At 45.5% G+C, this 71,831-nt stretch overlaps 1 protein-coding gene and 1 non-coding gene across 3 annotated transcripts; one reads left to right on the forward strand and one right to left on the reverse strand.

The window, feature by feature from the left end:
* Positions 1 to 4,554: 4,554 nt before the first annotated feature.
* NFE2L3 (NFE2 like bZIP transcription factor 3) lies at positions 4,555 to 43,701 on the reverse strand. Of its 2 annotated transcripts, XM_066354105.1 has the most exons (5): positions 42,805 to 43,701; positions 16,345 to 16,512; positions 11,901 to 11,984; positions 11,206 to 11,289; positions 4,555 to 6,315 (listed from the first exon to the last, which is right to left on the reverse strand). In XM_066354105.1, the coding sequence occupies exons 1-5, from the start codon at positions 43,408 to 43,410 to the stop codon at positions 5,074 to 5,076; spliced, it is 2,184 nt and encodes a 727-aa protein (XP_066210202.1). In that variant the 5' UTR covers positions 43,411 to 43,701; the 3' UTR covers positions 4,555 to 5,073. The 2 variants fall into 2 exon arrangements, with proteins under 2 accessions (XP_066210202.1, XP_066210203.1); XM_066354106.1 differs by lacking the exon at positions 16,345 to 16,512.
* Positions 37,114 to 37,251, forward strand: LOC136384280 (small Cajal body-specific RNA 11). The gene has a single exon (XR_010747570.1). It is a non-coding gene; the product is annotated as a small Cajal body-specific RNA 11 (non-coding RNA).
* Positions 43,702 to 71,831: the final 28,130 nt, after the last annotated feature.

Below are 71,831 nucleotides of genomic sequence, written 5' to 3' on the forward strand. Positions count from 1 at the left end.
TGAGGATATTCAGTGGGGTATTGATTGATGGTTACTGAAAGGAAATGAGATGCTCATCATCTGGTAGTCGGCCCCATTGCACTTTCCAACAATTATGATGGATGATTTCAGCGATATTACAGTTAAGTGTGTGTGTGTGTGTGTGGGGGGATGCTAAATTTTATGTTCAAAGAAATTTAAAGTTAGGATTGGGTCAGTCCATTGCAAATGCAGAAAAGAAAAAAAGCTGTCTACTAGAAAATACTTCAAGGCTGAACTCTAAGAGTAAACATACTCAGTTGAGGGTCTAGATCAGGGGTAGTCAACCTTTTTATATCTACCGCCCACTTTTATATGTTAGTAGTAAAATTTTCTGTCCACCAGTTTCACAGTAATGGTGATTTATGAAGTAGGGAAGCAGAGTTACAGCAAGTTAAAGCATATAGTAATAATTACTCAAGTATTTTATGTCGGATTTTCGCTGTTTGGCAGAATAAATCTTTATAAAACAACTATCGTTAAATCTATCTTTTTATTTATACTTTGGTTGCTCCGCTACCGCCCATCATGAAAGCTGGAACACCCACTAGTGGGCGGTAGGGACCAGGTTGACTACCACCACTGGTCTAGATCTTAATGGTTCCCTTGAGGTTTGCTTTTAAACTTCATACTAAATAATTGGAAACACATTTTGCACGAACCTTATTTTGATGGAATTGTTTCAAGTTTTTTTTTTTTTTTTTAAGTCTTCTGCTACTTAAGATTAACTGGTCTGGTCTAGCTATTAAATAATGGGTCAAATAAGTGAAGAGCTTGGTTTAACAGTTACACTCAGTAAAATGCATACAACTTCAACCAGAACTTGGCCTTTTGAAAACTATCAGTTCTAAGGTCTGAAGCTGAAGAGACCAAGATCCCTTTTCTCATAACATCCCTCAATTCAGGATAATCTGCACGTTAAGACTATTGAACTAGTTAAAACAGTTTGGTCAACCTTTGTGTATCAATTCCTTAATCTAAATAGGGAGTTGAGAGTAAAGTCAGATTTCCACTGCTAAAACTGGATTATCAATAATTGTTGAGTAAGAAGCTTCAATTTACCTATCCCGAATCTGATTTGCTGTGTACGGTGGTCAGGAAATTAGGAGGTTTGATTAATTGGTCTTTGGTTACAATGCACAAAAATGTCTTCTAGAGACTCAGTTTATAGTTTAAGAATGCCTCGATCAAAGGGACCAGAGGGAAAAAGGTCAGGGGGAAAGGGGAGGAGAGGATGGGATCAGAGAAGGGAAACAGATTAATGAAATTATATATATATACACACACACACACACAACAGTGTTATAGAGAGCAGGACAGCAAATCCTGGAGGGAAGGGGAGAGGGTGTTGGAGGGAGGGGTCAAAGAGGGTTTCAAGGGGAACATGGGGGCCAGGGGGAGGGAGATATATTCGGTGGGACACTTGAATCTATGTAAGCACAATAAATTAAAATCAAATTTTTAAAAAAGCATTAGGCATGAACATCCGCTGTAAAAGAGGAAGGGTTTAAAAAGTGAGACGTTAGTGAACTAGGCTCTATAGAACAATCTGAAAAGAAAATGATGGTAGGACTATCAGATAATGTAACCAGATGTGCTCAGTACCCATATAAATTTGGCAACCCAAATCATAAAATATACTCAAAAAAGAAATGCCTCGAGTCCTAGTGCTCCGCTAGGTGCCCTTTTTTCCTTGCCAATTTAATGTCTGCCTCTATTTCATTGTGGTCTTTGTAGTTGCAGGCACTTGGGGAGTCTACTAGACAATATTTGAGAAGTAAGGATACTAACAGTTTTGAAACTATGTAAATTAGTATTGTATATTTGAAATAATTTTTGTGTTAAAGTTCCCTGAAGCTGTAATCTACATACCAAAGGTTAAAACATCTAGGGCAGGCGTCCCCAAACTACGGCCCGTGGGCCGCAATGCGGCCCTGAGGCCATTTATCCAGCCCCCACTGCACTTCTGGAAGGGGCACCTCTTTCATTGGTGGTCAGTGAAAGGACCACTGTATTTGGCAGCCCTCCAATGGTCTGAGGGACAATGAACTGGCCCCCTGTGTAAAAAGTTTGGAAACCCCTGATCTAGGGAGTACTCCTTGGCAACTAGCTAGCCTATCAACATTTAAAGTGGTTAATTGAACAAAACTGATCAGAAAAGTGACATCTGTATCTAGAAGCATTACCGTAGCAAAATCTAGGGCATGAAAAAATACCTAGGCCCAATGTAAAATGGAGAAAAATTTTATTATAAAAATCCACTTATAAAACACTGCATTTTTGCAACCGAAAATAATGCTTTGACTTGTGATGTCTACATTAGGCAAATGTTTCTCATGGTAGAAATAGCTGACCACCTCATAAAAAGACTCACAGTGTTCATGTTAATTTGCATTTCAATGCCATTATTTCTAGGATTAATGACTTTTCAAGTTCCTGTCCACTTGTTTCTTTCTGTCTTGTTTCACATGGTTTCAGTATTTCCAGTTCTTTCATTGTAGACTATGTTCATGTATTGATTCTTCCCCTTTTGGTTTGTGTTCATGTGGGGCTTACAGTGTTTTCACATGAAGCTATGTGAGTTTTTTGGTGTGAAGTCAGTGTTATGGATGTGAGGTCATCTCTGCAGGCTGCCTTTACCTGTGCAGGAGTTACTTCCCTATACACAGGTAGCTCTGTTCTACCTCTAAAACCTGTGACTTAGGCCCTGGCCGGTTGGCTCAGTGGTAGAGCGTCGGCCTGGCGTGCAGGAGTCCCGAGTTCGATTCCCGGCCAGGGCACACAGGAGAAGCGCCCATCTGCTTCTCCACCCCTCCCCCTCTCCTTCCTCTCTGTCTCTCTTTTCCCCTCCCACAGCCAAGGCTCCACTGGAGCAAAGTTTGCCTGGGCTCTGAGGATGGCTCCATGGCCTCTGCCTCAGGTGCTAGAATGGCTCTGATTGCGGCAGAGTGACACCCCAAGATAGGCAAAGCATCGCCCCCTGGTGGGCGTGCCGGGTGGATCCCAGTTGGGCGCATGCGGGAGTCTGTCTGACTGCCTCCCTGTTTCCAGCTTCGGAAAAATACAAAAAAACCCAAAAAACAAAAAAAAACACACAAATAAAACCTGTGACTTGTTGAGGTTTGTTTTCAGCCGGTAAAGCCTTGTACCCTTTTAAAAGCTTCGTTTATTGTTTTTGACACCATGGTGTAGAGCTTGGCCACTTAATTTTTTTTGTTTTTATTTTTCTGAAGTGAGAAGCAGGGAGGCCAACAGACTACGGCATGCACCCGACAGGGATCCACCTGACATGCCCACCAGGGAGCGATGCTCTGCCCATCTGGGCCGTTGCTCTGCTGCAGCCAGAGCCACTCTAGAGTATTGAGGCAGAGGCCATGGAGCCATCCTCAATGCCCGTGCCAACTTTGCCCCAATGGAGCCTTGGCTGCAGGAGGGGAAGAGAGAGAGAGAGAGAAAGAGAAAGAGAGGGGGGGGGGAGGAGAGGGGGAGGGGTGGAGTAGCAGATGAGCACCTCTCTTGTGTGCCCTGGCCGGTAATCGAACCTGGGACTTCCACACGCCGAGCTGACGTTCTACCGCTGAGCCAACCGGCCAGGGACCACTTACAGTTTTTTATTTCATATGGTATTCTGTTAAATCCAAGTGAGGATTTCCCTGATCAGTTTAATAGACTATACAGTGATGCCTCGGTTTTCATCAATAATTCATCTGAAAACAATCAGCAAAATCCAAAACCGATGAAAACCGAGGCAATTATTTCCATATGAATCAATGTAAATCCAATTAATTCGTTCTAGACACTACAAAACACATAGCAAAAACATATTACACCAAATGCTGTATATGCAGTGATCACTAACATGTAGTTGTAGTATTAGCACTCGCAATCAATAAAAAAAAGCACAAAAACACTGGATAGCAATGGAATTGTTTGGCTAGACTCACAGGGTGATGCTCACATGAGAAATAACACCACACTGAGCAGGAGAACGCGTGGATCACCCTATGCTTTCACAAAATTAGCAGCGAGGTCACGTGGGCATGCCAACAGAATCCGAGGCAACCAACAAAAACCTAAACAAATTTTTTTGCGGAAAAAGTCAGCGAAAACCAAAACTGACAATAACTGAAGTCAATGAAAACTGAGGCATTACCATGGGTGGCACCTTGAGATACAAACAGACCAACATACAAATTTTTTTTTAAGATATGAGCTGTGACTCATCCATATTTTTGTTTGAGATCCCAACGAAATTCCGTGATACGAGTCGTGATTCGGGAAGCTGCTGCAGTATCGGCAGTTTGATATACGAGTTGACGGACTTAGAGCTTAGAGCTCAGTTACAGGACGAATGAAATTCGTATCTCAAGGTACCACTGTACTACTGTATTGACTTCAGTTTCGATCAGGTCTAATATGCTGTCCTATTTGCTAGATCGTTACCTGTATTCCTGAATGGGGGTATTATGGAGGAAAAACACCTCAGGTAAATTTGCTTAGAATTTCTATATAAAGAGAAAAGTTAACTTTAAAAAATAAATTCAAGTATAAAATTTATTTCCAGAGAAAAAGTTATAATTTAAGTACTCGTAAGTATTAAAATAGCTTTCAAAAAGCTCACTATACTTCAGTGCTAACAAACTGAGAATGTTAAGCCTACCTTGCCCCTCAAGTCAAAAACTGAAATACATTTAAAAGCAGTTACATCCAGTTTGCTATCTTTGCCCATCTTATTAAAGTGGCCAGCAAGGTGCATGGGTAGTCATCCAGCTTTCATGTCAGCCTGCTCTTCGTACAGATTTATGAATTGTGCATATAATGCAGGAGGACTTCATGGATAGCTGGGGCTTTCCCCAGATTTCCCACAAGTGTGAGCTTGATGTCCTAACCCTGTCCATATAAGCTTCCATATGTAGCCTTAACTGGCCTTCAAGCAGTACTTAAAAGATACTTATGTAACACTTGAGCTAAACCTTGAAGCAGTTTCAATGGTTTGTGATCCATGTATTATCTGAACATTACTACTTAATACATATTAATAGAATCAATCCATTTTTAATTTCTTCTCTCACTTTTTCTTTTTCCCTTTTGAGTTTCCTTTTTGTGGCCAGAGGTCACCAGTTCCTTGGGTACAATCAAAACACTTCCATCACGGCTGCATTGGAGAGCATACTGGTTTGGATTGACTGGCCTGCCTTCATCATCTCTTAACCTACTAAAAATGTCATGATAAAGGCCATGCAGTTTCTGTTTCATCATGGTAATAGCCCTGTTACACTGGGCTCGCTCGCTCTTGAGGGCTTCCTTCTTCGCTTGCAAATTACACACATCATCTTCTAGATTCAAAATTATATCCAGTTTGCGCTTACGGCAGTTCTGAGCGGCAACTTTATTTTTCCCTCTTCGTCTAATATCACGGATGAGTGACACCTGTAAATCTGTCAGGTAGTACCTGCTTAGCATGCTGTTAAAGGAATCAACAGGCATGTGGACAATCTCATCTACAGAAAAAGGGATGTGCAGAGCTTTAGCACGGCGTTCATCACGGCTTAAGTTTCTGTCTGTGTCATTCAGGTACCTACTCCTTATTTTCTGTGACTTCCCAGGCCATGAAAAAGATTCAGAAGTGGACTCTGGTACACTTGGCTGTACGTGGTAAGTGTGATTATGGAATATATGTTGAAATGCAAGGTCCCCGTGAAAACCAGAATCACCCCTATGACCCATGTGACAAATCTTACTGGGCTCTGGGTAGTAGCCTCCTACAGCTCCTTCTAAAGCATGGTGGGAAAGAGATTCAAGGTCGTTACTGGAACCTATAGCACCTTCACACATAGAGGAATCAGACTTGGTGACAGGAGTGCTATTGTGGGTTGAATTTAAGGACACTCCAGAATCAGAATCTGGTTCTTCAAAAAGGTGAGAAACTTCCATAGGATCCAAACTCTCTTCTGTCGCCAAAGACATTGAATCGATCTCATCAAATATGCTTATATCAAGGTCATATAGGTCTTGGCTTGTTAGATTCCTTATCTGATGGTCAACAGGGGGAAAATATCCTGTCAAATTACTTCCAGAATTGGTGGGATGAGAATTTAACTGCAGAAATGGTTCTTGTGGCTGTGAAGTCCTTTCCACTAGATCTCTTCTAAATGTATTGTCAGGACACAGCAGCATGGCCTCATGGAGATTCACATCATGGCTTATCGCCTGGCTGAAATTTACATTGTAATATGCAGAAGAATTCATGCCATCGTCGGTACTTTCTGAAAGAGGAATATCTCCCAGTGAGATGCCCTGAAAAAGGGGGAAAAAGCACTTTAATACACAATCCAGTTTCAACAGCAGTTGTTAGCTAATACAGCATTTTCTTCCCTGACTTTTGTCCCTTCCTCTGTAAGTAGGGATATGCTGTTGTTTGGGAATAATAATAAATCCCAGTTAATAATGATAAATAATAATAATATATAAATAATTAAAAAAAATAAATCCCAGTTTAATACAAGCAGGTCAATACATGATGTGAGCCCAAATCAGAATATGCTCTATTTGGGGAAATGGATTCTTCCAATATCATAGCTACTTAGAAAACTTAAGTTAGTAGAAAGCTAGTCTTGTTATTATTCTACTGTTATAATCTTACTGTGGTTTACTGCTATATAAGATGCAACTCTAATCCTAGCTGTTGGCACTCTAAATCCATTCTGTGGAGTGTTGCTGGGAGGAGGAGGGGGTGTCTATTTTTTTTTTTTTAAGAAAATCAGACCTCAGGTCAAGGTGTCAGCATAGGTAAAGGAGGCACTCATATCCTCCCACAACAACATCAAAATTACAGCTACAGAATAACCACCGTTCAGAACAGCCTGAAATCTGGCTAAATGGAAGCACAGCTGAGGAATTAAAGGAGAAACCGCATTTGGACCGATAGAAGGGGTGGAGACGTGGAACCTGCTGCTCCCACACCCACGTGTGGTGGTTTAAAATCAGGAGGCGATCTCGGCTGGGGAGGTTCCCTGTAAGGAACAAAGGGGTTCCGGCGTGATGCCAGGCCCCCCAGCTCAGAGTTCCAGTGACAAAGAGAAGTCCCCAGAACCTATGGTTGTAAAAACCAGTGGCGGCTACGCTGAGACGGAGAGCTGTGGCAGTCCCAGGCGGCTCCTCTGGAAGGACCCACACACGGATTTACTCAGACTCCCTCTGACCTTCAGCGCTGGGGCAGCAACCTGGAAGTTCCCAAGGACATACGGGAAGGAGGCTACGCTGAGACGGAGAGCTGTGTCCCAGGCGGCTCCTCTGGAAGGACCCACACGTGGATTTACTCAGACTCCCTCTGACCTTCAGCGCTGGGGCAGCAACCTGGAAGTTCCCAAGGACATACGGGAAGGAAGGACCTCAACTGTTGGGCATCAAAGCAAGAGCTGGGGGACGGTTTTCTGCCAGACAAAAAGGGCTGGCAGAAGCCACTGTTCCTTTTCTGAGACACCCCCTAACCCCCCACCACAGACACAGAGCCAGCAGGTGGGCACCATATCTGAGTATCCATTAGCCTTGCTCACACTGTTCACCTAGCCTAGGTGATTACCTGAGACCTGCCCCATCCAATTTGTGGGCCCACTTAAGCCTCTTTCAGTGGCTTTTTAAAAAAATGTATTGATTTTAACAAAAGGGGAGTGGGGAGAGGGAGAGAGATGGCAGGGTGGGGGGAGAGAAACATCCAGCCATTCCTGTATGTGCCCTACCTGGGGATGGAACCAGCAACCTGTGCGCTTTAGGATGATGCTCTAACCAGCTGAGCTATATGTCCAAGGCTTCAGTGACTCTTCTATACAAATGGCCCATCTAGATTTATGCTTTGGACTTTCCTAAAATCTCTCAAACAAGCAGCATCTGGCCTCTGCATACCCCATTCCCTTTGTTAAGTGGCTCCACGTCAGGCACTCGCGGCAGCTGGCCTTGGTCCACAGCTTGGCCTCTCCTGGGCACCATCAAGCCCAGCACAAATAACAGCCATCTGCACATCGTTCTGTATCTTATTCCAGGTGACCCCAGGCAGGGTACAGCTGACATTGTACCTCCCAAGAATTCTCAGAGTTAGTGCACCTGGTGGACAGCTTCAGACCACCACAGAGTACAACCCTACCATCTCCGCGGGCACCACACCAAGGGGAGGACTCTGTGAGCACCGAAGCCTCACTGACGCAAGTCCTGCTCCGCAGGGTCAACAAGCACAGCGGCTCCTCAGCTGCAGTCGCAGCAGTCCTCACAGCTGACCGACCTAGTGGGCCCATCCCTCCCAGGGATGCCAACAGCAAACAAGTCTCAATGACAAACAGCTCAGTGCAGACAGCCCACATGGGTACACCTGGCGCGTCCAGGTGGGGTGACTGGGGAGGCTGCGCCACTGGGTCCTATAGGACAACTACACAAAGCCACTCTACCAAATCTGGGAGATGTAGCAGCTCCACCCAATACATAGAAACAAACACAGGCAAGCAGCTATAATGCAGAGACAAAGAGACAGGTCCCAAATGAACAGAACAGAAGAAATCTCCAGAGAAAGAACTGAATAAAATGGAGGCAAGCAAACTACTAGATACAGAATTGAAAACAATGGTTATAAGGATGCTCAAGGAATTTAGTGAAAACTCCAGCAAAAAAAAAAAAAAAAAAAAAAGGAAGTATAAAAAAGAACACAGAAACCGTTAAAAAGAACCAGTCAGAAATGAAGGATACACTAACTGAAATGAATAACTTACAAGGAGTCAATAGTAGAGTACATCAAGCTGAGAATCAAAGCAGCTATTTGGAATATAAGGAAGCAAGAAACACCCAATCAGAACAGCAAAAAAGAAAAATTAATCCAAGAAAATTGAAGACAGTATAAGGAGTCTTGGGACAACTTCAGGTGTACCAACATTCACATCGTGGGGGTGTGAGAAGGAGAAGAGAGAGAGCAAGAAATTGAAAACATTTGAAAAAATAATGACAGAAAACTTCCCTAACCCAGTGAAGGAATTAGACACACAAGTCTAGGAAGTCATAAACCTGATGAAGCCAAAGATGCCCACACCAATACACATAATTAAAATGCAAAAAACTGAGAATTTTAAAGGAGCAGGAGAAAGAGAGTTAGTACCTACAAGGGAGCTCCCATAAGACTGTTAGCTGATTTCTCAACAGAAACTCTTCAGGTCAGAAGGGAGTGGCAACATCTAGTCAAACCGATGAAAAGGAAGGACCTACAACCAAGATTACTCTACCCAGGAAAGCTATCACTTAGAATCAAAGGACACATAAAGAACTTCCCAGACAAGAAAAAACTAAAGTTCATCACCACCAAACCAGCATTACACGAAATGTTCAAGGGTTTTCTCTAAGAGGAAGAAATAGTAGATAAAAAATAAGAACTACAGGCCTTGGCAGGTTAGCTCAGCAGTAGAGTGTCAGCCCTCATGTGGAAATCCTGGGTTCAATTCCTGGCCAGGGCACACAGGAGAAGTACCCATCTGCTTCTCCACCCTTACCTCTCTCCTTTCTCTCTATCTCTCTCTTTCCCTCCCACAGCCAAGGCTCCATTGGAGCAAAGTTGACCCAGGTGCTGAGGATGGCTCCATGGCCTCCACCTCAGGCACTAGAATGGCTCTGGTCACAATGAAGCAATGCCCCAGATGGATAGAGGACCAGCCCCTGGTGGGTATGCTGGGTGGATCCCGGTTGGGCACATGCCGGAGTCTATCTGACTGCCTCCCTGCTTCTAACTTTGGAAAAAATACAAAAAAAAATGTGAACTAGATATTAAATGGCAGTAAGTGCATATCTATCCATAGAAACAGACTTATAAAAAAAATTTTGGTGGCTGCCATGGTAGGGGGTTTGGGATAGGTGAAAAGGTGGAGGGATTAAGAAGCACAAATTGTTAGACAGTCATGAGGATGCATGTAAGGTACAGCATAGGGAAATAGTCAATATTTTAATAACTATGTACGGAATCAGGCACATGACTTAAAGTGATTTAAAATTAAAAAAGAAAAAAAAAGTAGCCTGACCAGGCAGTGGCGCAGTGAAGAGCATCAGCCTGGGATGCAGAGACCTAGGTTCGAAACCCTGAGGTCGCCAGCTCGAGTGTGTGGACTCATACGGCTAGAGTGCAAGCTCACTAGCTTGAGCACAGGTCGCTGGCTTGAGTGTAGGATCATAGCCATGACCCCACGGTCGCTGGCTTGAAGCCCAAGGTCACTGGCTTGAGCCCAAGGTCACTGGCTTGAGTCCAAGGTCACTGGCTTGACAAGGGGTCACTCACTCAGCTGTAGCCCCTCAGTCAAGGCACATATGAGAATGCAATCAATGAACAACTAAGGTGCCGCAACGAAGAATTGGTGCTCTCATCTCTCTCCCTTCTTGTCTGTCTGTCCCCATCTGTCCCTCTCGGTCTCAATGCCTCTCTCTCTCTTGCTAAAAAACAATAAAAAAAACCCGAGTAAATCAGACCAATAAAGTATAATGAAAATGGAAATGCTATCAGAAAATTAAAGCTATGCTAGTTTGTCAAATGTCTACTGCCATTTTGATTCAATGTGTTGTATAATTCTCCAAAGTTGAAGTGTTTCTATAAAAAGTACAGTGTGCTTAAAAAAAAAAAAAAGTGGCCCTGGCCGGTTGGCTCAGCGGTAGAGCGTCGGCCTGGCGTGCGGGGGACCCGGGTTCGATTCCCGGCCAGGGCATATAGGAGAAGCGCCCATTTGCTTCTCCACCCCCACCCCCTCCTTCCTCTCTGTCTCTCTCTTCCCCTCCCGCAGCCAAGGCTCCATTGGAGCAAAGATGGCCGGGGCGCTGGGGATGGCTCCTTGGCCTCTGCCCCAGGCGCTACAGTGGCTCTGGTCGCGGCAGAGCGATGCCCCGGAGGGGCAGAGCATCGCCCCCTGGTGGGCAGAGCGTCGCCCCTGGTGGGCGTGCCGGGTGGACGGGCACATGCGGGAGTCTATCTGACTGTCTCTCCCCATTTCCAGATTCAGAAAAATACAAAAAAAAAAAAAAGTAATCCTAAATCTGTGTGCTTAAACAATAATGTATTAGATATTATGACATAAAACATTTAAACCAAGTCATCCAGGCATAAAGTTCACATTTATTCACTGAGAAGTCAGTGCAGATCTTCTCCTGCGAGGATGAAGCCCCGGTTCCAATTACCTCCACTGAATTTTCAGGCTGTGATGAGAGCAACTGAAGCAAGTCCTCCAGAGAGAAAGATGCGTCAGTCCCGTCTGGATGTCTCTGAAGAGAAACAGAAAAGGTCCATCACCCATTCAATTAAAAGACTGTTTGTAAAAGGACCACACAGTTAATGACTGCGCTATTGAAATTCATGTTAGTAGATCATTCTAACGTTAGAATCTTGCTGTATTTCTCTACTTTATAAGATGCAACTCTCCTCCTAGCTGGCGGCCCGCTGCATCCACACTGTGGAAGACCATGGGTGATTGACGGCTACAGGGAAGCAGTGTTGGTTGGGTGCGGGGAAGGCGGTCTCTTCTCCTAAAGTGCATCAGACCAAGAAAATATATTGAAGATAGAAATGCTATCAGAAAAAATAAAGCTATGCTTTAATTTGTTCAAATGTTTACTGCAATTTTGACTCAATATGCATTCTATAAATTTGATGAGACCTTTGTGGTTATTACCTTTGAGGAAGAGTGTTGCATATTTGGCCAATTCCTCAAAGTTGAAGTGCCTCTAGAAAAAGTAATCCTAAGTCCATGTGCTTAAATACTGTGTCAGATATTAATTATTATATAAATATTTAAATTATGTCATCCAGGTATAAAAGTCACAGAGAAGTCAGTGCAGATATTCTGCTGCAAGAATAAAGCCACGGTTCCAATTACCTCCAGTGAATGTTCAGGCTGTGATGAGAGCAACTGAAGCAAGTCCTCCAGAGAGAAAGATGCGTCAGTCCCGTCTGGATGTCTCTGTAGAGAAAGAGAAAAGGCCCATCATCCACTCAGTGAAAAGACTGAACTGGATGCCTGGGGCTGCAGGTTTTATCTTGAAAGGACAACCAGGTCTTGCCTCCATGCTGGATTTTCATCCCTATCTTGGACTTTTTTACATCCCTCTTTTAGGTACTCCATAGTCTCATATCTTTTCTTAAATAAGAACCTTCAACTCCAAATTCCTCCCCTATGCTTGTCCTAAACATCTTTATATATTTTTTGGCTAGAATTGTTAGTTCCACCTTATTTTTGCCCCTCCACAAGCCAACCCTCCACACTTGCTACAAAATTAAGTAACTTGACTGTCAAATGTGTATTTAGATGTACCAAAATGTTGCACCAACTTCTTGACTCACCACTGAGTCATCTCCTGACTTCAAGGTTTAGTTCCTTTCTTACTGAAATAACTCTTTAGATAGCTCTTTTTAGAGAAGTTCCTCAAGTTGTAAAATCTTAAGTTTTTATTTTTGAGAGACAGAGAGACAGAAAAGGAGAAGCACAGACACATAGTTGCATCACTTTTGTTGTTCATTGATTGCTTCTCATATGTGCCTTGACCAGGGGGCTCCACCCGACAGCGACCTCAGGGTTTCAAACCTGGGCTCTCAGTGTCCCAGGTGGATGCTCTACCCAGTGCACCACTACTCATCAGGCTAGTTGTAGAATCTTAGTTTTTGTAGCTTGGAATTATTTTGCCTTTATGTTTAAGTGAGAATTAATTTGTTAAAATGATCAGGTTTAATATTTTCCCTCAGTAACTGTCCTATGGTATTGAATATTTATTACTATTGATTTGTTTGCAATCTGCCTTTTTATTACCAATCTTTTTATCCTCGGGTAACTTTAAAGATTTTCTTCCTTATTCTGTGTTGTCCAGCAATTTCGCTTGGATATGTTTGGCACTTTGGATTTAGTCTGCTTGTAATTCTGTATTCCTTTAATCTGAGTGACAAGATCATTTTAATTTCAGAAATGTTTTGCTGTAAACTTCGAAAACTGCTTCTCCTTCATGCTTTCTGATCTCTTCTGGGACTATTAGAGAACTCATCCTTGTTGAGAACCATTTCTGTATGAATCCCACATATCAAGGGTTACCAACTAACTGTAGGGCAGTTTTGTGTTTTTCTCTGCCAGGAACAATTTTTACCTCCATTTCTAAACTTTGCATTTTTGGCTCAGGATCCCTGATGCTAATGGTAGTGTGGATCAGACTCTGTGCCTGGCTTTGGGGCCCATTTGGGGTTCAGTGTTCTAAAGGGTAGATAGCTTTTTTGCTTTCTCCTATCTGGTAGCTAGAATTATCCTAGTCCCCGATTTACTGAACTGAAGAGCCTTTGATCAGGAAACTCGGGTGGCTCTGGGCAGGGGCTTGAGACCTCATGTCCCATCCATTCAACCCCAGTCTGTCATGACATCTGGATCCAGTTCTTCCTTGAGGTTCTTCAGTTTGCCACCTGATTATTTTAAATTGTGGATTTGAGTCCCTTCTTTGTTCCTTTTATCTGTAGACTTTTCCTTTCTTGTTTTTGAGTTCCACTAAAAATATTCCGCATTATATTCTATCCAGATCACTGACGTTGGCATGTCATGGATATTGTCGTTACAGGTCAGTGTTTACATGCCTGATGTGCGCAGTGCGCCACTCCCACTGCTAACTTTTTACCCTAGGGTTTCCTTTCTTGAAGATTCAGACCAGCTGGACTAAGGTGTATGTGTGCACAAATACCTGGTTTCCTTTTCCACCAAACACCTTGGGTAGGAAGCCATGTTTTCAAGATCTTTCAATGCCTTCTTAGTGGAGAGTGGACTTCTCTGCTAACTGAATTGTTGTTTGAAAGGATTTATCATTTCTGAAGAAATCTCAGAAGCGTTCCAGCACTTCCATTAACGACCCCAGACTTGCTTATTTCGGGCCAATCGCTGACCAAAATTTGCTGATGGCCACAAGTGTGTGAGAATAGATAATAGCACAGATCTGGACCCCGTAATGCTGGGTTAGTAACATTATTTGCATAAAAGAAAGCCTTACTATTCAGAATGTGAAGTAGGGTAGGAGGAACCTGCTGCTTAAAATGAACTAAGGACAGACCGCTCCCTTCAGGCTAGTCAGAAATGCGTTCCATTAAATCTTTTGCCTGTTCCTTCTTCCTCACTGCCCGAGACGGTGGGTTGAGGGGCTAGCCCCTACCGATCCAGCCCTCTGATTAGCTGCACAGGAGACAAAGGCCAAGAGAAGGGAGGAGTAATTGAATGCCTCACAGACAACAGCCTCGGCTCATCAGTTCCAGCTCGCAGTGAGCTCAATTTCTCCCCCGGTCCCCGACGGTCCTGACGGTGGTAATGGCTTCGTGTTGTTGCCAGTCCCTGGGAGCCCCCGTGTTCCTGTTTCCCTTAAACCTGCCCTCATCTGTTAACCTCATTCACTTCTCTTCAGAATCTCGACAAGTACCTTCTTTCTGAGACATCATTCTGTCTGAAGTCACTAACCAACAGAGTTCTGTCTACCACACTTAAGAGATTATACAGAACAATTTTTGAGACATTTGTTTTCACAGAATTTAGTCTAATTGTTTAATTTTTTCTGCTCACCTGGGTACAGATCTTGCACAAAAAGTGGAACAAACCAGCTATTCCTATAATTAATAATCCAAAAGACATATTCCATACCTACCTAAATTTGATTCAGATTGCCAGGAAGTGGTCAGTTTTCCTTAAGTCAGACTCTTACTAATCTTAGCATGAAATAAAAATTTTGGGTAACAATACACATATATATTTCCACCTTGGCTAGGCTTTGAGGCTGTGGCAGATGCTTTTGAGAATTACACTCAAAAGCAATGAATTATGGATTATGTTGTTGACCAATTGCTGCAGTGCGATGACCAGTGAGATTTTTATTTGGTTATCTGGAAGTCCCGGGACTGCCCTGGATTTCACTCCAGGTGTCAGGAAGAACTGGCTCTCCTAGAACAGGACAGAACAGCCTGCAGGGGTGGGAACAGTGGGTGGGCAAAGAGAGCCAAGTTCTTTTCTGATGTCACTCTGTCAATGATGTAGTACTTTCTTTCCTTCTTTCTTTTTTGTATTTTTCTGAAGTTAGAAGTGGGGAGGCAGTCAGACAGACTCCCACCTGCGCCCAACCGGGATCCACTTGGCATGCCCATCAGGGGGCGATGCTCTGCCCATCTGGGGCGTTGCTCTGTTGCTACTAGAGCCATTCTAGTGCCTGAGGCAGAGGCCATGGAGCCATCCTCAGCACCCGGACCAACTTTGCTCCCATGGAGCCTTGGCTGTGGGAGGGGAAGAGGAGAGAGAGACAAGAAGGAGAGGGGGAGGGGTGGAGAAGCAGATGGGCACTTCTCCTGTGTGCCCTGGCCGGGAATTGAACCAAGAACTTCCACATGCCGGGCCGATGCTCTACCACTGAGCTAACTGGCCAGGGCCTGATGTAGTATGTTAATGTCTCGTGGTCAAGGAGACAGTGATGGGCTGTTTGGAAAGGACCAAGGCATGGTACCCTTCCATCCTCCAAGGATGTGCACGGCACAGCCCCAACTCCACTGGGGAAATCATGGCTGAGAAGACCATCAGGGCAGGACCCTCAAAGGTGCGCATTCCAGGGGGACTGGTAAGTGGTTTCAAGTCTGTGGAAGCTCCACGCCCATCTTTTGTTTGTTTGTTTGTTTGTTTGCCAGACTTGAGGGCTAGGACCTCAGAGGGCTGAGTATGGCCCAGCTAAGAGAAGGGTAAAACCCAGGCTGCAGGAAGAATCCATCCCCTCAGCCTGCCTCCTGGAGTCATCTCTCCACAACTCTTCCCACTGCCGAAGAGTGTGCTTGGAATCAGAGGAGGCAAGCAGGCTGTCCCCCCGCCGGGCCTGGTTGTAGTCTGGGCCAGGGTACCAGATGGGCTGCTGGATGCCCGTGGAGCACGGCCCAGTGGGAGACTGAATGAGGGTTTGAGCACAAGTCCCATCTGGCACTGAAGGTGACTTACCTGCAGGTGGCAGGGAGAGGACTCCTGGGGACGGGATGCCGGTCCTCTCTTTATCTCTTGCCACGGCAAACACAACAAAATCTGCTAGTAAGCTTCCAGAGGTGTGTAGGTGTGTGCACACACACACAGCTTGAGTTTATCCAGAGATAACTAATTCTATGAGTGGATGCCATTATAAATCAAATAAACACTCCCACAAAACATCTATTCTTCATATATCACATCTGCTTATAGTTGGTCATACTTATATACAAAATTCATCCTCAGTACAAGTTGAAAAAGTCTTACAAAACTAGCCTACAACCAAAATGTTGAGGCTGGGATACTCTGACACGCTTACCTCACTTCTAGAATCAGTGGTCTTCTCCGCCTCCCACTCAGGCTTATCTGCTATTTTATTTTCATCTTCATTCTTCTGCTGTAGTGACTTTTCCTTCTGGGCTAACAGTCTTTGCTCATTTTCTTCCTGCTGGGAACTGTGACCAATAGCTCTTAATACCTCATTCTCCTATAAAAGTACCCAAAAAATGTGCTAAGTAGAAATCCATCCAATAAGTCAAACAATCTTTAAAACTGCATTGTACTTACTGCTCAATGATCATGAAAACACACAACTCAGAGCCGAGACTGACGTTTCATTCTCAAAGAAATGTTTAGCTGAAACGAAGCTCAGTCTGGAGTCTTGTCCTTAAGAACTCACTGTGAGACAGATTGTTCTAATCTGTATAACTTAGATAACAGGAATTATAAAGCCCTTGAACTTGCAAATTTGATTAGATTTAGAAAGCAATGTTGCTTGCAGTTGAAAATAGATCAAACAGCTAATTTGGAAGCAAACACTGATGAAATACACAGACAAATCCAGAAGTATTAACTGTGGTTCTGTTTGAAAGGTCGGATCAGCTGGGGCAGGGCGCTTAAAATGCGTTGACTTCACTTTATGCATTTCGGTACTATTTCAATATTTTGCAACAAACATGTATTTCTTTTATACACAGGCAAAAGGTAAAAATATATATATATAATACACACACACACACACACACACACACATATATATAAATTTATTCAATTTCTCCAATGATTTGGGAGAGAGAGAGAGGAAGGGAGAGAAGGAGAGAGAGAGAAGCATCAACTCATTGTTCTACTTAGTTGTCCCATTTAATTGTGTGCTCATTGGTTGCATCTCAAATGTGTCCTGACCAGAGGTTGAGCCCGCAGCTTCTGCTAGCAGGGATGACACTGTAGCCACTGAGCGATCCGGCCAAAGCCGATAATTATATTTTTACTCCAAGAAAATAAAGTTAACAATCAAGTTTAAACTAACATCTCCATAGATATTTTCAACTATGCTTATTTACCCCAATGACTCCTTCCACCTTTTAATTTACTTTAATTGAGGAGACTTAAATAATTAAAAGGCTAGAAAATTCACATATCTAAACATTTAAATAGTTACCATTTAGCATAAACTGTATATACTGATACTTTCAATTACATTAAAATCTCACTGTACAATCCTTGCCCCTCACCTCCGTAGTTTAACCAAGACTTCTCAAAGTCTTTCAAAGGATCTATTTTTAATTTCTCCCTTCCAACAACAAAGCACACTGGACTAACTCAAAGGACAGCAATACCCCCTCTAAACCAGAGATGTTGTTCTTATAAACAAACATGTGAAGGTCAAAGAAATGAAAATCCACAGATGCCAGCCAGAAGCAAGCGGAGTCCAAGCAGGGAGGAAGCTGATGTGCTGGGGCCACTTGTTTCCTTGCTTCTCTGTTCACCTCGTCTTAGGTCGGATACTCAGCCTCCCTCTTGACTCTGTCAGTATGGGTCCCAACTCCATCAATCTGTCTTTGTGTGCACCTGATCACTTCGTTCCTGCTCCTTTACCCTCCTTTCTGCCCCAATAATTGTTTCCCGGCTCATCGGCCTATTAACACACAACACCAGCACTGTACTAATATACAACACCACCACCCATCTTTAAAATCCCCTCCTTTGGCCTACATTTCTCTTTAGATTTTTTTTTTTTACAGGAACAGAGAGAGAGTGTGTGTCAGAGGTCAGAGAGAGGGATAGACAGATGGGAACAGAGAGAGATGAGAAGCATCAATCATCAGGTTTTTGTTGTTGTTGCGACACCATAGTTCATTGGTTGCTTTCTCATATGTGCCTTGACCGTGGGCCTTCAGCAGAGCAAGTAACCCTTTGCTCGAACCAGCGACCTTGGGTCCAAGCTGGTGAGCTTTGCTCAAACCAGATGAGCCCGCACTCAAGCTGGCGACCTCGGGGTCTCGAACCTGGGTCCTCTGCATCCCAGTCTGATGCTCTATCCACTGCGCCACCGCCTGGTCAGGCTACATTTCTCTTTAGATCCCATTCCATTTTCTGCAAAATCCTCCAGTCATCTAAGTCAGTGCATCCTCTCTGGAATCCATTCCAATGAGAATGCTGTCCCCACCATGGCTCCACTGAAACAGCTCATCAGGGTCCCCCCCAGGGGTGGCCAGTTCTCCCTCACCTTCCATGGCCCATCAGCAACATTCCCTTAGTACTCTCTCCTCCTGGAAACAGGCAGTTCACCTGGCCTCCAAGTACCTTCTCTCTTCGTTCCCCCACCTCACTCACCAACTACTGCTTTGTTGATCCTTCATCTTTACTATCGCTCAATATGGCCACGGCCCAGGCTCAGCCTCGGGCACACCAAGCACTCTCCCACCTCCACTCTGCTCGCTTCTCTGATCTCCCTCTGAGCACACTCCCACCTCCATTCTGCTCGCTTCTCTCTCCCCTCCCCCACCCCTTCACTCTGTGGCTTCCTTTAGCTCCCTATTCAAATATTACCATCGCACTTTTCTTTTAAAATCCCCCCCACACACACACACAGCATTTACCAGCTCTATCTCTATCTCACCCCTTAACAGGTACTTGTTGAACAGATAAACTCCTACATACAACATCTTAAGATTTTGGTAGGGATCAGACTTCCGGTGGGTGAGATGTCACAGTCTTGCACTTTCCTGCAATTACAATGCTGACTCCTATCTAAATTTGGGGAAGGAAGGAAAAGGTCTTTGCTCTTTGACTATTTACTATGGCAAAGATTTTTTTGGTTTTGGTTAAACCTGAGATAAATTCAAACTTCTGGATCCCCAAGGCACTTGACTTTGTTCACAAATATGCTGTTGGTGGGCATAGGGGCTTCTAATTCCCAAATCATATGGTCTATTTTAAAACCAGGAGGCCAGGTACTCTTAGTCAACTTGTAATATGTGAGTTAACTCAGCACACATGAACTTGCATGAGACTATGTTATCTATAGTGTTATAGCAAACATCAACAGGAAACTAAGAACTCGATCAAGCCCATAAGGAAACAGATCAAGTTAACTTTAGTCTGGAAGACTATTTTGTGGGAAATATTTTTTTAGAGTGTATGAGAGTTTGGCAACAAAAATATGTAAGAACTGAAGGCAGAGAAATTCTGTATGACCACAATTCGTACTGCAAGATTCAATTAAATTAAAAAGCCTATCATATAATAATGGATCATACCTCATTAAATGTGTTAAAAGAATCAGTGACTCCATTTGAATATCAACAAGCAAATGAAAAAAGGAAATCTCTTCTTATAGTAGAATGCAAGTTATAAATATAGAAGAATGATGGAATTAAAAAAATCATCAATAAATGCTAAAACTAGGGAGTAAACATGTGATGAGAAGCAAGATATTTAGTCTCAAAGCATCTTCCACAGATTATTTTTTAATTACAAAGAGAAAAATAATAATCCTACAAGAGAAACCTGGCAAACACCATTTAAACCAAGCGCTCAAATCTATCACCACAATATGAAGATAAACCAACATCATGTGCCTCCTGCTATGATATGGATAAGGACCCATTACGGTTTCTGTAGTATTCCTGCCCAAAATTTATAATCTCATTGTAGTCACGAGTACACATCAGAGAAATAAAAATTGGGTTCATTTTACAAAACAACAGATCAATACTCTTACAAAATGTAAAGGTCAAGAAATCACAAGATTGAGAAAATTTTTTCTGGATTAAAGGCAACTAAGAGAATTGATAACTAACTTCAATAGGTGGTCTTGGGTCAGATGCCGAGCCAGGAGAAAAAGTCATTGTACAGAGGGCATCACTGGGGCAATAGAGAAAACTGAGTGTGGACAGGAGATTCTTAGATTCACGGTAAATTTCTCGATTTTGATAATTGGTTATAGAGAAAATCATTATTCTTCGGAAATACCCACTGAAGTATTTGGGTACCAAGGAACACAATGGCTTTCATTCATTCTTAAATGTTTCAGGACAAAAGGAATTATATACAGAGATAAGTATCACTAGGAAAACAGAGGAGTCAAATGGGGCAAAATGTTAACAATAGGTAAATCTGAGTCAAGGACATATACTATTCTTACAAATTTAAATAAAAAAGTTATCCTAAAAATTCCTACATAGCAAAATCACTTTGGCCAAGGCCAACAGCAAAAGGTTCCTCCATAATTATTCTTCCATTAAAATTTCTGTTAAACTATACTTTTCCTACCAAAGTGAATAGTTGTATCAACTGCTATTTTTGTTTGTTTGTTTGTTTTTAAAGACTTTATTCAATTTTCAGAGAGCAGAGAGAGGGAACGAAGGAGAGAGAGAGAGAAGGGGGAGGAGCAGGAAGCATCAACTCCCATATGTGCCTTGACCAGGTAAGCCTGGGGTTTCGAACCGGCGACCTCAGTGTTCCAAATCTATGCTTTATCCCACTGTGCCACCACAGGTCAGGCCGAATCAACTGCTTTTAATAATTATTTTTACCTCTTCCTTTCTGACATTTAACTTTCATATTTCATTTTCTTGTCTAATTGCTTTGGTTATGCTTCTAGAATTAAATGTTCAATAATAATAGCTCTACCTGATGTAAAAGAAAACACTGTGCTTATTCTCAATATGCAACTAGAATGCTAACTCACTTCTGACAACAAATGTGTGGATTTTTCCACACACCAAGCAATTTTGAGACACAGGTGGGTATTCTAGGGGAGCAGAATTTGCCACCTCAATATATGTCTCTTGGGCATAGAATTATTTTAGTCTATTTATCATTATTTTTTTAAGTTTATTGATTGAGTTGAGAGACAGAGGATGTTGAGAGGGAGACAGAAACATCGATTTGTTTCTGTATGTGCCCTGACTGGGGATCGAACCAGCAACCTTTTGCAAATTGGAGCGATGCTTTAACTAACCAAGCTATCTAGCCAAGCTATCCAGCCAGGGGTAGTCTGGTTATTTTTAAGAAGAAGCAGGTTTGAAGGAAGCTGTGAAACCAAGTAGAAGTTACCCTTTGTAAGAGGCTTTTACCTGTATAAGAGAGATCTCCAGGTGTAAGGGTATCTCTCCTTCACTGTACCAGGAAGAGGGGGGTGACTCAATGTCTAGAAACTAATGAAATGAGAGGGCAATGACTTAAAACTGCGTAACAACTTTACCCTTGTTCTCTGTACTTTTCCTGGAAGCCTCCCCAAACTGACTCCCCCTGCCCCAATGCCTTTTTTGTCTCCAGTTGAGGATGGTATTTAAGGTGATGGCTTATTAGGCCATTTCCAAGGGAACTACAGCCTCAGTTTTCCTGGGTTTCTCCCATGCACACAGGAGGTATACATGTTATTAAACTTTTGTTTACCTCCTGTTAATCTGTCTTATATCAATTTATCAGATCAGCCAAAGAACCTAGAAGGGAAGAAAATTTTTTCCTCACCAACAGTGTCCCGTAATTTAGCTCAATTCTGACACTATCTACCTGGAGATAGTATCGGGTCCCACAGAGTAGGGGCTAGCTCTCATTACACTGCCCCATCCCCACCTTCAGATGCCAAATGCCAAGTCCAGATCATTGTTGCTTCCGACCAACTGGCTATAAATCAGAAGTTTCTAAGACCCCCCTCCTTGGGTTCCATTAATTTGCTAGAGTGGCTCACAGATCTAAGGAAAACGTTTTATTGACTAGATTACAGTTTTACCATGAAAGGCTACAACTCCGGAACCAGGAGTAGAGAGGTGTATGTGGGAAGGGGTATGAGTCTTCTAGCTCCTCCACATGGTCACCAACCCAGGAGAGCTCTCTGAAGCCCGTCCTTTTCATAGGTAACCATGCCCACCATCATAGAGGCATCATTGATTAAATCACTGGCATTGGCGATTGAACTCAATGTAACTATCCTCTCAGTTGACCCAGAGGTCTGGGACTGAAGCTCCAACCTCCTAATCACATGGTTGGTTGCCCCGGCAACCAGGGGAGGTGTGGGGGCATCCTTAGGGGCTTTCTAAAAGTCACCTCATTAACAGAAGTCACCTATGGTTGAAAGGGGCTTGATATGAATGATAAGACACTCTCATTCCCTTTATGGCCCTGGAGCTATTTGAGAAACTGAAGACAAAAAAAACCCAACCAAAAAAAAAAAAAAAAAAAAACCACAACAAAATAAACCCCAACCAATATTAAAGATACTCCCCTGCCTGGGACCAGGTGGTGGCGCAGTGGATCAAGTGTTGGTCTGGGATGCTGAGGACCCAGGTTCGAAACTGAGGTCACTGGCTTGAGCAAGGGGTCGCCAGCTTGAGTGTGGGGTCACTCGCTCTGCTGGAGTTCCGTGGTCAAGGCACATATGAGAAAGCAATTAATGAACAACTAAGGCGCCACAATGAAGAACTGATGCTTCTCATCTCTCTCCCTTCCTGTCTGTCTGTCACTGTCTATCCCTCTTTCTCTAAAAAAAATAAATAAAAGATGCTCCCATTGCTCTGAACATTTAGAAAATTTCAAAGACTTCAGAGCTCTGGGCCTGAAAGGGGAATAAAGACCAAATATATATATATATTTACAGAGACAGAGAGAGAGGGATAGACAGAGACAGACAAAGAGGAAGGGAGAGACATGAGAAGCATAAATTCTTCGCTGCAATGCCTTAGTTGTTCATTGATTGCTTTCTGATTGCGTTCTCATATGTGCCTTGACTGGGGAGCTCCAGCAGAGCGAGTGACCCCTTGCTCAAGCCAGCAACCTTAGTCTCAAGCTGGTGAGCTCGGGGTTTTAAACCTGGGTCCTCCGTGTCCCAGTCCGACACTCTGTCCACTGTGCCACCACCTGGTCAGGCCCAAGTAAATATTTAAATCACATCATCACACCAGACATTCTTATCTGCTCTTGAATTTAATGAGATGCTTTTTTCAGTTTGCACCATTATAATGCTTTAATTTTTTTTCCAATTACAATTACTGTACAATGTTATATTAGCTTCAGTTATACCACAGTGATTAGATGTTTATGTAACTTACAGAGTGATCAACTTGATAAGTCTAGTACCCATCACACCATACAGACAATATTATTTTTAAAAATTTTGTTTATTTTTTGATTTTAGAGAAAGAGAGAGAGAGAAAGAGAAACATCAATTTGTTGGTCCACGTATTTATGCATTCATTGGTTGATTCTTTTGTGTGCCTTGACCAGGAATCGAACGCACAACCTTGGTGAATCAGGACAATGCTCTAACCAAGTGAACTACCCGGCCAGGGCAGTAGGATTGACTATATTCCCTATGCTGCAGGTTATATCTGTTAATGGAATGTTTTTAACGTTTCACGGGTAAGGATGACATGTGGACTTCTATTTGAGATTCACCAGGCAATATTTTTTAGTCATTCGTTCAATCAAAACGATTGCTAAATGCCATGAGAACTACTGGGGATACAATAGTGAAAAAAAAGAAAAGGAAAACCACTCACAGATGGCCCTTTTTAAGCTTACATTCTAAATGGAGAGGGAGCCAAGAACACAGGCGAGCTAACAAAATAACCGCAAGTTCTACGGCAAGAGAAAGAAGAGCGGACCTACTGTAGAAAGAGCGGCCAGTAGGGATGCCCCCTCTCGGGAAGATGAGATCTAAAGCAATAGGAAAGGTGTCAGCAAAGACAGAAATGCATTCAAGGGACAGTAATATCCATACTGTACTCACTTGCCTGTTACCATAATTTACTTAATTAGCATCTTAATGATGGACATTTAGTTGTTTTCATCTTTCCTTATAACAAACAGTAGTAAAATGTGCTCATAAACACTTCTTTGCACACATGTGCAAGCAGCGTAAACTTCTAGAATTCACGCTGGATCAACAGATATATGCATATTTTTATCAGTTAGATTCTACCCAACGGCCCTTCAAAGATATCTGTGATAATTTCAAGTCCTACCAACAGCGAATTAAAGTGTCTATTTGTAAATGAACATTGGCATCTCATCATCATTTTAATTTGTCTTTCTCTTATCAGCACGAGGCTGAACATCTTTCACAAGTTGAAAAGCATCTGTATTTCCCCTTCCATGAACTGTTCATGGCCTTACCCATTTCTCTGCTGGGTGTTAGTTCTGTTCTTATTGATCAGTGGTGGCACGAGATCATTCTTACTCACTTCCTCCTACCTGGTCTCGGCAGCAAGGCAAGAGTGGAGGTGGGAGACCAGACAGGCTGTTGCAGTAACTGAAGGGAGAGTAGATGGCAGCCTGGGAAAAAATACTGTCTCTGTGGAGAAGTGGAAGCACCCTCGCTGTATTGTGGAGAAAGAATAGCTAGGGACTGATGATGGACTGGAAATGGGAAGTAAAGGAGGGGGAAGGATTAAGAATAACTCTCATTGGCCTGACCTGTAGTGGCGCAGTGGATAAAGCGTCGACCTGGAAATGCTGAGGTCGCTGGTTCGAAACCCTGGGCTTGCCTGGTCAAGGCACATATGGGAGTTGATGCTTCCAGCTCCTCCCCCCTGTCTCTCTCTCTCTCCCTCTCTCTCTCTCCTCTCTAAAATGAATAAATAAATAAAAAAAATAAAAAAATTACAACCTTATCCGTTTTAAAAAAAAAAAGAAGAACTCTCAGATTTCTGGGTTAAATAACTAGGTAGATGCTTATAAGAGAACAGCTAAACATTTTTTTTTTAATTTATTGATTTGAGAGAGAAAGGGAAACACTGATTTGTTGTTCCACTTATTTTTGCATTCATTGGTTGATTCCCTGTATGTGCCCTGACTGCGAATTGAACCTGCAGCCTTGGCATATGGGGAAGATGCTCTAATCAACTGAGCTACCCAGCCAAGGGTCAAGAACAGTTTTAAAAGGGAAACAGAGAGAGTTCTTCCACTTGGGATACATTCAATTTGAGATGGCAAGTAGACATATCCGTTACACTGGTGAGATGAAAATCTGGAATTTAGAGCTAGGGTTTGAACTGGAGGTATAAATGAGGAACAGACCAACATAAAAAAGCAGACAAAAAACACAAGAACTAACGAGATTCTAGCAGGAGAGTACAAAGCAAGAGGACTGAACACCAGCACTGCGACATTCATTCTGAGAAGCCAGCCAAGAGACTGGGGCAGATAGGAAGTGAGGAGGGGGGTGGGAGGGAGGGTGGGGAGAGAGCCAGGGGGCAGCCATGTCTAGGAACCCAAGTGTTTCAAGAAGGACAGCATGGTTGATTGTGTTGAATGCTGCTTGGAGGTCGTACAAGTAAGGACAGAAAAGTATCCATGCAGGGGTCCCCAAACTTTTTACACAGGGGGCCAGTTCACTGTCCCTCACACCATTGGAGGGCCACCACATACAATGCTCCTCTCACTGACCACCAATGAAAGAGGTGCCCCTTCTGGAAGTGTGTGTGAAGGGGAGGATAAACGGCCTCAGGGGGCTGCAGGCGGCCCGCAGGCCCGTAGTTTGGGGACGCCTGATCCATTGGGTTTGGCAATAGAGAAGCTGTTGATGGCCTTCGAAAAAATCAGTTTAGAGTGGAAGCCAAATGATACCGTGTGAGGGGGGAGGGGAAGTGATAAAGCAGAAACAGGGTACAGTTAATTCTTCAAGACTTTTGGCTACAAAGTGTTGAAATAGGTCGGAGTGGTGTTTTGAGGGGAGATTCTTTTTTTTGTTTTTTTTTTGTTTTTTTTTTTCGGGGACAGAGAGAGAGTCAGAGAGAGGGATAGACAGGGACAGACAGACAGGAACAGAGAGAAGCATCAATCATCAGTTTTTCGTTGAGAGACCTTAGTTGTTCATTGATTGCTTTCTCATATGTGCCTTAACCGCCGGCCTACAGCGACCGAGTAACCCCTTGCTCGAGCCAGCGACCTTGGGTCCAAGCTGATGAGCTTTTTTTTTTTTGCTCAAACCAGATGAGCCCATGCTCAAGGTGGTAACCTCGGGGTCTCGAACCTGGGTCTTCTGCATCCCAGTCCAACGCTCTATCCACTGAGCCACCACCTGGTCAGGTCGGAGTGGTGTTTTGTTTTGAAGATGAGAGACACCAGAGTATGCTCATTCAGGGACTGATTTAGGAGGACGGGTAACTGCAAAGCAAGGTCCACAGAAGACAACAGAGCATGAACTCCACAGCCCCAGTGGCAGGACTGACTTGAAAAGACAAGATAAATAGAGCCTTAATTTCAAGGTATTTCAAGTGGATACAAGGTATTTGAGGATTTGGGTCGCAAATATATCTATTCTTTTTTTTTTTTTTTTTTTTTTTTTTAATAAAAAGCTGGAAATGGGGAGAGACAGACAGACTCCTGCATGCGCCCGACCGGGATCCACCCGGCACGCCCACCAGGGGGCGATGCTCTGCCTCGACCAGAGCCACTCCAGCACCTGGGGCAGAGGCCAAGGAGCCATCCCCAGCGCCCGGGCCATCTTTGCTCCAATGGAGCCTTGGCTGCAGGAGGGGAAGAGAGAGACAGAGAGGAAGGAGGGGGTGGGGGTGGAGAAGCAAATGGGCGCTTCTCCTATGTGCCCTGGCCAGGAATCAAACCCGGGTCCCCGCACGCCAGGCTGACGCTCTACCGCTGAGCCAACCGGCCAGGGCCAATATATCTATTCTTATTTTTCAGTGGTGTTTTTAAAAAGTAGAAACGGACCCTGAACATTAAGGTGATTTTAAAATATGTCCACCAATTATTTGACACTCTTTTGTCTTCAAGAGGTTAAGCCTAGCTCCCCTCCCGCTGAGCGGGGGCTGGACACGAATTGCTTCTAACAGAGTAAGGTGGAAGTGGTGAGGTAGCACAGCGATTTCGACAGGTGTGCCTCAGACACGCAATACCTATCAGTCAGGAGCACTGACTTCTTTTCTCTTAGATTGTCAAATAACAAAATGACGACAGCCAAAACTACAATATCCGTCCAGTGTGAATGAAATAAAAATTATACCTTTTTTGGTCAGATTGGCAAAAATAGTATTTTTTTTTTTTTTTTTTTTTTGGTGTGCCATAGAATTTTAGCCATTAGTTTAGGTGTGCCCGGAGATGAAAAAGGTTAAAAATCACTGGTGTAGTCTGACCAGTGGTGTCGCAGTGGATACAGTGTTGACCTAGGATACTGAGGTCCTCGGTTCAAAACCCTAAGGTTGCCAGCTTGAGCACTGGATCATCAAGATCCCAAGGTCACTGTCTTGAGCAAGGGGTCACTGGCTTGGCTCGAGTGCCCCCCCCCCCAACCTGGGTCAAGGCACAAATAAGCAGCAATCAATGAACAACTAAAGTGAAGCAACTATGAGTTGATGCCTCTCTCTCTCTCTCTCCCCCTTCCTGTCTCTGTGGTTTCCTCCCTGCCCTCTCTGATCTCTTGTTCTGGTGAAAGCTAGTGCTCATGGTGTAAGGACAACATTCAAATTCTCTGTGGACAGATCCTCCTGCCAACAGCCATGTCAAGTGATCCATTCTGGAAGTGGATCCTACAACTCCAGTCAAGCCTTCTGATAAATGTAACCCATCTAACATCTTGATTAGAACAGATACTGTGGGGCAATAAATTCTGATTATATTTAGCCATTAAGTTTTGGGACAATTTGTTACGCAATGGCTAACTAACATAAACATGAAAAAGTGCTTTCTGCAGCTATATATTTTATATGCCTTGCTATATTTTGCATGAATATGCAATAAGAGTAATTCCTGGATTTCTTTGATTTATTTTTTTAAGGTGTCTTGGAATCATTACCATGCTGGTTTTGCAAAAAGAATTGGAAAGCTTTATGTAACAATCCCTTACTGGAAAGTTTGAAAGAATTCTCCTTGAATTCTCCAGGCAGCAGGAGTTTCTCGTTCTGTTTTGTTTTTAAAAGAAACTATGCCGGCAATGTGTCCAACTTCTTTGCAGGGGCTGGCAGAAGGCCCTCTAGAAAAGCTGTTCTGATTTCCATTGTCATCAGTGGCATATCCATTCCCTCACACCCCACCCACTCTGGGCTTATTTCTTAATATTTCGCTAATTAGAAGGCTAGGACTACACAGCCCATTAGTGTGACTGTGAAGATAGTAGGTGCAGGGCTCTAGTCTGAAGTGGGGGACAGATTCTCAACAGAAGAGGATGCCCGCGTACTCTCAAAGACGGAGGTGTGAGGGCAAAGTCCCGGGCAGGGCAGGGATTTGAGCTCTGCTTCCTGCCGTCCTTTCCTTTATCTCCTGGGCCCCGTGGAGAGGGGCAGGAGATAGGGAAGGTGAGACCTGGGGCCGGTGGCTTAGGTGTTGAATACCAAGTTTCCTGAAAGGGCCCATTCCAGTTCCGAGGCTCCAGCGGTCTACGAGTAAGCAGCTACGGAACTGGTCTGAGAGGGTAAGAAGGTGCTCTGAACAATTAGACTGGACAACACGCCTACACTGAGACTGTCCCAAACGGTCACCCTATCTATGAGGCCACAGGGGAAAGAGGAGACTGCACAACAATCAACCTTGAGCCTGACCAGGCGGTGGCGCAGTGGATAGAGCGTCGGACTAGGATGCGGAGGACCCAGGTTCGAGACCCCGAGGTCGCCAGCTTGAGCGCGGGCTCATCTGGCAGTTTGAGCAAAGCTCACCAGCTTGAACCCAAGGTTGCTGGCTCGAGCAAGGGGTTACTCGGTCTGCTGTAGCCCCACGGTCAAGGCACATATGGGAAAGCAATCAATGAACAACTAAGGTGTCACAACGAAAACTAATGATTGATGCTTCTCATCTCTCTCCGTTCCTGTCTGTCTGTCCCTATCTATCCCTCTCTCTGTAAAAAAATAAAATAAAAAGAACCTTGATGGCAGACTGAAAGTGGTGTTAGCTGAACTCCACAGACCTGGAGGAGAGATACTTAAACTTGCAGAGCCTTACGTAGTCAAGATCTTCTTAGCTAGTACTTAGTCACTCAACTATCGTTGGCTGCAAGCCCATTGTTGGTCAAATAAGTTTGTAAATTGATATATATGTTTGCTTGCTTATAGTTTGCATTGTGTGTGGGGTACAGGCTGTAAGCAGGCCGGGTCATTATAGTCTGAGGCTTAGTTTTAAGACTAAGCTTCTCCCCACACCCTTGACTGACTGCATGATGTGGGGTGGTGCACTCTTATGAGGAATCCCATTATGCCTCAGATAAGTGACTTTGTATCAGAGACTTCCTTGTTTGTATATTGGATTAAAAGGTTTTGGTTTCTATACTATAAAGTGGGACAGACCGGGAGCTTGCTCTCTCTCTCGGTTCCTGCTATCACCCTTGCAGGGGCCTCCCTGATCCCTTTCCCTTCATGGGAAAAGCAGGTTTTCTGCTTTTTCCCTTGTTGTTTGCCTGTCTTGGTGAGACACAAATAAACAGAATGGCCCACCATCCTCCGACTCCACCATTTCTTTGCTGTCTGCCCGAATCCAATGGGAACCTGCATGTGAATGGCCACGATGGCGGCTCCTGGCCTTACACCTGTTATGATAAAGCTAATAGAAACGTGCACTACAAGTGATGAAAGAGAAGAATTTCCCCCAGGTTGGCATGATGTCCGAGGAGCTGTGCAGCCTGGGTCCCCTTCAAGGAAGGGCTTGTGGCAGCTGCAGGGGACCTGGGGGCAGCCCACCTCCGGCTGTGCCTTTACAGGATGCCTCAACTATGGAGAGCTCCCTCGTGTAAGGTCACACCCATCCTAGGGCTCCCACCACTGGGGAGGGAGGGCATAAAAGCCTGGCCATCGTGGCTTGGTGAGGGACAACTGCAATGTAGCCACTTTTGCCTTAAAGCTCTTGGTTTCATTAGCCCGCATTCCAGCCTGACTTCTGCTTCTGGTCCAACTTGCTCTCCGCCTCCCCTCCACAGCTGTAGTTGCCAAAGCTACTCCTTATAAACATTTGCACACTCGGCCCTGGCCGGTTGGCTCAGTGGTAGAGCATCGGCCTGGCGTGCAGAAGTCCCGGGTTCAATTCCCGGCCAGGGCACACAGGAGAAGCGCCCATCTGCTTCTCCACCCCTCCTCTTCTCCTTCCTCTCTGTCTCTCTCTTCCCCTCCCACAGCCGAGGCTCCATTGGAGCAAAGATGGCCCGGGCGCTGGGGATGGCTCCTTGGCCTCTGCCCTAGGCGCTAGAGTGGCTCTGGTCGCAACAGAGCATCGCCCCCTGGTGGGCAGAGCGTCGCCCCCTGGTGGGCGTGCCGGGTGGATCCTGGTTGGGCGCATGCGGGAGTCTGTCTGACTGTCTCTCCCCGTTTCCAGCTTCAGAAAAAAAAAAAAGAAAAGAAAAGAAAAGAAAAACAAAAAACATTTGCACACTCAACTGAGTCTCAGAGACCCCTTTCCAGGGAACCCAATTTGTGCCGGCTGGGAGGGACCAGAATCTCAAGGCAGGGACAGGTGGAGGAGGACTCAATATTATAATACTTCCTTTAGAAAGTGAAAATGAATTATCCTGATACTAACAATGAAAGGGTTTGTTGGTTCCTGCTCTGGTAGGATGCCTGCCGTGAGGGGGCAGAGAAAGAAGCTTGCCCCCACACCTTGAAGGCAAGTTATCATTACTGCATATGCAAAAGGCAACAGACAGGCTTCAAAGCAAACATTAACCTTCAGGCAGATACGTAGAGAATAACTCCCTAGGACAGGACTACACACTACAAACTGCTTCTAGTTAGAAAGGTTTGATTTAGACCAGGGGTAGTCAACCTTTTTATACCTACTGCCCACTTTTGTATCTCTGTTAGTAGTAACATTTTTCTAACAACCCACTGGTTCCACAGTAATGGTGACTTATAAAGTAGAGTTACAGAAGTATATAATAATAATTACTTACCAAGTACTTTATGTTGGATTTTTGCTAAGTTTGGCAGAATAAATCTTTATAAAATAACTTACTATAGTTAAATCTATATTTTTATTTATACTTTGGTTGTTCCACTACCGCCCACCATGAAAGCTGGAACGCCCACTATTGGGCAGTAGGGACCAGGTTGACTACCACTGATTTAGACCATCCTATGTTTACCTTAGTTCCCTGAGTTTGCAAGGCCATTGTTTGGCAGATAAAATATATAATGCTCACTTTGTGAAAGATGGTGCTGCCCACGTGGAAGCCGGTTGCCCAAGTGATACTAATGTGTGTTGGGGGCGGGCTGTGAGCAGGCAGGATCCTTGTAGCCTGGGGCTTGGTTTTAGGACTAAGCCTTTCCCACCCTTTTTGATGTGGGGTGGTGCAATCCCATCATGCCTCAGATAGTTGTATTAGAGACTTCCCTATTTTGTATATGAGATTAAAGGTTTTGATTTCTGCACTATAAAGTGGGGCAGACCGGGAGCTTGCTCTCTCGGTTCCTGAGGTTAGCATTAGAGGAGAGAGCAGAAAAGGAGAGCAGAGAAAGGCCACGTGGAGGAGGTCAGGAAAAGCAGCCAAGATGGTGGAGTGCTGAGAGAGAAGCCAGTTTGTGCAGAGTTTATGCAGAGAGAAGAAGATGGGGAACAGAGGTGAATAAGTCTGGTAAGCTAGAGACCTTTGATTCTAGGAAACTCGGATAAGTCAGTAGCTCTGTGAGCACTGAATGAGTGGGTTTTGGAGCCCCGTGTGTGTGTTTATACTTGCCCGCCAGGTGCAAGCTAAGATTAAAGGTAATGGCCCACCAGTTCTTGGCTCCGTTGTTTCTTTACCAACTGTCCGAATCCAATGCGAACCTGCATGGGCCAGGCGGCTGTGATGGTGGCCGTGGCTACTGGCCTTACAGCCATGGTGTAGGCTTTCCCTGACCTTGTCAGGTTCAGTTCGTGGTCACATCTTGATTTATTAAAAAACCCTTTTTCGTCCACATTTGAAGTAAATATATTTTTACTATTTCATTTTGATATAACTTTTGGCATTTTGGTCGTATTTCTTCGAACATAATTCCGTAGTTCTTTGACCCTTCCAGAACCTGATATCTAGAGATTTTATAATCTGTTCACTAAACCGTCTTCATATTTTAACTTCTGCCCTTAGTCAGCCCAGGTCCCACAGCCTGCCACCATTCGTTGTACTAGATACTTTTCCTCTGACCTCCGAGTTCCATTTTTCACCTTTCTCCACCCTCCTCGTTGTTCCTGAAGACGGATCTATCTACAGGATGAGCGCTCCTTTGCCTTCCGGCTTCTGACTGAATTAAAATGACAGTAAGTTGTAACTGAAATTCAGAGAGATGAGGAAGAAATGAGGTCACGTTAAATGTTTTTCTCTTTCTGACCCATGGACATTGTCTCCCTGGCTGAAGGTCTTAGTTTCTTTCAGGGAAGCCTCCAAGTGACAGTCACCTTCTGATAACCACTTCTACCGGAAGACCCTTCAGGAAATCCTTTCAAATCTGCTCTCAAAATAAATGCTAGATCTAATTATCTTTATCATTCCTCCAGTACTTAACCTGGTCGCAGGCCACACTGTCTTGCACTTGTTTCAATAGCTTTGTAAGTATTTCCTTTACTTTCACCTTTACCTTTATAGTCCAGTAGGTTCAATACAGCAGCCAAGTGATTAAAAAAGAAGTTGTTGGTCAAATAAGTTTGTAAATAAGATATATAGGTTTGCTCGCTTAGAGTTTGCATTGGGTGTGGGGGACAGGCTGTAAGCAGGCAGGGTGGTTATAGCCTAAGGCTTAGTTTTAAGACTAAGCTTTTCCCCACACTCTTGACTTGATTGCGTGATGTGGGGTGGTGCACTCTCATGAGGAATCCCATTATGCCTCAGATAAGTAACTTTGTATTAGAGACTTCCTTGTTTGTATATTAAATTAAAGGTTTTGGTTTCTACACTATAAAGTGGGGCAGACTGGGACCTTGCTTCTCTCAGTTCCTGAGATTAGCATTAGAGGAAAGAGCAGAGAATGGCCACGTAGAGGAGAGGAGAAGCAGCCAAGATGGCAGAGTGCTGAAGGAGAAGCCAGTTTGTGTAGAGTTTGTGCAGAGAGAAGGAGATGGGGAACAGAGGTGAATAAGGCTAGTGAGGTTAGAAACCTTTGATTCTAGGAAACTCAGATAAGTCAGTGGCTTTGGGAGCCCTGAATGAAAAGGGAAATGTTTTCCCACTGTGTGTATTTCTTGCCCGCTGGGTACAAGCTAGGATTAAAGATGATGGCCCACCAGTTCTTGGCTCTGTTGTTTCGTTACCGTCTGTCTGAATCTAAAGCGAACCTGCACGGGCCAGGCAGCTGTGATGGTGGCTGTGGCTACTGGCTTTACAAAAGTGAAAATGGCTTAGCACATCTGGAATATAATTTGCAGACTATGTAAAACCCCAAAAAAGCCTTATGGCTAAGAGGCCTAAGGTCCAAAAACTGCCGAGTTAAAAGGCCCATCCTATTCCTACCAGCTGTGTGACTGTGGGCCACTTTGACCCTCAGTTTCTTCATCTGTGAAAAGATATTTTCTAATTCACATTTTAAGAAATTAGTTGAGAAATAGTACTTTATACATATTTATATAGACATCAACTACTACTCTTTTCTGCTTCTTTTTGATTTTGAAGCTTTGTCATAATGACTAACTGCTGGCAACTCAATCAGAATGGCAGGAGAAAGTGGTGCCAACCCCTGGCAGCCAGTAATTGGTCTCTTTCCCTTTTTTTTTCAACTCAGTCACGTGGAGCTCTGAGATACAGAGTATATGTGTTTTATAAGTAAGTGGAGATTTATGGTCCATGCTCTTAATTTAAAGAATGGGTAAGTTAGACCCATCATTAAGTTACTTTTTATTTGTATGTAGGTGATATTTACTCCTGTGAGGCTGAGACTGAATTAAAAAAAAAAAAGAAAGAAAGAGAAAAGCTTCTACACTTCCCATAGGAAGCCATCATAAACCTGAGAGCCAGGGTGTCTAAACATAACTGACAATCCAGTGACTAGTTCTGAACTGGCCCCCACTAGAAAGCCCGCCCCCCCAGGCCAGCCCCCTCTGCTGGGAAGAGACCCGCCTCAGTCTCCACAGGGATCCAGGGACCCCTCAGCTAAACCCGTCTCTACCCTCCCACGGCTGCTAGGCTTTCTCTCATGACACTCACCCTGTTCTGTCTAACATTACACCTCTCTGGGCCTTTTCTTTCCCACAGGGCTGTACACTTATGACACCTGTCCCCCAGCGGTTAACTCACCTTTCTGAGTCAATGAAGGGAGGGGGAAGGGGAAGAGAAAGGAGCAAAGCTTTTCTCTTCCTGCTAAAGCTCTTCAGTTCTGGTAACTGGCAGCACGGTTTCTAAGTCTGCACTCATACTGTACTGGGCCGCGAGTCGTGTGATGGGAGTCTGACCCTGAAAACACTCTTTGTGAGAGTCCGGCTGGCTTAGCTGGGCCTTTCATTCATTCGTCTGGGGGAGGAAGGACTGAGACCTGCTTTGACCTTTAGGGTTGGACGACTCTTCAAAGACAAAGACTGTGTGGTGCCCAGGAGCAGGATGACATCAGAGGAAGGGGGTGAAGGCCAAAGAGTTCTGAGGCCCGTCTCTAGGCTGCAGGCAAGCTGGAGTCACTGGGTCTAGAGAGAAACCAGGAGCTAGATAAAGAGAGGCTGTCCCTGCTCGGCCGGGGTGGTTTTTAATAGCAGTTTGTAATAATTACAGCTCACATGTCCTGAGCACTTGTGGTGGGCCAGGCCCCACATACACGATCTCCTTTAAAGTTGTTACAGCATTCCTCTTACAGGAGGAAAGTGAGGCACAGAGAGGCTAGGCCACTTGCCTCAAGTCACACAGCTGGTGAGCTAGTTCGGAGCCAGCTCTTTGGCACTGTCCTGTTCCTTTCTGGCTGGCGGGCTTTCCGGCTGGCTTCCCCAGGGGGAGCAGAGGGCAGGAGACTGGAGGGTGAGCAAGGGAGGCCATGGCAGCACTCTCGTTTTCTGTGACAACCGCCCTTCCTCACCTCACTTGGCTCTGACTATATACTCTTTCCACCCCTGCCTGCTGGCAGTCTTGGGGTACCCCCATCCCTGTCTACTCCTGCAAGAAGTCAGTCATTCAGACCCTCCGTGGGAGCCATCTGGGGTCAATGCCGCTTCCAACCGGAACCCCGACCACACCACCACCACCTGCAGTGGCTCCCACCTGCTTCACACAGAAGTCACACTGAGGAGGACGGCAGCGGTGGGCAGAGCCGACTCCACACGAAGAAATGAAGCTCCTATCTGAATAGGACTTTATCACGCAAAACAGCTGGCCACAGTGCAAGGTATGAGTCCTGTTCAGACCAGGAGTCCACCAAGCCATCCCTGGAAACTTGCTCATGAGATAACTGGGGAATCTGAGTACTGGCTGGGTATTTGAGGACACCAAAGAATTACTCGGGTATACTAATGGCATGGTTATATTGACAAAGGTCCTTCAATTTCAGGAATGTACACTGAAATAACTCCTAGAAGGGTTCTGCCCCCTCAAAAGGCCCAGGCCTCCTTCACATGACAGCTCTTCAAGCATCTGAGCTGGCAATCTGGTTCCGTCTTCAGTCGGAGCGTCTCAGCTTGGAATGTACCCACTCTCCTAAACCACTTCCCAAATGACCTCCCCCCTTAGGCACAGACGGTTCCTGGAGCTTCAGCTCCCAGCCCTGGGACAAGAAGAACAAACCGCCTGCTGAGCATCTGGTAACAGCCCTTATGGCACAGTGTCAGTCACTTCTCAGCAGAACTCTTCCAGACAGAGGTGAGTCTTCCCCTCTCACAAAGGTTGCTCGGGTAGAAATGGTGCCGAGATGGTGTGATGATCCGTTTTATGGCTGAATGTGGCATGGGGCTGGGCCGCATGCAGTACACAGTTGCTCAATTAAACACTAACCTAGGTGTTGCTCTGAAGGCATTCTGTTGATGTGGTTGATAGCTACAGCCAACCAGGTGGCTTCAAGGAGATCACCTCTGATCTCAATGAGCCTCATCCAGTCCGGGGACAGGCCTTGAGAGCAAAAGGGAGGTTTCCCTGAGGAAGAAGAGATTCTGCCTCACGCCTGCTGAGTTTCCAGATAACCCACAGTCTGGACCTGCCGGCTTCCATAGCGGCAGCAGCCAGTTCCGTGAAACCAGTCACATCTGTGTGTGTGTGTGTGTGTGTGTGTGTGTTTATATTATACTGGTCTGTTCTCTGGAGAACCCTGACTGATACTCAGTCATAACCAGTCTCACAAGGTCGCACCACTGTGACCACAGGTCAGGTCTCTATGTCACTGCTTGTACTCTGCCCACCTGCAACTTAACCCAAACAACCCAGGTGTATACGTGAGCCTCACCGGCTTCAGCTGCCCCCCAGTGTATTTGAATATTAACGTAGATCCTTTACTAGATTTTGAGAATAAACTATTCGTAGGGAAAGGCTGGCAGGAACGGGAGAAGCCTGTTTTTACGATGCGTCGTTCTGTCGTGGGTGGGAGGCACGGTTTACTCAGGGCTTCAGAACAGTGACCTGTTCTATTCCGGGCAAGGTTGCTGACTTGCTGTGTAACTTTGGGCAATCCTGTTTCACCACCTGATTAATCTGAATGCCAACCTGAAAGTCTGCTTTCTGCTGCCCCCATCCACTCAAACTGGCATTAGCCGGTCAGAGGGCCCATCATAAGGATTCGGATACGACCTACTTTCTAGTTGGACTCCGGCCATGAGGGACCCACTGACACATTCAAGTTAATAGCATGAAGCCAACTCAGAGGGAAGAATGAGAAGTGCTCGACCGACGCTGGCAGAACCGGCCCGCAATCCTCACCCCGATCTCGGTGCCACTTGCGGGTTCAAGTGAAGACCCAGTTTCCACACTCAAGATACTGCGGGTCAAAGTAGAGAGTGCCACTTGTCCTGGCCTAGCCCTGTCTGGTCCCCTGTGCTCAGTTCCAACGGGGGGTCTGGCAGAACACAGGGAGATCTCCCTCTCAGTTCAGGAGGGCTGTCCTTGGGGTAGGGCTGGCTCTTAAAGGCACAAGAGGACAATTTAAGATGGGGGGGGGGGAGGACAGACAATGCCAAGTCCCATAAAAGAACTATTACACATGTATTAAAGCTCGAAGGGAAGAACAGGAAATGCTTTAGATGAGGTGGTGGTGGAGATGAGTCTGAGAACTGAAGAGTAAAAGCCTTGGGAGGGAGGAAAAGGGGCCTCTGGGCAGGGGCAACAGAGGGAGCCGCAGGAGAGCGGGGCTGGTTGGGAGACAGGAGGGAGAGAGGTTTAGCCAGAACACAGGCCACAGGAAGAGGATCATGGGAGATGAGCTCAACTTGGGCAGTTAGGGAGTTGGGTCACATCGGCCACATGAGGAGCCTCGAATGACAAAATATCAACTTGGTGGATGCTAGTCGAGGCTCCCCAGATGAAAACGGAGAGAACCGAGGCATGCTTTGGAAACGTGCACCTGGCAGCAGACAGGACAGAAATAAATCGGGGACGGGGCATTCCAGAGCCCGGGGGCAGGATTAATCGCAGCGGACAACATTACTGCTGCTCGTCATGTATGTACCAGCCCTGCTGAACTTGCACGAGCTCCCTCAATCCTCACAACTTCCCGAGGTACCCTTCCATCCCATTGCAGACAGGGAACCAAGGCATGGAGAGGTGAAGAAGTGTGCCTCAGATTACACCACCATCAGGGACGGAGCCCCAGCTGGTGTGACTCCAGCCCAGAGCACCAGACCTGCCTGAGTCCGGGCCGGGGCCCTGCACTCTGAGGTCTCAGCTGAGCTGAGAAACGGGGACTGAAGAGAATGATACAAGGGACATCGCAGAGACGGCATGTCTGTGACCTACCAACTGAGGTGAAGGACACACTGGACAAAGTCTGTAATCAAGTTCCTCAGGGCTGCTGCCCGTCCAGGCAGCAAAACAGCTGGATGTGCTCGTGAGCATATCCCAAATCCTGCTGCAAATGACCCTACACAGACAGGCTACTTCCAGAAACAGCTTAGTTTTTTATATTATTGATTTTAGAGAGACAGAGAGAAGAGGAAGGGGGAGAGAGAGGCATTCACTTGTTCCACTTCGTTGTGCATTCATTGGTTCATTGTTTGTTCCCTTATGTCCGGACCGGGGAATGAACTCGTAACCTTGATGTTTCGGGACAAGTCTCTGACTGACTGAACTAACGGACCAGGGCCAGAAACAGCTTAGTTTGTAACAGCTGAAGCCCACTTGCTAAGCAAGCTGAACATGCAAGAGTTGCCAGAAAAAGGGAGATGGTGACTGTGTAACAAACAGAATTGTAGCCCTCAAGATCCACGTTGAAGTCATAACCCTCAGTCCCTCAGAATGTGACCCTATTTGGAAACTGCAGCATCGTAGATGTAATTAGTAAAGATGAATTGGGTGGGCCCCTAATCCAACGTGACTTGTATACAAGAACAACACGGGAAGGTGGAGGCAAGGACGGCCGAGGGGTGACAGAGCACAGGCGAGCTACAGGCCAGGGCCTGGGGCAGACTCCCCCTCACAGCCCCGGAAGCCCCCGTGACACCTGCATCCGGGAGACAATACATTCCTATTGTTTAAGCCACCCAGTTTGAAGTACGTTGTAATGGTAGTCCTAGGACGCTAACACTGTGACCTGTGTCATCCTTTCCCATACAGGCACAGGGTCGTCTTTAGTTCAGTAAGCAAAACGAAGAGCCTTCGGGGAACCTCTGTCGTACTGCAATGTAGGTAATCACCGGACTATCACTATACCCTACTTGTGATTTAAAAACGGGCAAGTGTTTGAAATATTCTCTATCTGCAATTGCTTAGGCATCAGGAACTATCTTTGATTTTGAAAGGAAAGCCCCCCCCCCCCCAATTTTTACTTTAAGGGTCAAGGACCTTTCTCTTCTCTTTTCTCTTAAAAGAGAAGAGACTGACCGTATCAGATTCTTCCTGTGACCCAACGACACACAGTCCGATGAGCAGTCAACCGAGAGGCGCTGCGGGACCCTGCACCCAGCACAGGGCGCCTTTCCCAGGGCATGAAACCACATCAAGATGACCACAGCCCTCTCGGTTTCAAAGTGGCAACAGCTTCCTGAAATCCTGAAGCTGGCTGGGAGCAGTCACCGCCGTCTTCAAATATGCTCACACGTTCAATTCTGCAAAAACCGCTCATTTCTTTGTCTTACCCACACGTTCCCTTGAAGAACGCACGCGGGGTCGGGTGTGAGTGAATGGCTGTGGTCGCGACGGCAGGCAGGGCTGCCCTGGGGAATTCCGGATTCTGTTTTCAGACAGTTGATTAGTCCCCCTCAGAAGTGAAAGCAAAGCAGCACTTCTTTGATACTTGGAAAATCCCCTACTCCAGAATATTTTTGCACATGTGCAAAAATTATGAAAGATTGTACGATAAAACCAGAGTTTCCTACAACTCAAATGTAAGCCACCAGAATATTCTATTTAAAAACAACAAACCTTGATGGTCTATGGAGCAGAGCACTCCCCTCTCTTTAAGTCAACAGTAACTAACAGTTATTAAAGCACTTAAGATGTGACAGGCACAGTTCCAAGCATGTTGTTGGAATGAACTGTCTCTCACAACAACCCTATGTGGTAGATACCTTATTATCCCCAATGTGCAGGTGAGGAGAATGCAGCTGGGTTAAGCAACTGGTCACAGAGCTATAAGTGGTAGAGCTGGGATTCAAAACCAGGCAGTCTGGCTCTAACACACCCCACCCTCTGACAAACAAACAACCAAGCCAGACATACAGACAAATCAGACAAGAGGAAATAAAGTGAGAGGGGACAGGTCCAGGAGGGCCGGTTGACGGTGGAGGTGAAATAAGAGAACACCAATTACATTCTGGCACTGGGCTGGCACTTCACACATGCTGTTCCCACTGAACTGGCACAATACCCCCAAGGTAAGCGTTGCTCTCCCACTGACAAAACCCTGAGACCCCGAGTGACCTGCACGAGAAAAGGGATGCCCCTAAACCCAGGTGTGCAGACTGCAGAACCTGGTGTCGTTTTCCCAGCCAGTTTTCTCCCAGACTCATGGCCTCAAACTGGAACCTCGGCATAATCTCCTTTTAAGAGTCAATCTAGCATTGGCCCTGCTGGGTAGCTCAGTTGGTTAGAGTGCCGTCCCAATACGCCAACGTTGGCAGGTTTGATCCCAGGTTAGGGCACATACAAGAGTTAACCAATGAATGCATAAACAAGGGGAACAACAAACCGATGTCTGTCTGTCTGTCTCTCTCTCTCTCTCTCTCTCTCTCCCTTCCTCGCTAAAATAAGTCAATCCAGCACGGAAGAACGGTGGGCTTGTCAGCAGTGGGGGCGGGGGGTGTCACCTTATTCCAGCAGGTTTGTCTAGAGCAGGGGTCCCCAAACTTTTTACACAGGGGGCCAGTTCACTGTCCCTCAGACCGTTGGAGGGCCGGACTATAAGGAAAACTATGAACAAATCCCTATGCACACTGCACATATCTTATTTCAAAGTAAAAAAAAAACAAAAAACAGAACAGGAACAAATACAATATTTTAAATAAAGAACAAGTAAATTTAAATCAACAAACTGACCAGTATTTCAATGGGAACTATGCTCCTCTCACTGACCACCAATGAAAGAGGCGCCCCTTCCGGAAGTGCAGTGGGGGCCGGATAAATGGCCTCAGGGGGCCGCATGCGGCCCGGGCCGTAGTTTGGGGACCCCTGGTCTAGAGAACCTGAGTACAGTGCAGGTGTGTAATTAATGTGCCGGTTCGGGAGTCTGGCACTAACGCTGTGTGGCTTTAGCCGAATCCCAAGCCTCACTGGGCCTCCATTCTCCTTAAGTACAAATGGGATCTAAGGCTGCCCGGCCTGTGGACAAGGCTGGTGGGAAAAAGGCATTACCAATAAAGGGGAGTTGGCTATGCAAACTGTCAGGGGCTCCACAGCTGATCACCGCTGGAATGAATATAACCAGGTCATCCCCACAGCTACCGAGGTCCAGCACGTCCACACCTGGGAGGCACCGCCAGATGGCCCCAGGTGAACTTCATCCTCTCCCCCAGGAAATCTGGGCTCAAGGACTCAGATCTGGCTCCCCAGGCCCCAGGAGCCTCCCCCAAGGCAGGCTTGCCAGTCCAAACAGGGAGCAACCAGGTGATGCTGGGAGGGGAAGGGAAGTCCTTGCAGAGTGAACTGTCTCCCCTCCCTCCAGGTCCCTGTCCACCCTGCCAGCCGGTTGGCATTCGGCTGTGAGGGGGCAGGCTGCCATCTGGTACAGCACCCAGCATTGGGTTTCACCCTGCGCCTTGCAGAATGGGGAAAGGCAGCTGTGCACCACACACTTCACATTACCAGGTAGAGAGGCTGAGGGGAGGGTCCTGATTGGGTGAGTGGGTGGGAAAACCTTCCACTGTCGGACACAGACAGGAGCCCACCAAGACTCTCACCAACCCCTGCTCCATTGGTTCCGGTCTCAGGAAGGGGAAGGGATCATCAGATCTGCATAACAGTGAATCACCAAGCACTGGGCACAATGACCCCTCGAGGAGAGGGTGGAGAAGCTCGTCGGACGACTGCCTACACAAACGGCAATTCTGAAGAGCAGCAAACAAACCAGTCTAGCCCCAGTTCCCACTTTGCGTAAGGTTGCACTCCAAAAAAACAACGTCCAAGGAACACTTATTGATCAATAGTAATTGTTAACGCTAAGGCTTGGGCCAAGAAAGAATTAAAAAGGTCCCTGTGAAGAAACTTTGGATAAGGTGGTTTTGTAGAAATTGGTTTTAAGTGTTCTTAGACGGGAAGGGGCAGTTGGGAGCCACACAAGATACTTCAATCAATAGATCTTGGTGAACTTTGTTTCAAAAAAAAAGTTAAGCCAAAGGGGTTGAACCTATAAAGGAAAGGGAAATTGTTAGTCACTAGGTGACTGTCGGGGTTCCTGTTTTATGTTAATAAGCGATTACACCTGTTCGAGGAGGGAGGTGCATTGTTACCAGAAAGACTGGTCACAGTGGGGTGGTCTGCCTGCCTGCTGGCCTCGGCTTGGACACTGGCCACTGTTCCTTCATCCAGGGAAGCAGCAAAAACGAACGACTGCAAATAGGTTAAAAATCCGGGCGGGGGCCATCGGGTCAGGCCAGGAGCGTGGTTCTTAAAGAGAAACATGCGTCCTCACGGAGGCCAAGGCCTCTTTTGGATCCTCCAAGCCTGGCACAAGTTCCAGAAAAAAAAACATCTCTGTACACGAGGTACTACTGAAAGAAGGCAGTGGGCAAGAACATCACCAGCATTCCTTTCCCCCTCCCCAACTACACTTGCTAGCCTTCAAACACAGGAAAGGTGTCCCCTACAATGAAACGTACACTTTCACCCATTACTTTCTCAAAACTTAAAGCCACGGCCACAGCACTAATAGCCTTCATTCAGATTCACAAAAAGGAGAGGCGCAGAGTCGTCCGCGAACCTACAACCACCCAGGGGCTGAGGGTGGAGAGTCGGCAGTGTGCCCCCTCCTCCCCAGGTTTCTCACACCCTCTAGGACTCCTGGCCAGCTCAGCCCGCACCGCGATCGGGTCCTGGCTCTGCTGTTACCTCGCTTGCGCGTCCGCAGGCGTCGGGCACTTGAGCCGTCGGTTCCGCGGGTGCCTTCTCCTCCTCTGCAGCGGCCAAGGGACTATTCGGAGCCGCTCGGGGGTCCCCGCCACCCCCTGGCGTAGCCTGGCCGCCGCCGTCCGCGCTGGCGCCGACTCCTCCCGCCGAAGAGGCTGCGGCGGCGCCGAGCAGCCCGTGTGTCCCGTCGGTGTCCCCGGCCGCCACGCTGTGCACCAGCCACGCATCCACGCGGGTGCGGGGGATAAAGGGGACCCCCAGCGTGCGCACCTCCCGGAGCAGCTGACCCTCCGACTCCGCCACGGGGTCTGGCTCCCGCCCTTTGGGGTGCAGATGGTCCAAGCGCCCCCACTCTCCCGGGGCCCGGAAGGGGGTGGGCGCGTAGGCGGGACTCGTCCGGCCACCCCCGAGCAGCCGCTCATCCCGGAGGAGGGTGGGCGGCGGGAGCAGCAGGTAGAGGTCCGGGTCCAGGTCCAGGTCCAGGTCCAGGTCCAGGTCCAGGTCCAGATGGAGCCCCGCCAAGCTCAGCAGGACGGTGAGGTGCAGGAGGCCGCCGCCGTCGGACCACCATGGCTTCAGGTACTTCATCTCCCGGCGCGCGCCCAGGGACGCCCCAGCTGGCGCCCTCGGGTCCCGGCGCTCCAGCCGCCGCTGTGACACGTGCGGGCCCCGCGCACCGCCGACACCTGCCCGGAAGAGACGGAGCCGCAAAACAATGGGCCCGGACGCGCAGCGGCCGTCGCGGGTTACCGGAGCCCGGCACAAAGGCGACCCCTCGCAGGTCGGCCGGGGGCCTGGGGCTCAGGAGAGACGGAGGAGGAGCCACCTGCGCGAGGAGCCCGCCAGCCCTGCCGCCTCGCAGCACCGCGCCGCGGCCAAGGCCCGCCCCCGGCCGCGGGAGCAGCCGCTGGGGACACGCCCACGGCCGCCCGGGCCCGCGCCCGTGGGAGGGGCCTGCGCCCGTGGGAGGGGCCTGCGCAGGGCGGGGCGGGGCGGGGCTCCCCAGCTCAAAGGTTCTTTATTTCAGGGGAAAGCAAAGCTTTCTGGTACCAGTTGTGGGCGAGAAGTGGCTCTCGACCTTGTGCTGGTAGGCTGGGAGGTCGAGGCAGAATGCAGGGTGGGTGTGTAAGGGGTCAGGAGTCTGGGAGAACTGTGGGTGGGGACAGGATGTGTATGTAGACTGGAGGAAAAGTCGAGGCACAGGCAGCATGCAAAGGGTTTCCACCCACGTGAGAACACTGCGCCCCCTCAGCGGATTCAGGAGTCTGATTCTGGGATTCGGATGCCTGCCAGTCGTGTGACTTTGAGTAAGTTACTTATCTGTGCCTCAGTTTCTGTTTTATCTGTAAAATAGGGAGAATGTACCTGTCCAACAGGAATGTGATGAGGCCAGTTTGACATATAGATTCCACAGCTGCCATTGGGATCAAAGGGCACTCCCCCCTCACCAGGCCCTGCGCTCCAGCCTCCCGGACTCCTCACTGTTTCTTGAGCATGACTCACGATGCTAGGGCCTCCCGCATGGTCGCCTTTGTGCCTTGAGTGAGGGTTAAGAGCATCAGCTCTAGTCTAGAGTGCTCTGTATGAGTTCACACACCCTCTCCACCACCTACTAGCCTGGACCTTGGGCAGATTGCTCACTCCCTGTGTACCTTAGGTTCCTCACTGTAAAATAGAACTAATAATAATAGCACCTTCCCAGCAGACCTGTTGTGAGCCCCAAAGCAGATGCATGTCAACCACCAAGCACAGCACTTGGAAGTGCTCTCCGAGTGTTACTCATTGTTTGTATTACCCATTCTGCAAGGCTTAACCAAAAGATACGTCTTCTGAGTTTTCACCATTTGAAATTAATCAGTTCCCCCATCTGTTCTCCCACAGAGATTTCTTCATATGCCCACATTGCAACACTTGGCACCGTCCACTTTGTATTCTACTTGAGGAATGGTGTGATTTGCCTGTTGTAAATTCTTAAGGGCAGGAAACCTTATTTGGCCCACCTTTGTGCCTGCACAGTTTCCTGGCACTGGGCTTGCAAATATAGGTTTTACTAACCCTCACTCCCTGCCTTGGTGGGGAAGGAGGGGATGCCCACCTGAGGGCTGGCAGTTGTGTAGGAAGTTGAGCAAGACTTATTTTTAAAGGCTTATTTTTTATTTCCTCCACCTGGGTTTCTTCTCTTGGGGATAGCGTGTTAACTTCACACAAAGTTTCAGTTTTCCCTCTGAGAGCCAGGGTAGCAGAGTCTGTTTCTGCTTTGAGCCTGGGTGGAGGAGTTAGGGCTGATGAAGAGGCTGGAAGAGGGATAAGAGAGATGTTGTCCAGATTAGTGAGGCTTGGGACAGAAACCTTGTTCATACCACTTGGTCCCTGGACAGCTGGTGATGGAGAAAGAGAGTGAAGACTAAGCCCAGGAGCGGATGGGCTGGGCCTGGAAATGGCCTCCATGACTTCCATCTACATTCCATTGGCCATAACCTGGCCACATGGCCACACCTAACGGCAAACACAGGAGGTGGGGCTCAGCTGTGTTCCCAACACCCAGGATAGAGCAGGGAGAGCTGTCTCTGACACACCTGGTGAGCCACTGTCCTTGGTCTTATTCTGCGTTCCATTCATTCAGAACCCACCTCCTGCATATCTAGCTCTTTTGACTAAAAATATTATTTTTGGCCACTCATAGTGAATTAACACACTAATGCAAACCTAGAATGGCTTGTCCAAGCTTGACAAGTCTAAGTATTTAAGTACACCTTGGTGAGACTGGTCAAAGAAGGTGAGGCAGACCATGAAAGAGCCTGGGATTCCTGAATAGAATTCTAGCTTGGCCCAAGCAAGCCGTTTGGAAAGGACACCTATGTCTCTGGACCTTGGACCTCTCACCTACACAGTGAGAACTGAACTGGACAGGTTTCTGAGTTCCCTTCTTGCTTTGATGTCTCTAAAGCCTTAGCAACAAACGAGGATTGTGTTAGATTACTACCAAGATTTGGTCTTATTACTTGATGATGAGGCTTTTGGTTCTCAAAGCCCCACCACATAGCTTTAAAAAAGAAAGCAGAAGATAATACCCTCTACTCTTGATTAAATCTTCAACGGGAAGGAGAATCTAAGAGACATCTCTCCCTGACTTGTGATGCATCTTACTTTTTTTGTTTAGCTCATGTACCTGCTTGCTGACATTTTGGAAGTTGAACACTCATATTGATCACTCTTCAGCCTCACACTGTTTGATGACAAGGAAGCAGTATGTACGTTGGATTGTAGAGAAGGTCACCGATCACCTACAAAGTAGAGGATGCAAGCGTCTGTAACAGGATGAATAAAACAGTTTGCAGAGGCCTGATTTATTGGTCCTTTGCTGATAAGAAACTCATTTTCAGGCCAACAACCCTGGTCATTATTTGATAAACTTGATGGTTTTTTTTTAAATTATCTGTACTGCTGATTTGTTTAGTACCTGAATTCTCTCATTTGCTTAATCATCTCCCTCAAGCATATTTGTACTTTTGATAGCAGCTCTAATGTTCTCATTATGAATTCATATCATTAACCAATTCCTGCTTAACTATTTCTTTGTTTGTGCTGGTTTTCTCTAGTTCCTTGTTTTAGCTGCCTGCACTCTAAAATCTTTACCCAACTTTAACTCAGTGGCAGCTTTGTGATTGCCAAACTATAAGTCCTATGGCAGGGTTTCCCGGACCCCTGCCTGCTTTCTACCCACCTTTTAAAAAGGTAAATACTAGTTAGAGTTTTCGCTTGCTGAATAAATGTTGTCTGTAGTATTGTAGAGGGTTGGCCCTGGCCGGATAGCTTCATTGGTTGAAGCTTTGTCCCAATATGCAAAGGTTGTGATATGCAAAGGTTACGGGTTCAGTTCCCCATCAGGGCACATACAGAAACACATTGATGTTTCGGTCTTTCTCTCCCTTCCTCTCTCTCTAAAATCAATAAATAAAAAGTATTTTAAAAAAATACTGCAGTGGGTTGAATAGTGTTTCTCCCAAAATTCACATCCACTCCAAAGGACTGTGACTTTAAAGGGAAGTCGGGTCTTTGCAGATGTAACTAAGGTAAGACTTGAATGCGATCCTCCTGGATTAGGGTGGGCCATAAATCCAACGAGAGTGTCCTTAGAAGAGACAGGAAAGGACACACAGACATGCAGAGAAGAGATTGGAGTGATGCTGCCACAAGCCAGGGAATGCCAGGAGCCACAACAGCTGAGAGAGGACAGTAAGGATTGTCCTCCAGAGCGCCCAGGGAGCATGGCCTGCCAGCACCTGCATTTCAGACTCCTGACCTCCGGAACCACGTGTGACACATACATTTCTGTTGTCGAAACCACCAGGTTTTGGCTGTGGTAATTTGGCATTCCTAGGAAACAAATACAGATTCTTCCTTTCATTTTTATTTTGTTCTTGTTATTATGAAAGAACTGTTTCTTCCCTGAATAAAAACTGGGTACTTGGATGCTGCTGAGTTTGTGGCCACCTCAGAGCCAGGGTATAAGGGGGAGTGTTGCTGAAACAGGGAGTTAGGATGCTGGCTCTCAGGAAGCCTGTTCAGGTAAGGACTGCAGATGGGCAGGTTGCTTGTCTTGGAGACCACCTGAGCCCTTACCTTGTCCCATGTCTTACCTGCAAGTCTCCACCTGCACTGACCCTTACTTTGTCCCTTCTCGCTTCTCAGCAAAACATGCCTCCCAGGTTTTTGTAAGAGAAGTTGATTAACGGCGTTAATTCTTTTTCACCACTGGAAGTAGTGTTTAGTTTTCCTCCCGATCGAAGTAATACATGTTTATTGTAAACAACACCAACAGATAATAGAGAAAGGAAACAAGAACTTACAGTCACCTGGAATCCCATTACTCAAAGGTAACTACTTTTAAAAATGTAATATACACATACATTATTTTTATTAAAATAGTTTTACAATAACATACATATATAATTTTTATGAAAATAATTTGGTTTTGTAACAAATTGTTTTTTGTGAGTGTTTTATTAAAATTGCTTCTAGTAATGGCATCTTCCATATAAACAAATAGAGCTGCATATTGTCATTGTTATAGGCTGCAAAATATTCCATTATATGGATGTACCTTGATTTCATTAAACAGTTTTCATTAATGTTTAACTTCTTATCAATTTTTCACTATTATAAGCAATTCTGTAATAAACAATTACTGTATATGTATTTTAGGGCACATAGCTGATAATTTACATGGTATAAATTCCCCAAAATTTCTGAGTCAAAGAATATAAACTTTTGGGATAAGTAAGGTATATTCTGCCAGTTGATCTTCAGGGAGGACTGTATATATGTTTTTAAACTGTATACCCTGTTTTGAACTCCAATAAATAGTCCCTGATCTACTGAGTAAAACTAATATAACATTGCTATTACCAACATCTAGATTAGAAAGAATCTTTAAAATAAAAGTTTCATACCTAATTTAAATTTTTTTGGAGAGCCTTTTTCTTCAGCTGTGTCCTCTCCCTATCTATCCTATCCCATTTCTGCTTGAAAGTGCTTTGTGATCACAGTGTATTATTTCCTACTTTGTAATCTTTACAAGCATCAATTAAAGATGAACATTGCTCTTCTTGACATGTATCTTTTTAAATTCAGGGGCACTTGCATATTTCCAATTCTATTTTGCTGTATCCCTCCAAACCTGCCTGATGGCCAAGATGAGTTAGGAAGAAGCAGAACCTGGATCTGTTTCCTGCAAAAATGTCAATATTTGCTAAAAACAAAGAGGTGGGAGTACACCCCCCCCCCCCCCCCCCGAATGCCATCTGTCCTTGTCGTTGGGAGCCTGCCGGAAAATCTTTTCACAGCCAAGAGATGATGATTTGGCATAACTGACACTGAGATTCAGCAAGGTGGTTCACAGATCAGAAACTGGCTATGTGAAAACTGAAACTATAGAAATGTGTTTTGTTTTTGAAACTATTAAACCAAGAATTGTTTACTTTTCAAAGTGTTTCCCATAGAAATCTTTAAATCAGCAGGACCACCTACCTAATTGGTTTAAACATTCAGATTACTAACATGTTATTTTGTTGCTTAGCCTTTTAGGAAGTGAGCAGCTGCCAGAGTGTGATCCAGTTCCCTCTTACAGTTCCATTATTTGTTACATTATATTATGCCATTTCTTAAGCAAATAAGCATACTTCTTTCTTTCATTACATATGGAAACTAAGTTTTGTTGCAGTTTGAGGGTGGATTTTTTTAAACACACAGAGCCCAGCTTCTGACCTGTAGTCAGTTGCCTAAACTTACCCTCCAAAAGAGGGCCTTAGCTACCTGGATTCCTGTGGAGAAAACCCAGATGATTTTGAACAGCAACTTGAAGAGTAATTCAAGAGGTCATCTTGGGTAGAATTGAAACCCTCTGCAATATATTTGGCAGCTTTCAGAGCCCAGTTCCCCTCCTAAAAAGTATTGCTCAGTGGGATGTTGGCCCCCCTATTCTGATCCATCTGTGTATTGTCTGGCTTTCCTCTGAAAACACATTCATTTGGGCACCTCGAACTCTCTGTAGCGTCCGACTCCACATCATTCTTGTGACCCCCAAACACTCCATCCAGCTATGCTGTTCCTTCCGAGTTTATTTCTAGCAGATGCCACCACCCCTCAGTTGGCCCTTCATCTAATCTTGCTCTTCTCAGGGAAAGAACAGCCATCGCAGCCTCCACAGGGCTCTAGCCATCTCCTCCAGCGCCCCCCGCCCCCCATAGGTTGAGGCGGACCAGCAGAGCACGTCTCTCATTGCAAGGCACTGGACTGCCCTGCGACATCTTAGCCTAGTTTAACTAGATCCGGCTAATCCAGGGACATTTTAACCACGGTGGAAACACATATTTCAGCCCCCCAAAGTACATGGGCACATTTACCTGCAAGGTTTTCGGTATGGACTACAGTCATTCAGTAAGTATTTAATGAGCATCTATTGTGTGTCACACATTGTTCTAAGAACATTTTTCTGTGAATAAAAAAACCCCCATGGCCCTGGCCGGTTGGCTCAGCGGTAGAGTGTCGGCCTGGCGTGCGGGGGACCCGGGTTCGATTCCTGGCCAGGGCACATAGGAGAAGCACCCATTTGCTTCTCCACCCCACCCCCTCCTTCCTCTCTGTCTCTCTCTTCCCCTCCCACAGCCAAGGCTCCATTGGAGCAAAGATGGCCCGGACGCTGGGGATGGCTCCTTGGCCTCTGCCCCAGGCGCTAGAGTGGCTCTGGTCGCAGCAGACCGATGCCCCAGAGGGGCAGAGCATCGCCCCCTGGTGGGCAGAGCATCGCCCCTGGTGGGCGTGCCGGGTGGATCCCGTTCGGGCGCATGCGGGAGTCTGTCTGACTGTCTCTCCCCGTTTCCAGCTTCAGAAAAATACAAAAAAAAAAAAAAAACACACACAAAAAAACAAAAAAAACCCCCCAAAACCCAGGTCTAATGGAATTTGCATTCCACTTGGGGGAGACAGCAAACAGATAATTTGTCAAGGGGTGATAAATGCTGATTGAGAGCTAGAGAGAGAGAGGAGAAGAGACGAAGGGGAGGAGAGTGAGGGTGTGTGTACTGTGCAGGTGCACACACCTGTCTTACATGAGGTGGACAGGGAAAGTCTGACCTGAAGGAGGTAAGGGAGAGCACCACACAGTTAGCTGAGGGAATGAGGATTCTAGATGCGAAAAAAGCCAGTTCCAAGGCCTTTAGGCAGGAGAGTACCAACTGTGTTCCTGGGACAGCGGGGAAGCCAGCGCAGTAGGAAGGGAGAGCCATACCAGGTACCAGGTCATGCTGGACATCAATACCATGGTGGAGAATTTGTATTTTACTTTGAGTGGGATGGGAAGCTATTAAAGAACTGTGAACAAGACATTAATACATACAAAACACTGAAAACCATACACAGTAAACTCTCAAAACAATGCCAGCTTTTATTTTGGCTTTCCTTGATTCTAAAAGTAATCTCTACTCTGCTTTAGGAGAATGGTATTTCTTTCCAATAAAATATGGCAGAAAAGATGAAAAGCAAATATAAAAATCCTGATCTGACAATTTTAATACCCTCCATCTATTAGAGGCTTCATCATTATCCCATGTCCAAGACTTTAGATCAGGGGTCTCCAAACTTTTTACACAGGGGGCCGCCAGTTCACTGTCCCTCAGACCGTTGGAGGGCCAAACTATAAAAAAACTATAAACAAATCCCTATGCACACTGCACATATCTTATTTTAAAGTAAAAAAACAAAACAGGAACAAATACAATATTTAAAATAAAGAACAAGTAAATTTAAATCAACAAACTGACCAGTATTTCAATGGGAACTATGGGCCTGCTCTTGGCTAATGAGATGGTCAATGTGTTCCTCTCACTGACCACCAATGAAAGAGGTGCCCCTTCCAGAAGTGCAGCGGGGGCCGGATAAATGACCTCAGGGGGCCGCATGCGGCCCGCGGGCGGTAGTTTGGGGACCCCTGCTTTAGATCCTTTATTTTATTTATTTTATTTTTTGTATGTAGATTCTTATTTTTATTCATTGCTCAGCAATGATTTTTTTTTTTTAACTTTTATGGCCTGACCTGTGGTGGCGCAGTGGATAAAGCATCAACCTGGAACACTGAAGTAACTAACCAGTTCCAAACCTTGGGCTTGCCTGATCAAGGCACATATGGGAATTGATGCTTCCCTTCCTGCTCCTCCCCTACTTCTCTCTCTCTCTTCCTCTCTCTAAAAATGAATAAATAAAATCTTAAATCAGTAAATAACTTTTTTGGACATTTTAAAACATAATACAAAATTAGATAGACACCCAGCTTAAAGTAATTACCAATTCCCAGCTAATCTTCTTACTGCATTCCCCTTTCTTACACTGAATTACTTTACAGCAAGTCCCAGACTTATCTTCTCATCCATAAATGTATCAGTACGTTTCTCCAAAAATATAATCTCTTTTTTGCCTTATTATAATGCCATTATCAATACACCTACAAATTTAACAATATTTCTTTATCATCAAAAATCAAGTCAATAATCAAATTTCCCTGGTTGTCTCATTAATATTTTTAACTTTTTAATTTTTAAAAATTCATTTGTTTATTTATTATTTTTTTTTTAATTTTTTATTTATTCATTTTAGAGAGGAAAGGGAGAGACAGAGAGAGAGAGGAGAGACAGAGAAGGGGGGGAGGAGCTGGAAGCATCAACTCCCATATGTGCCTTGACCAGGCAAGCCCAGGGTTTTGAACCGGCGACCTCAGCATTTCCAGGTCGACGCTTTATCCACTGCGCCACCACAGGTCAGGCCATTTGTTTATTTATTTATTTATTAGTGGCAGAGACAGAGAGAGTCAGAGAGAGGGACAGATAGGGACAGACAGGAAGGGAGAGAGATAAGAAATATCAATTCTTTGTTGCAGTTCCTTAGTTGCCTGTTGATTGATTTCTCATATGTGCCTTTACCAAGGGGGCTACAGCAGACCGAGTGACCCCTTGCTTGAGCCAGTGACCTTGGGCTCAAGCTGGTGAGCCTAGTTCAAACCCGATGAGCCTGCACTCAAGCTGGTGACCTCGGGGTCTCGAACCCAGGTCCTCCACGCCCAGTCCAACATTCTATCCACTGCGCCACTGCCTGGTCAGGCTCATTGATGTTTTTTTTAAAAAATAGTTGATTTGTTAAATCAGTATACAAACATGGTTGCCATAGCCCTGGCTGGAGGTGCAGTACATAGATCATCGTCCCAGAGCACTGAGGTTACAGGTGTGAGCCCAAGAGTACCAGCTCCATCCCAAGGGACTGGCTCAACTCCAAGGTCGCGGATTCAAGCTGGTCAGGGCATGTATGGGAAGCAATCAGTGGGTACACAACAAAGTGGAACAAAGAGCTGATGCTTCTCTCTGTCTCTCTTCCTTCCTCCTTCACTCTCTCTCAAAATAAAAACAAAAGAAAACAAAAAACACGGTTGCCACATTGCATTTAGCTGATAGGTCTTATAAATTTTTAAAAATCTGACTGTTCATCCATTGTCTTTTTTTTTCTTTCTTGACATTTCTTTGTTGAAGAAACCTGGCCGTCAGTTCCTCACTCTGGATTTTTCTGACTGCATCCCTGTGGGTCGTTGAATATGTTCCTCTTTCCCCTTGTTTTTCCTGTAAGCTGGTAGTTCGTTCTAGAGGCACACTCGAGTTGGCAAGACAGGGAGGGGGAACACAGCACCTCTGGGAGACAGGGAGGGGAGACCGGGATCTCAAACTCACCAGATACCCCGGAGATTTGGAGTAGAGAGAGTTATAGCCTCTCTTTCCGTGACAACAGGCCCAGTTCATGGTTTCTCTTCTGCAGGGGTCCCCAAACTTTTTACACAGGGGGCCAGTTCACTGTCCCTCAGACCGTTGGAGGGCCAGACTATAAAAAACTATGAACAAATCCCTATGCACACTGCACATATCTTATTTTAAAGTAAAAAAACAAAAGGAGAACAAATACAATATTTAAAATAAAGAACAAATAAATTTAAATCAACAAACTGACCAGTATTTCAATGGGACTATGCTCCTCTCACCGACCACCAATGAAAGAGGTGCCCCTTCTGGAAGTGCAGTGGGGGCCGGGTAAATGGCCTCAGGGGGCTGCATGCGGCCCGCGGGCCGTAGTTTAGGGACCCCTGCTCTTCTGTGTCCCTGGTACAAAGGGCGTGATGGCCAGGTTCACATCCTTGTACCTAGTGACCTGGTCTCCCCTTCTGCCTTTTCTTTTGCTTCCCATGTAGTATCTCTCATCTTTTTCTCTTTTAGAACAGTCACAAAGGTTTCAACTAAACTTAGTATCAGTATATATATATATATATATATATATATATATATATATATATATATATATATATATATATATATATTTCCCTCCTGATGACTCAGTTTGTTTTTCCTTTGTATTTTCTACGTGAGAAAAGAGCTGACTTGTTCCAGAGAAAAGGAAAGCCTTCACTGGGATCACTAAACACATCTTTCCTTTCTCTTGACAATAGCTTGATGAAGGCAGGCAGAGGGAGTGCCTGGAAATTGCCAGGCAGGTAGAACCAAGTGTCCACATGTCCCCGTGTTCAGGAGCCTCCCTGCCAACCAGCTCCCTGGCCTGTCTGCACCAGGGGCTCCGTGTTATAGCCCCAGCCACACAGCCAGCCCGCCCTGCGCGGAGCACCAGCCCTGCCCCCGGCCCCGCCCCTGCCTGCCACGTGATCTGGGGATGTCTCATTAGAACTGGCTAAGATCAGACCCAGATTGCTTTCCACAGACCTTTGCTTCCCCATCAGACCCACTCCCATTTTTGCTTTGGAAGAATCTAGTCTTTCACGTGGGCTTCAGAAATACATTATTGTTTTTGTTTAAAAACATGTTTTTTAAAGAACGTCAATGTAACCACGCCCTCCAACTCTGCCAGTGCCCTCCTGCGTCTTCTCTCTCACCTCTGCTACGCCCTCCCAGGTCATGACCCCAGCCCTGTGCTTGTGTATGAAAGCAGCCTGGATGTTGCTAGTCTAGTTCTTTCCTCTCACCTCTGTCTTCTCTCAACACCATCTCCACCAGCCCTGGGTTCAGATAGTTCTGTTACGAGGTCGCAGAGCACCTGATGTGTTAGGGGCAAACCTCCCGAGCAGCTCCTAAGCCCTGATCTTTTCTGACCGACTGCTGTGATAAACTCCGTAATCAGCGGCCGTCTCGGTCCTTGTGTGATTCTGACAGCCACCCTCTAAGTCAGAATCACCGTTAACCCCACGAGAAGGTGCGTATTTGGTAGCGCCCACTTAGAAAACGTGAGATGCGAACGTTTTCACTATTCGTTGTCAAGTTCTTTGTGAATCCGAGTCAGCTTCTTCGTCTTCCTGCTCAGTCGTGTAGGCGGCCTGGCTGCTTCTCTGTGCTGCACGCTCTGGGCGAGGAGGAAGGCGGAGGATGCTCCCACAGCCCAGCACGTGGCCGCCTCGCTCTCACGACGGTTTCCAGACATGGGTTCAGGGCAAAGTCTAGGCCAGGGGTCCCCGAACTACGGCCCGCGGGCCGCATGCAGCCCCCTGAGGCCATTTATCCGGCCCCCGCTGCACTTCTGGAAGGGGCACCTCTTTCATTGGTGGTCAGTGACAGGAGCATAGTTCCCATTGAAATACTGGTCAGTTTGTTGATTTAAATTTACTTGTTCTTTATTTTAAAGATTGTATTTGTTCCCGTTTTGTTTTTTTTTACTTTAAAATAAGATATGTGCAGTATGCATAGGGATTTGTTCATAGTTTTTTTATAGTCCGGCCCTCCAGTGGTCTGAGGGACAGTGAACTGGCCCCCTGTGTAAAAAGTTTGGGGACCCCTGGTCTAGACAGTGCCCCAAACCACGTCTACTGAGGGGTGAAGTGATCCACAACAGAAAGAAGTTGCCTCATGAGACTGAAAGGACGACTTCAAACACGCTGTCTGTAATTCGTCCAATGACAGTGACACAGCAGCCTGCTCAGGTGGTGCCGGGCAGCCGACCGATCCTGGGCTGGAAAACCAATGACGCATGAAAGGAGGAAGCGCACCTGAGCCAACTTGCTCAGGAGCTGAAATATTTAAACGTGATACAAAAGTTGTTACCTAATTCCTGCACCTGTTTTGACTCAGCGCACACTCAAGTGTTGAACCAAGACTTGGCATGATGCCAGGGCCAGCAGCAGAAGCAGAAAATTTCACAGTGGTGCCACCCAAATGGTGGCAGGGATGGGAGGAAGAGAGCCCACAGGGCCCTGCCATCAGCTATGGAGGACTTTTTTTTTTTTTTTTTTTTTTTGTATTTTTCTGAAGCTGGAAATGGGGAGAGGCAGTCAGACAGACTCCCGCATGTGCCCGACCGGGATCCACCTGGCACGCCCACCAGGGGGCGATGCTCTGCCCCTCCGGGGCGTCGCTCTGCCGCGACCAGAGCCACTCTAGCGCCTGGGGCAGAGGCCAAGGAGCCATCCCCAGCGCCCGGGCCATCTTTGCTCCAATGGAGCCTTGGCTGCGGGAGGGGAAGAGAGAGACAGAGAGGAAGGAGGGGGGGCGGGTGGAGAAGCAAATGGGCGCTTCTCCTATGTGCCCTGGCCGGGAATCGAACCCGGGTCCCCCGCACGCCAGGCCGATGCTCTACCGCTGAGCCAACCGGCCAGGGCCTATGGAGGACTTTTGAAGTCTGTTTCCTACCATCAGGCTGGACTTGGCTTCCCCGGCATAGCCTGCAAAGTCAATTAATGTGGACTTTACATTTAATAAATTGTCAGTTGTAGATTTTTAAAGCATATCGGTGGAGTTTTAGTTTCTTAAGTCAGAAACTTTCAGCAGCCTTTGGTCTACATGCAGCGGTTTTAAAATGGCATGTAATTAGCTATTTGTGGTCGTATCTTCAGGACAGTGTTGGACAGTATCAGAAGAGATCTGACTGTGCTGTTTATTTGAATCTTTAAGTTCAGTACCTCTGGGCTTTCATAAGAGGGTAAAGGGGGGATAAATGGTGGAGGAAAGAGACTTGACTTGGGGTGCTGAGCACACAATGAAAAATACAGATGATAATTATAGAATTGTACACCTGAAATCTATATCATTTTTTTTAACCAATGTCACCCTTATATGGATACATTCAGTTAAAATCACTTTAAAAAACATAACTGAAGAATTTTTTTGTTTGCAAAACATGGAAGTGCTTTAAAGTGCTTGTGGGACGGAATTGTGAAAAGATGGTAGACCCATTTATAAGAAGGGTAGCCAAGTATGACCTGTCTGGAACACAGAAGGAAACATGTAGGCATCTGCTTGAAGTAGCTTTTTATTAGTGGAATGCATGGCTTACTTTATGAATAGTAAAACCTAAGCCTTGGCAGAGGTCTTAATTCTCCACGATCATAACTTTTGTTAAAAGGGCTAATTTGGGTTATGGTAAGATCAGAATGGGCTATAGACTAATTAGACAGAAAACCCAACTCAGATGTTGACTGAGCACTGTTGCTGGCGGATGGGGTGTCTACCACTTGGATGCTTTTGAATCATCATCACACGGTGGGAGAGGACCTCAGCTGTCATCTTCTCTAACTTTCCTAGCCTCCAGTCCTGGAATCTCTGACAATCCAGATGGTCAAACACGCCCAGGACCTCACAGGCATCCTATCTTATGGATGCTTACCCAGATCTAAATGTATAAAGATCCCCTTTGTCCTCTGACACCTTGGCTTGCTGTCGGGAACTTCGCCGAGTGAATCCACTTCTATCAGAGAGGTTTTCTCATAGCTGAAGTTAGGTCGCTCATGCCCCCTAACTTGCCATCTTCCTCATTCAGGCTGATCCTGTGGATCTGGATCCTTCTGAGGTTCAGACTTTAATCAAAGAGAATGAACTTCCCAGACAGAACAGACCAGTCTTTTAGCTGAGCACAGAGCAGTAGCTGTGCTTCTGAATTAGACTCTCCAAAAAGTCCGTAAACACGTTTCCAGACCAGGTCTCCTTCTCATTCAGTCTTCCCTCCCTTTCAGAGTTTCCTGGTCTTTTGCCATCCTTGAGGGCCACCGCTTGCTGGTATCAATTAGTCAACGATCCCTTTTAAGCATTAGCCAAATCTAGTCCTGGCTGAATAGCTCAGTTGGTTAGAGTGTCGTTCTGAAGCATAGAGATTGCTGGTTTGATTCCTGGTCAGGGCATATATAGGAACAGCTCAAAATTCCTGTCTCTCTCTCCCTTTCTTTCTCTCTAAAATCAATACATAATCATTAAAAAAAGAATTATATATATATAAATATATAAATATATATATAAAGAATTAGCCAAATCTTTTTTTAAAAAATATTTTTTATTTATTCATTTTAGAGAGAGACAGACAGACAGACAGAAAGGAGGAGCAGGAAGCATCAACTCCCATATGTGCCTTGACCAGGCAAGCCCAGGGTTTCGAACTGGCAACCTCAGTGTTTCCAGGTCGACACTTTATCCCCATTGCGCCACCACAGGTCAGGCAAATTAGCCAAATCTTAAAAGTGATGCCCAGCAAAGGAATGAAATGTGGCAGCTGTTGTCTGGATGGAGCCCCCTTTCTGGGCAGTGTACTTCTATTTTTGTTTTATTATTTTTATTTTATTTTTTTGTATTTTTCTGAAGTTGGAAATGGGGAGGCAGTCAGACTCCTGCATGTGCCCGACTGGGATCCATCCAGCACGCCCACCAGGGGGCGATGCTCTGCCCATCTGGGGCATCGCTCTATTGCAACCAGAGCCATTCTAGCACCTGAGGCGAGGCCATGGAGCCATCCTCAGCGCCTGGGCCAACTTTTGCTCCAATGGAACCTCAGCTGTGGGAGGGGAAGAGAGAGACAGAGAGGAAGGAGAGGGGGAGGGGTGGAGAAGCAGATGGGCGCTTCTCCTGTGTGACCTGGCCGGGAATCGAACCCGGGATTCCTGCATGCCAGGCCAACGCTCTACCACTGAGCCAACCGGCCAGGGCCCCTGGGCAGTGTACTTCTAGATGGTTAGGTCAGTTGAGAAGTTCACCTACTTCCTTTTGGCTATAATTTAACATTTCCTGAACATTTTAAATAAATTATAACTTATATAAAACAGTACAACCACTTTTGAAAACAATTTGGCATAGTAAAGTTGACCAGTAATTCCATTTTTAGGTATATACTCTATAGAATCTCTTGCATATAGTATATGTACCAGGAGACACGTAAAAGAACATTCATAGTAACGTCTGCATTAGCAATAAAAACAAACAAATGAGAAACAAAACTGAAAATATTCCAATTATCCATTGACAAAATGTTGCTCATTCATTTTTTTTTCTATTTTGTATGTTAGTTTATTTTTGGTCATTAGGTTCCACATATAAATGAGATCATATGGTATTCGTCTTTCTCTGATTGGCTTATTTCACTTGCCATAATAATCTCTAGGTTCATTCATGGCTCATTCATTTTTAAAAATTGTGGTGAAATATACATAACCTAAAGTTTACCATTTTAATAATTTTAAATGTACAATTTTGCAACATTCAGTGCAATTTACTCTGTTGCTCAACTGTCACCACCATTTAACTTCCTAACTTTTTCATCTTCCCCAACTGAAACTCTGCACCCATTAAACACTAACTCCTCTGTTCCCTTCACTCTTGGCCCCTGGTAACCTCTATTTTACCTCCTATCTCCATGAATTTGGCTATTCTAGGTATCTCATATACCTGGAATCTATACCATTTGTCTTTTTGTGACTGGCTTATTTTATTTAGCATAATGTTTTCAAAGCTCATCCTTGTTGTAGCAAAATTTTATTCCTTTTAAAAGCTGAATAATATTGAGTATACTATTCATAATGTATATAATATATACACACACATACACTTACGTTCTGTTTATCTATTTATTCATTGATGGATGCTTGAATTGCTTTCGTCTTTGGCTCTTGAGAATGAGGATGCTATGAACATGGGTGTACCAATATTTGTTTCAGTTCCTGATTTCATTTCTTTGGGTGTATACTCGGAGTTGGAATTGCTGAATCACATGACGATCCCACGTTTTGAGGAATTATACTGTTTTCCATAGTGGCTGCACATGTTCATTCACTTTTTAAACTTTATATAATATGCTATAGTATAACTCTTTTTTTTTTTCTTTCATTTTTCTGAAGCTGGAAACGGGGAGGCAGTCAGACAGACTCCCGCACGCGCCCGACCGGGATCCACCCGGCATGCCCACCAGGGGGCGATGCTCTGCCCCTCTGGGGCGTCGCTCTGTTGCATCCAGAGCCACTCTAGCGCCTGAGGCAGGGGCCACAGAGCCATCCATCCCCAGCGCCCGGGCCATCCTCGCTCCAATGGAGCCTCGGCTGTGGGAGGGGAAGAGAGAGACAGAGAGGAAGGAGAGGGGGAGGGGTGGAGAAGTAGATGGGCGCTTCTCCTGTGTGCCCTGGCCGGGAATCGAACCCGGGACTCCTGCATGCCAGGCCGATGCTCTACCCCTGAGCCAACTGGCCAGGGCCATATAGTATAACTTGACATAATTGATTAGATATTGCTAAACCTTTCTGTAAAATGGTTTGCTAATATATGTACCTCTCCAGAGATGAGCCGCATCTTTACCAACATGGAGCCTAATCAGATTTCTTCATTTTTGCCAATTTAGTGCTTTTAAAATTATTTTATCATAGCCTTAATTTTTATTCCCCTGATTAACACTGCAATTACTTACTTTGTTATATGTTCCAAAGTTTTGTTTTTAACATGGAACTCTTTAAGCCACAGAGTTCATTTTTGATGAATGATACGGTGGATGATATGGGTCTAATTTTCTTCCTTTTTACATGACTAACCATACATGCTGGCTCCATCCTTTTCCCATTGTCACCTACTTGTCTCATATGTCAAGTTTCCACATCTGGTTGGTCTGCCTCAGAGCTCTCCATTTGTTCACTTGGTTGATCAGTCCACTTATATTAATGGCATCTGTGTTCTTTATCATGAGCTGACAATGATGTATTGAGAGAGACTGATAAGGGGTTAATTGGGCACTTATTGTCCAGTACTGGAATTGCACCTGGCTATGGATGAGGCGGTTAGACTCGGCGTGCTGGTTGAGTTGAATATGGTGCATACACTCATGATGCTCACAGACACATGTTTAAATCTTGATGATGCAACGTGGTCAGTGTGGCAATGGAAGAATGGATGAAGTGCTATGGGAAAAAAATGACGAAGGAAACAACTAATTCTAGTATGAGGGTGTCCAAGAGGGCCACAGTCAGGGAGGGAGAAGGACTACCTCAAAAGGAGGTGTATAATATTGCAATTGAGGGCTGAGTTCCAGAGGCCGATGAACTCATATTTGAACCCGTTGTAAGTTGTGTGACCTGAACATCATTAAGCCTCAACTCCCTTGTCTGTTCAAAGGAGGTAACGATAGTACCTACCTCAGAGGGTCGTTGGGAAGATGAAAACCAACCATGTATCAGGAGCACCTGGTGCCTGACACATTGGAAGTTCAGTACTCAATAAATGTAAACCTATGAGTTCATTCACTTCATAATGTTATTTGAGAACTTCTTACGTGCCAGACATGGTAATAGGCTCTAAATACAAGTGTGAGCAAAGCAGGTGGCCTCTACCCTCATGTGGCTTCCTGTCCACTGGCATACATAGATGCTCATAAAATAATCACAGGAATATTTCATTCCAGACTTTAATGAATGCTGTAAAGGGAAATTGGAGCAAGCTAGGATGGAGTAGAAGAGGGAAGCCAAGTTTATGATTATTAGTTTTACTATCACTACTTCTGAGCTGAAATTTGAAGGATGAATAGGAGTTTATGGGTGTGGCAGGCGGGAAAGGTCAGTCAAGGCATATTGAGCTCCAAAGGAAAAGGCACAGGGATGTGAAAGGTTTTCCCAAGGTCGGGCCAAGGCCCTGGGCACTGGTCAGTTCTCGGAGGCCTTGGGAGGATTTCTCCTGCCCACCTTTCCCAGGGGACAGCCAAGCGAAGGAAGCTGTAAGACTGCCTGCAGCTCCCAAACATATCTTGTGGCTCAACGAACCCTGATCATCAGTCAGTGTGGAAAATGATTCTCAATGCCACTGAACAGTTCCTTGATAATAACAGATTGATAATGGCGAAAATGGCCCGAGTGAGCTGGATTACAGTGAAGTCCTTTTGATGTTAGTGCCCGGCAAGAAGTGTTTAGGATTGACTTCAGTTTGGTGAGCCAGAGCTCAAAAATAAAAAGTGCCCCCCCCCAAAGAAAACTAAGTAGTTAAACATTCTTCTAAGACGTAAGTGAAGTTTTTGTTGTTGTTGCTTTACAAGATTGGGAATACTGTTTTTCATTTAGAGTAGATGTGGCATTATATTTGCAAGAAGGGAAAAACAGGTGATTATTTGGCGGTTTTCTGGAACAAATACTGTACAATGGTTTTCAAATTTTAGTGTATAACAGAATCACCCTGGGAGCCTTTTAAAAATGTAGACTCCCTGGCCGACCCGGAGGCTCAGGATGCGCCACACACCATCCCGCCCCCTCAACCTGCCACCAGGGCTCTGTTTTAACAAGTTCCTTAGAGAATTCTGATGCCGGAAGACACCCTTTAAAATCCTTAAAGACCTTTATTATGCACACACAATACACTATTTAGATGATATATTACAGAATTGTAAAAAACAAAAACAAAACTGCTTGTAGACTTAGCTTCTTTAACTCTTTCTTTGCAAAATTTTTTTAGAATAGTCTCTAAAAGGGCTCCTTCTTTTCCAGTCCCCCTTCCTCTGTCTCCATGTCAGCTAGGGGTCCCAGGCCCTATTGGCAGGGCGGGTCGCATGAATTTGTGAAGCAGGAATGGTCGGAGAATAGGAAGTAAGCTGGTTGGGCAGCCAGCCTGGCCGTCTAGTCGCTCTGCTTTTCTGAACACTGTTCAGACCAAGAACACATCTGAGAGCTTTATAAAAGCTCCATGCTGACTGGTGGCCACCACCATTGACTCATACACTCGTATAGAAAGAATTTCATTGTACAGGCTCTGGACTCCACTGACATCGGTGGGGTCCAGCTTAATTAACACTTACTAACATGTAATTTTGAACAAGTTACTGATCCCCTTCGAGCCCTTCTCTTCTTGTTTGTAAAACTGAACTAAACTAGCTGGGCTTTTAAGAGGAAGTAACAGGGGCTGACAATTTGGGGGGGGGGGTTAAGATTAAGTGAGTGAGATTAAGTTAAACGATGAAGCAGAGTGAGCAGGTCACGTGAGGGACATTCCTGTGCGTTGTCATGGACAGTAGAGAGTGACAGACAGACATCTACCCTGTCCCAGCCTTCTCATTCTGCCCGCTGTCCTTTGGCAGCTACCACTCAGGTAAACCTCCATTTTCTTCACTCCCGTTTATATTTAACCAAATTATTTTCAGAGTTCAGCTGCAGTTCCACTTCTATGAAACCCTTCGCCGTAGTAGTAACTTCAGCTCTTCACAATGTTATCTTTGCCCAGACCCTTGTTCTGATTTTCATTCCCATCTGTGCCATTTGGGTTCTGGTTATATTCTGCCTTATCTGGAGCTGCAGTTCTTACATGGGTGTGTCTTGTCATCGCATTTAAAAGAAAACTCTTAGAGATAGTTTGTTTCTAATACCTGTGACAAAAGCCTTTATCTGTCAAAGGTAGAGATTAAGTCTGTATTGACCAACAACAGGAAGTCATTTGTCTTGCTCATCAGTAAAAGTCAAGGCTCTGACTTTCTATATAATCCTCACATATGAATTCTCATATAATTCTCAAAGAATCATGCATTCCTTGTACCAATTTACTCATTCATCTATTCCTGTGTATTTTAAGTATAGAAATATGAGAACTTCAGCCTCTATCTACCCCTTTGCCTCAAAACACACACACACACACACACACACACACACACACACACACACACACACACACACACGAGGGACTACTGAAGCCAAGATGACAATTAAGGTATTGGCGCTGGGACACTAATGTCAACAGTTCCCACTGGTGGCTGGCTTCCTCTCTCCTCCTACACAGGAGGCTGATCCCAGGGTTGCAGCCCTGAGTCCCGGCTCCTCCCTGGTTGATGGGTCAGGAGGCTGCTCCCGCCTGTCTGTGTCACTGCCCCACTGTGGCTCCACTCCGACAGAGAGGCTTCTTACTCTCTAAACATTTTACCTACAGACCCTTCTATTCCCGTCGTAAAGCTAAAGGACATTCCCTTCAAGTGACAGTGTTCTCCCAGCCGGCCCCGGACAGTCTGCCAGAATGCGAGCACAGTTCCCGAGGCGCTGGGCTGGGGGCATGGGCAGGACACCCCCCAGCACTTGTCCTTACCTTCCTCTTTTGTCTTGAAATAAAGCACACAGCTTTTAAATTTCCCGTATCTCAGTTTCCTATCTTCTGGGGACACTATTTCCAAAGGAGTGGCTTTCAGAGGCTTAATCTTGGGGTTGGTCTTTGATTTCCAACATCTACCCTTTTCCTCTGGGGCAGCCCAAGGTCCTCATGCAATGTGACTTTTAGAGGCAGATTGTGGCATCCCAGCTTAATTCGGTGCAGGGTCTCACTATATCCCGACAACAAAGAATTATATTTTTTTAAAAAAATATTTATTTATTAATTATACAGAGGGGAGAGAAAGAGAGAGATAGAGTAAGAAAGGGGGGAGGAGCGGAAAGCATCAACTTCAACTCCCATATGTGCCTTGACCAGACAAGTGCAGGTTTTGAACCTGCGACCTCAGAGTTCCAAGCCAATGATTTATCCACTGCGCCACCACAGGTCAGGCCAACAAAGAAATTCTTTTTTTTTTTTTTTTTTTGTATTTTTCTGAAGCTGGAAACGGGGAGAGACAGTCAGACAGACTCCCGCATGCGCCCGACCGGGATCCACCCGGCACGTCCACCAGGGGGCGACGCTCTGCCCACCAGGGGGCGATGCTCTGCCCCTCCGGGGCATCGCTCTGTTGCAACCAGAGCCACTCTAGCACCTGGGGCAGAGGCCAAGGAGCCATCCCCAGTGCCCGGGCCATCTTTGCTCCAATGGAGCCTCGCTACAGGAGGGGAAGAGAGAGACAGAGAGGAAGGAGAGGGGGAGGGGTGGAGAAGCAGATGGGCGCTTCTCCTGTGTGCCCTGGCCGGGAATCGAACCCGGGACTTCTGCATGCCAGGCCGATGCTCTACCACTGAGCCAACCGGCCAGGGCAACAAAGAAATTCTTTAAGCAGTACAGTGGGTCAGGGAAATGGATGAAACGTTCCTTTAAAGTTATTATTAGTTTTAGAAGAAAAGTCTTGGCTCTTCTTCTGACAACCAGTGTGTGTGGTGGGTAACTGCAGTTTCTTTAGAACATTTTCACATGAAATTAATTGGACTGCCCTGTCCTGCAACTTTCTGAGACCGGAAAACACCTAATTTTTACAGTCTAGATACCTTGTTTGTACTGAGATAATCTATAAGTTGGTCGAACTCTGATGGCTTTCTAGGCTGCCTCCATTTTATGATTTACAGAATAGCGTGCTCAATGCAGGATGGGAAAAGGCCCCAATGGGACACGCTCACCCCCCACGCAGGCGCACTCACAAATGCACCTACTGCCAGCAGATGGTTCTGTTGTGGTCCTGTAAGGTTGATGAATGCACAGACCTGTGGTTTTGCAAGGTCCTGTGCAAGAGGAAGTGAAGGAGGATCAGGACCGGTCCTGCCAGTACCAGACGTCCATAGACATGGCCTTTCCAATAGAACAGGGACGTCTCACAGGACCAACCTTTACTCTGCAGAAGATGGCCCACAGAGCTGTCCTTCAGGGCCAGAGCCAAAAGGCCACGTGAAGTGCCCTACCTTGAGGAGAGAAAATGACCTGGTGTGTGTTTTTCTTTAGGAGATCGATAATACTTACCTTAAAAGAGAAATTCACATAGTAACTAACCCTGTATCTTTCCAATTCAATTCAAAAACCTGAAGCTGTTAAGTAGGAACGTAAGCCCTCTTTCATTTCTCAAGTAGAATGAAATAAAATTGTCTATAAAATATTTATCAGATCTAGGCTGGCGTTTGAATTATAATATCTCCTGCAGGCTTTCAAATGTCCTCTTTCTGCTTATTTCATTATTGATTAGGTAGACAATTTTACTTAATGCGGTGACTACAATGTGTTTACTGGGATTAATTTACTCACTCTTGAGGATTAATTTAATTTTTTTATGATAGCAATTTTTCCTGGGACTTTTTTTCCTCCCCTCCAAAGGGTCACATCCAAATTTATTAGACTGTTATGTGATTCACAATAATTTGGGTGTAACTGAATAATTTATACCTGTGTTTGCTAAGTGTGGTTGCCCATCAGAATTACCTGGGGAGTGTCTTAAAAATATAGATTCCCAGGTCCCCTCCCACACCCAGCAAAGCAGAATCCATGGGAGAGCAGCCCGGGGCATTCTTCCATTTACAGATGCCCCTGCACCCCGTGATTTGGGTGCAGGAGAACCCCGGCCCCTCTTGGACTAGAATTTGGTAGTTGATCAATATAGTTTAGTTTTGGGTAATTTTAAGGTAAAATGCTATTGTTATTAAATGTAGAATTTTCTGTTGCTTATACCCATGTCCTTATTCTTTGCATCCTCCCAACCACTAGAATTACCCAAACATCCCTCCGTATATTTATATTAGAAGGGAGCTTCAGATGAGGACACATGAGGTGAAGGAGGTTAGAGTGGAACCGTGTTGTCCCTGAGTGTCATCACTGTGAAGGGAGGAGCCAGCAAAAGCAGGCAGAACAGTCCCCTGGGGAGGTTCCATCTCTCCCTCCTGCCGGCCCGGTCTGCTCGTTGGGTGAGATCCATTTGACTGGATCCCTGGACCCTCGGGAAAACTAGGTCATCCTGGGTTATGTGCCGGCAGGATTCACCATGTTCAATGATGCGGGTTGGTACCTGGCCAGAGGACTGGAAGAACAGGGACCCGTGAAGTCACTTGCTGAGTAAAGGCACAGTCACACCATTTCAAAACCATCAGGACTGAGACACAGCAAATGTAACCACAACACTGACAACAGAAACAACCAAAATACGAAGCTATTCTCTCCCTTCCCCTCATGTCAATAAATAGGCTTTTGTTTCCTGAACAGAGGCCATCCATCTATTTAAACTGAATATCAGTCTCCTGATTTGATCAAGGGTTTCATGAAAATAAATTGATCTATTAGAAAAGCCTTCAAGATAAGAGGGTTAGAAGAAGAATGCATTCCATAATTATTTGGCCATTAAAAGTACTGATACTTAAACCAAAAACATTATTTTTCTATAATAAAATATTACAATAGCATAAACTCGAAAAACTAATATTTCATTTAATTTCCACTTATATTGATCCCTTACAGCTTGTGGCCTTTTTTGCTAAAAAATAAATAAATACAAATAAAAAGAAAAAGAGAAAAGCCTTGCATATGGTACAAAAAGTAAATCACATCTAAAAGCCTGCCTTTGGGGGCCCTTGCCAATTTTTTTTTTTTTTTAAAGCAGGTGATATTTTTTTTAATGTTTTATTTATTGATTTTTAGAGAGAGGAGAGAGAGAGAGAGAGAGAGAGAGAGAGAGAGAGAAGGGGGAGGAGCAGGAAGCATCAACTCCCATATGTGCCTTGACCAGGCAAGCCCAAGGTTTCGAACCGGCAACCTCAGTGTTCTAGGTCGACGCTTTATCCCACTGCGCCTTGGCCAATTTTTATGGTACACAAAGCATATGATGAAAAGCAAAGCTCCTTCCCATCCTTTTTGGGACACGTACTAAGACCAATTTCTTGACTATTTGTTGAAAACTATTTTACACTTATGTCATATAATGCCACCTCATACATGGATAGGCAGCCTTTTTGCTAGTATAGAACATGCTTTCGTGGACATGTCTCTATCTAAGCTATGTTTGTTTCTGTACACACATAGTACACATGCCTGTGCCATGAGTCTCCGAGCCCACGGTTAGTATATCTGAAAGGTACCTTTCAGGAAGTAGAATTTACAGGCTGAGCGGACATGCGCACACTTAGTTTTGATAGGTATTCCGAACTGCACCCCACGTCCCTGAGGGGTTGGGCCAGGCGCAGAGCAGACGTGAGAATCATCTTACTGAATGCGCTGATTGTTTCTAACAGCACTTCTGCTGATTTTCTGTTAGGGAGGTTTCCTGGTTACATAACATATCATTGCAGATAAGCATCGTTTTACCTCCTTATTTCCAATTTTCATACCTTTGTTTATTTCTTTTGCATGTGATTCTACAGCAATGCTAAACAATAGTAGGGAGCGTAAGCATCTTTGTTTTTTTCCTGACTCTAATGGGAAAGTGCCTATTATTTCCCTATTAAGGATGAAAATTAAAAAAATTTTTTTTTCTTCTGCTGAGAGTATTTTTTAAAATCAGAAATGAAATGTTAAGTTTCATAAAATGCCTTTCTGGAATCTATACACATTTTTTTTTTTTTTGTATTTTTCTGAAGCTGGAAACAGGGAGAGACAGTCAGACAGACTCCCGCATGCGCCCGACCAGGATCCACCCGGCACACCCACCAGGGGCGACGCTCTGCCCACCAGGGGGCGATGCTCTGCCCCTCCGGGGCGTCGCTCTGCCGCGACCAGAGCCACTATAGCGCCTGGGGCAGAGGCCAAGGAGCCATCCCCAGTGCCCGGGCCATCTTTGCTCCAATGGAGCCTTGGCTGTGGGAGGGGAAGAGAGAGACAGAGAGGAAGGAGGGGGTGGGGGTGGAGAAGCAAATGGGCGCTTCTCCTATGTGCCCTGGCCGGGAATCGAACCCGGGTTCCCCGCACGCCAGGCCGACGCTCTACTGCTGAGCCAACCAGCCAGGGCTATACACATTATTTTATTGAAAACAATTAACTGCATTGAATTAAGATTTCTCAGGAAATTGGAAACTTCTGGCTTTGTCCTGAATCTATCAAACAAGATTATGGTTATACCATTATTTGGAATATAAAACAAAAACAGAAACTTAGAAACCGTGAAAATGTCTCTCGATAGGGAAATGGTTATGTGAATGGTGGCACTTTCATAGAGTGGGAAACTATTCAGCTTTTTAAAAAACAATGAAATAACTATATACGCCCAGATAGATCAGTCTGAGATCTGAGGTCAAGTAAAGATAGCAAGTACAATATAGTGCATGCTGTCATTTGTGCAAACAGTGAAAAGGAGCATGCACATATAAATATGTGTGTATGTGCACAGAAAATTCTGGAAGGACATAGAAGAAATCATTAGCAAGGTTTGCTTCTTAACACAGAATAGCGGTCTGGGAACTGAGATAATCTACTGTGTGTTTGGATTTTTTTTCTTTCTTTTTAAAAAACTCCATGCATTTATTCCTTTTTCATTAAAAAGAGGACATATTATTTTAAAAGAGAAAAATTGTTCTTGTTAAAGATTTAAACGCTAGTAGCCAAAACGTGAAAGTCAAACAATATTAAACATAATTAATTACGGGTCAAATTTGTCACAGAGAGGTTTTTCGTTTGTTTATTCGTTTTTGCACCTATGGCAAGTACATCATGCCTCTCTCCCTGGTCTCAGTTCTCTGATGGAGCTCCGGCTCCTTCCATTTTCCACTAGCCTCTACACCCTCTGCGGGGGGAGCTTACTCCTCCTGGGTTGGCCTCACACTTGCATCTGGGGGAGCCCCGCTGACCTTCTATATAGCAAAAGCTCTCCAGATAGAATTCCCAACTCCGGTGTGAGTGGCTAATGGAAGACCTCTGTGGCCTTGTGCTGATGGAGAGCCTTCCAGCCAGATGAACAATTGGGAAATGATTTTTTAAATCAGGGCCAAAAATATGAGGACATAATTTTGAAGCTTGAAACGGAGAAATGCCTGACACAACAACGACAAGTGAAAAGAGCAGACGGAGGGATCACACATACACTATGACCTGAACGTTGCCGAAGTCGAAGGGGGAGGTAAGTTGATTTGGCAGCTTTGGTAGTGCAATCGGTACAGAGAGATGGGTTTTTCCTAAATACCTTCCTAATTTTGGCATTACATCATTGTATTTTATTGAAAAAGAAATTGTTTTTGAGATCCTGTTATGAAAAGAAGAACTATATTTTCTTGTTCTCTTTTAGTATCTAGTATGGAGAAGGGAAGTGCCCAGGCTAAAGGTCACACAGCTAAGAAATTCAAGACAGCACCACCCTTTGGGGAGGATTTCTTATTGTCACCTCCAAGCGAATGAGTTGGGCTTCTGCCATGACAAGACTGGGCACAACTCTGATCATAAAATCCCATTAAGGAGGGATCCCGCTTCCGCGTTGCCTAATGAGCGGCCGCCACACCATCACGGTTATAGTTTATATCAGCACTGCTGGTCCTGCTGCTCTCTTATCATTTCCTGTCTCCGTGCAAGGCTCCCCTGTTCTCTTGGTGGATGAAAATTATCTGTTGCGGGAAGATGATTGTTTAGCAACTTAGGGAAAGCTTTAAAAATTCTCCTTGGATGTCCAGAGAGCATTGACTCTGGGAAACCTGATTGGTTTCCACTGTCAGGAACAAAATGAACAATACTTTTTCATCACCCTGCACATTTCTCTCTCTCAGCTAATATGGTAAACAGCACTGATTTCTGCTCATTAATTACCAGGCATATCTAGCAAGACCCGACCATCTTGAACTTCTTTCTTCCTATTCTACACGTAGGAAGAATGCCCAGGGGCTCACGTATTTCTGCCTCCTTCTGCAGACACGACTTTATCTACACAGGCAGAGAAAGCGTGAGTGTCCCTTTGGTTGGTGATAAACTGCTTTGCTGCTCTGCGGGCTGCGGCAGGGGCTGGCTTCACCTGGAACGGATCCTTTTCTCCTTTTTTACACCAGGTCCTTTGGTCTGATCATTAGAAAAAGTGGTCTTCATAACATGACACTTGAGATCTTCCTAGTTTGGTCAGTTTAAGGAATGTCTAGATGGTAAGACAAGTCTGTACCACTGAGGTTTTATGAATTTACAGCTGGGAGATTACTTATATTATAAGAAAAAGTGAAAACATGAAGTTTGAACTTGGAAAAAGGCAGCTTTGGGAAAATGTAATGTTCGGGGGCATGTTTTTGCCCCCAACACTTGGTTGTCACGTGATCAGCCTTCCACAGAAGGTAGAGAACAGCAACGGGAAGCAATCAATGGAGAAATCTCAGGGGATGTTGGGAAATCTTAGTGAAAGCAGCAAAGAACGCCTGTGTGGGGCTTCAAAAATCTGAATTTTTCTTCTTTTGTCTTGGGAGCAAGGGATTATAAAATAAACCAGTTAGGGATTTAGCTGAGATAATATTCCTATGAGAGAGAGAGAGAGAGAGAGAGAAGGAGGTAGGGATAGAGAAAGAGGGGCTTTTATTTTTTAAGTCTGGAGAAAACCTTTAAACAAACTTAAAAATGTTAAATAAGAAGTATTGGGACCACTCAAGTGCACCGTAGAACATAGTCCTGACATCGAAATGCAGATTTCCAGGAAATGAAAGGATCCACCAGGTGCTCAGAGATGCTGCTCATTGGGGAATCAGGTCTCTCCTTCGGCAAACAGGCTGTATCTGGGCACCGCCGAGCCTTCCACTCCAGCACAAGGACATTCTCCAGCTGGTCGCTGTGACCGGGTGCTGAAGTGGGCGGGGGAGTGAGGTGGGTGACCTCTGCCCCCAGTCATTGCGCTCCACAGTGTCATTTCTCTTTCATCTTTCCTCCAGATGTCTGGCTTTCTTCCATGGCAGCTTTGAGGCAATGCCTGTACTGATGTACAAACGGCTTCACATTGCGTGAGTGGCCTCCAAGGGTCCTTAACTGAAATATTTTCCTTTGTGGTTCTTAACCAGCGGGGCATTCCACTGTCCACTGCTGATGTCATGAGGGTGGCATCATCAATATTGCCGCCCACAGACCGGGTGGTCGCCAGGATCTCTTTAATGGTTCCAGAATGTTCTCTAGCTAGGGATCCGTGCCACATCTGTCAGGCAAGTTGACAATCTCATTAAAAGTGAGATTTAATGTTTGTCTGCCTCTTTCTGTCTAGTGGTGGTTCTTTGCGGGCTTCGATGATGGGAGCAGAGGCAGAAGGCACTGCCCTAATCTGGGCCCTGTGTGTTCTGAATGGTCAGTTACACTGTCATCCTCAGACCTTTCCAATCACTGCTTGCTTTGGTGATGTCATCACCAAGCGTTTTTTGGAGATAGACCTAGGGGGCCGATCTTGGGGCCAGGTCAAATGTCACCAACTTCCCTACTGGTGCACTTCTGGTATAGACTGTGATCTCGTTGGGGTCCAACTTCTGCAGCATGGTGGCAGCGGCGGGTGTCCGATGAACTCGGATTCCGGAGGACCAAAGAATGTTGTGACTCAGCCTCCTCTGAGCTAAAAGCCATATGGGACTGTTTAATGACAGAACAAAGACAAGTTTCCATGTAACATGAGCATTTTTCATCTGT

This window comes from Saccopteryx leptura, chromosome 12 (assembly GCF_036850995.1).
Source record: "Saccopteryx leptura isolate mSacLep1 chromosome 12, mSacLep1_pri_phased_curated, whole genome shotgun sequence".
Classification (NCBI taxonomy): domain Eukaryota; kingdom Metazoa; phylum Chordata; class Mammalia; order Chiroptera; family Emballonuridae; genus Saccopteryx; species Saccopteryx leptura.

Excerpts from the sequence above, each read along its gene's own strand:
- NFE2L3 (XM_066354105.1), bottom strand. The coding sequence starts at position 43,410 with ATGAAGTACCTGAAGCCATGGTGGTCCGACGGCGGCGGCCTCCTGCAC. Across the intron at positions 16,513-42,804 it reads CCTGCGGACGCGCAAGCGAG|GAGAATGAGGTATTAAGAGC; the intron begins GTAACAGCAGAG and ends GTACTTTTATAG. Across the intron at positions 6,316-11,205 it reads AGCCTGAAAATTCAGTGGAG|GGCATCTCACTGGGAGATAT; the intron begins GTAATTGGAACC and ends CCCCTTTTTCAG.